Raw genomic sequence first — 72089 nt, 5'->3', positions numbered from 1 at the left:
ACTGAAATGGGAATCCCAAAGCAAGATTACTTCTTGAAAGCATTGGGGAGGGGATTTTCTTTCTTTCCTTGACTTGCTTTTCTTTCTGTTATCTCTCTTCCATTTAGCATCAATATTTAATGCAAAAAAGAAATAACAGGCAAGCATTCTATTGTTTCCAACCTCTACTGCAAAAGAAGTAAGATTTCAGAAATTCATTGGGGCACGCTCAGTATTTATCAAAAATCAGAAAACCTAAACTGAAGTTGCCTGGAAATGTTTGCCAGTAATGACCAGCTGACTTCATTAAATACCTTAAACATCAGCAAGGCTGTTACAACAAAAATGACATTTTTATCCAGTAAGGTCTCTGATTTAAAAGTATAACATGTCCCTGGCAAGCTAAAAAAAGGAATGCAGCAAGGATTAGAGGAGAAGAAGAATCTTCATATTGCTGTTCCCATCCTTTTGTTAAAGATACAATCCAAACAAGAACTTGAATTGTACAATTTCTATAAGTGACACTCAGAATAACCAGTGAAACTATCACAATTTAGGTCAGTTCTCTAATGAAGCAGACCTAGTACAATTTACATTTATTACACAGAAAATGTGAAGTAATGAACACTGCACTTAGTATGGCAAATATAAAATTGCACGATTTTTTTAAAAAAAAGATATTTAAATCATGAAAGGCCAGAAAAATGACATCATGACACAGATTCTTTTGCCACCAGTTCACAACAAACATTTACATGAACTAGATGGTCTCTTTCAAAGATTTGGTCTCTCAGAAATTTGGATATTGATTTACAGGGATGTAGCATGAAGACATGAAGAAAATGTAGTTAGAAATGTTTTCATTCTTCCATATTTCTACATTTAGACTCTTCTGGAAACCTACTAATTTATTGATGGTGCTATGGTGCAATGACATCATGTACGTATTTATTTACAATAAAATCCCCTTATTTCAAACAAGAGGTTTTTAAAGATTTTGTAAGTTCACTATTTGTGTCCACTTATGCTATTTGGTTTCATGGACATATCCAGGCAATTGGGGGCATGTGGCAAAGTGAATGGCAGAAAACAATGCAATGGAGAGGAGGGTCCATGTTTGTCTTGTCATAACTATTAAAAAACTGGATCATATGTGATCCATTTCATTTTATTTTATTACAAAATAAATCTGTAAACTGATCAAATGGGCGGAAAAAAAAGAACAGATTTTGAATTAATTTGGAAGTAAGAAAGTTCACCCAAGTTATTATAGCTCATTTTGTGTCTATCAACTATCACATCTATAATTCTCATCAGCTGATGCTCTTCGTGTGACTTTTTTTCAGCTTCTTTATCATTTCTCTCAGTAAAAACTGCTCTGCTAGTTAGGGTTAGGATGTATCTGATCCTTTATAAGAAGCCATGAATTGATACAAATATTGAAGTGCACCAAGTAGATTGTGTCTTTTACATTCTGTCTTTAATCCAGTAAATTTCTACAAGTATAAATGGCTTGGCTTTATCCATAATTGTTGATGGATTATTGTTGCAATGATATCTTTCAACTAAAATAAAACAACTGCTGAAAAATGTTTTCTGGTGTATTTTGGTTACAAATATAAATAAATAAATCTTACTTGTAAGACTTTTCTCATTACAGGTTTCTTGAGTGATATTTATTCCTATTACTCATTCATAGAGAGAGACACAAGGAAGTCCTTAGTGTCACTGCAGACATGATGAATCAGCCACTGAAGCAATGTCTTAACAAGTATAGTAATTTTACCATAGAGTGCTTTATGTTTACAAGTATGTAAACTCGTTTAACTTATCTTGCAATTTTTCCCATTAGAAAAACTATCCTTTTATACATAATAAATTGAGGGTGCTTGTATCTGACATTAGTACAGGAGGAGATTAAGCCTGTCATAAAACCAACATTGCCCCACCAGGATTTCAGCTTTACGTGAAAGCAAAATTACACTTAAGTGTGCAAAAGAAAACTACTAACTTATAAAATAGTCTTGTAATTTTAACTCATTCTGAGACAGAGTATTTTAAAAAAGATGAGACATACATGCAACAACAAAAAGACTGGATCCTGTAACAAAAAGAAAACAAGAAATATTCTAAATTCAGTACTGAGGCATTTGCATTCTGCCCTACGGATTTCTATAAATTGCCAGCAGGTGACAAATGAGAGTTAAACAGAAGAGTATATATTGCTTGAGATGACTTGTATACATTCAAAATATTCTAGAAAGGAATTCCAAACAGAGGAGAGAAAAAATCTCAAGTGCCTTTAGTCTAGAAAAAATGGGAAACATGAAGACTTGGGTTCTAAATATGCTGTGATGGAACTGGAGAGGAATAGAAGACACAATGTGGAATGAAAAAGATTGGAAATAGAAGCAACTGAGATTCATGTACACTCTTCTTGTAAAGCTGTCTTCTGAAAGCTGTCTTTTAGAAAGACAAGCTCAAAAATTCGGTGAAGGAGAAGAACAGCCCCTTATACTAGACTGCCAATGCAGATCCCCACAGAATGGACCAAAACTAATTTGTTTCTGTTCAGTGATAAAGCTAATAAGGTGGCCTCATTTTGGCAGTTTAAGGTTTGGAAAAAAACCTGTTGGGTGATTTTGAGCTGCATTTTGCAAAACTGGGTAGCCCTCATAGCACATTGATCTTACAGCTTTATCATTTATCATTGAACAGAAACAAATTAGTTTTGGTCCATTCTACTGGTAGTAATTGACAGACCAACAAATGGGCTGTATTCTGCATCTCTCCACATTCGCACAGCATGTTATTATCCTACACCAATCACCATTTGAGCACATTGATCTTACATTTAGGCACTTCCACCCTCAATGTCCTCCAAGTATCATAGGGGAGATCAGATCCCTTAGCCAAGTTCTCTTCTGGGATTATTCATTGTTCTGTAAATTCTTTATCTTCTAATTCGATTTTGCTCTTCTGTGCTGTTAAGAATATTTGTTCTTGCCATAAAATTCTTCCTAGACTTCAGTCGATGAGTTTGGTACACATATCCATTCAGAAGTAGATGTGGGTTTAAGGTATCCTATCACTATGTGTACTGCTTCATTGACAGCAATGTCATCTTGTTTCACATGCATGGATACACTCCATACTGAAGTAACATGCTCTGCTGCAGAAATACTCAGTGCTAGAGCTGATGTTCGCAATGTGGATGGCTAGGCACCCTCTCTCCCCACCCCAATGTATAATTTGTCAATTTTCTGATAATGTCATTCCTTACACTGACTTTAGCCTTAGTATTCAGGCAGTGTCTTATCAAGTGTCATGCCAAGATACTTCAGTATAGGTAGGGCAATACTTTGAGAAGTTAGCATATTAAATAGATAAATAAACAAATAAACAAACAAACAAAAATGGCTTCCTAGAGGCCCATCATTTTCAGTGTTCTCTTTTAATGGCTGATATAGCATAGTCTATCAGTAAAACAGGTTAACCAGACAAAACAAAGCAAATGTTTCACAATAGTTTCATTAAGAACTACATTTTTTTACCTCCAAATCTTTGCTCACTTCAGAATTCTACTGTTTCTGGATTCCAAGTTCTTACTTCCAGAGACTCTTGCCTCCTAAGACACTATTTTTTTTTTTAATGCAGAGACTGGTGCCCAAACTCGGCAGCTTTAAGATGTGTGGACTACAATTCCAAGAATTCCCTAGCTCAGGTGCTGGCCAGGGAATTCTGGGAACTGCAGTCTACACATCTTAAAATTGCCAAGTTTGAGAAACACTGAGTAAAAGACCTATTCAAAAAGAAAGCCTGTCTTTAGTTCAGATCAACCCTATTAAATGCATTGTTGCAATACCTATTAAAGCCATTCAATGGCATTCTCAGTGGCAACTGGTCAGCTTGCTTATTTATTTTAATTATGACTTGAATATCATTATCAGTTTCTGTTTCTGACCTCAGCTTCTGTTTCTGACAGCAATGGAAACATACTTATAGATTGACCTGGAGAGAAATTATTAATTATCAGTGACCTCATATTTTCATGAAGTCATTCCTTCTGCCACAATCTAGTGCCACTGCCAGATATAAGAAGGATTATCTTGATATTCAACATCTTTATAATTAAAAAAAGATCACTAATTGGCAATTAAGGCCCAAATCTCCCAAGCTGTAAAATCTCAATAGTAAGCTTTTTTATATATAAATACTGCTTTCAGATCCTGCACTTTCTCTTTCACCCCATAGGAATGTTACAGTTATATTATAATTTAAAGAATGTCTTTACAAAACTTCAAGCTTAGCACTTTTTGCCATTTTTAAATTAACAGAAGAGAGATATGTTTTTAAAGCACATTTTTAATTAAAATCATTGACAAGACATTCCACTGGCCTTTTCTTCTCAGTTATTTGGCAACTCAGAAACATTTGTCAAAACAAATTAACACTTTGGATGGGAGAAATGTATGTTTTATGAAAGCTGTAAATGTGTCAGCATTGGACATTTGTGAAATTTAAATCATTCTTTCCTTTCTTATTTTATTATTTTTATCCAGCAGCTCACCATTACAGTCAGTAGTTCCATCTTCATTTTTAAAAGCTAAATTCAAAAGCTTCCTTGACATGAGTGACTAATTATGGCAGTGATATAAATATGTTTATATCACATAAAATATGATTTACCTCTGCCCTGCCAGCCTTTCTAGAATATGGTTAGGAGATAACACAAAAAGGCCAAATCCTGGTAACACTGAAACTACAACAGTAAGAGGAATGATTTTTTCAGAGATTTTGATGCAGGCCTTATGCTATTTATAGACATTTAGTTTTTCCCAGGGTCAACACCAAGCTCTGCTTGAAGACTACAAAACATTTTGCATTGATTTGTAATATGCACTAGTGCATTCATTACTTTCTAAGTTCTTTTTCCCCCTTGAGTTTATTTTTCCTCTTTTCTTTAATGTGTAGAAGATGATATGAATATATTATATCAAAATATTATATATCCCAAAATGTTGATAAATGTTTTTTCCCCAGATATTAGAGTATTACTTGGAAAAAAAATAATGATTAACCTTTAAAATCAAATTGGTATTTCTTTTTTTCTCCAAATGTAAAATTAATACACATTTTTTAATCATTAGTGTAATTTTCAGGATGATACTTTTGTTCTTTTGGCTGTTGAACTGTTACGGCTGCTAGTAACCCTTCAAATTGTTTGCTTCATTCAAGCATTCTTTTCTGAATAATTCATTAGGCATTATTATCCAAGCGTGGAACACCTCATTTAGCACTGGTGATCTTTTCCTTATGTGTAGCTGACAGGCAATCAAAGTTTTTATCAGTGCAGAAAATTTGCAATTCAGAAATGTAGTCGCTGCAATTAGTAGCTATCAGGTAGCACAGGAAGGACAGCTTTTTTTATTTAAAAAAAAGATATAGTTGCATGAGCTCAACTGATGTTCTGCACAAAAGTAATGGGTAAAACTAACCAGCTGTTTCTAAATTTATCAAATGGAACAGTCCTTTTTCTTTCCTCCCCAGTACAGCTATAATTAACTTTGTACTATATAGAACCGAAGTTTTGTACTTTCCTATATATTTCACTATATAGGAAAGAAGTTACTGGGGATATTTGTCTTTCATTACCTTTTGTCTTAATTTTGGGATTCTGGGAGGTTTGTTTGTATTATGGGCCAGATAGTACAATATGTGATTTATTTTTGGCACATTACAAGTATAGATAAGAACTGGATTCAGGCTCTGCTTGCTGACCTGGTGAGCTACCTTGGACTGTGATTGTAGCTCAAGGCTTTTCTTCATGCACAGAAGTAAATAAATGAGTGCAATGTAATTTCACTAGAAATAGCAAAAATATTTTCTTGATTGACCATGTTTAATTTAAAGATGCCTGCTTTTGCCTGATCAAGAAAGTACTGAGCAGTTTTTTGCTGAGCTTCAGCCTTCAAGTCAAATCACTGACATCAGGAGACCTAAACTGATCTACATTCCTCAAGGCAAGCCTGGTACCACCATCAGTTGGGGAAGACATGGTATACACAATTATATAGATTAGCCTTTTAGCTCTCCTCTCCCAAGTTATAAAAGGTAGAATACATTCAAATTACCCGGTAGGATTTCCAACATGTAAATATTGCTGTAACACAACAAAATTGATTTATACAGATGTATACCAGAACAATTATCTGATACTCCAGTATGTACTCAGCTATCAGTATAATCTCTACTGAATGGAAAAAGCTGATCAGTTATTAAAGACACACTTATTTATTGTAGCATTTCAGGTACTTACATTGAACAGCTGGAAAGTGGCTAGATGAGACAAGGAAGAAGCAGTGTTAGCAAGCTAGCAACTTCAGGAGAAGCAGCACATCTTAAGGGACCATCAGGAAATGTACAACCTCTTGTTTAATCCACCACTATTCAAATTTGGGGAAACAAATATCAGTCCTCCTTCACAGTAAGCTTATGTTTATGTGTGGGTGTGCCCATGCACCACTGAGTCAGTCTCAACTCCTAGCAATGGCCTAAGCCCAGCATCTTAACATGTTATTTTGGATTGTGTGCATAATGTTTAACTCCTTAAAACAGCTGCATCTTTTCCTGGGGTCACACAGCAGCTTTCCAGATTTGCAACATGATTCTACAAAAAGACACAGCTGAGCTGCAAACAAGTGCTATGTTGTGACTCTTCATGCTCCAAAACCACTTTTAAAATCCAAAGCCTTGCACAATGGTAGTTACTGTATTGTTGTATATGAGAGTTAGAGTTTCAGAAAAGTAACCCCTGTATTCAGTCTCAAACTCTATGGTTTTTCTTTCACTACCTTCAAGTTTCACCATTTTTCAGATTTCAAGCTGCCACTGTGAATTAGTTGTTCTGCAAACAGCAGAGTCACTACTAGTCTTGAGGAGTCTTCACAACTGACAATTTACATACATACATACATACATACATATATACATACATATTCACATACACATAATACTGGCAAATATCAGTTTGATTAACTGTGATAGTGAACATTGAAAATGAGCTTGCATATGCCAGAAATGTGAGTTCTCCTTTAATAATTTGGAAGAGCACTGCCATTAAAAACAGAGAATTTTCAAAGTTGTATTTGATGCTGGAACTCCTTCCTCCCTCCTTCTCCATTTCTTGTCTACTGAGGGCACAAAATGAGACATGAGCACATGCTCAGAGAGATTAAAAAACAGGCCAAGTTTTCTATAGCATAAATTATTTTCTTCTAAGTATTAGATCTGAGATAGGCAATTGAGCGCACAGGCTATTGGCAGTATAGGTTTGATGTCCAGATACGAAAGGAATTCACAACAGAAATTTTCTGTTGCAAACCTCATTCCAGTAAAATTTCATTTTGTATATTATTGATTGTAGACATGATTCATTTACAGTTACAAGGCTAAAATAATTAAGAGATATAGTTTATCAAATATATATTTGATATTACTTTATCTCAAGTGCCTATATAAGACTGAAGAAAGGGATGCTAGGAAAATAAGTTGATCCTTCCATTCCCAGGTGTACTCTCTCTACATACAATATTACACTGAAGCACAAAACACTGCTAAAGACAGACCTAAAAAAACAGTGGAATTACTGCCCTTTATAGACTTGTGCAAATTTGAATATATGTGATTGGATAGAGGAGGCAAACATTTCACTGGATATAACATATCATGTGCCCAGTGAAGCCAGTGAAGATATTAGAGTATAACTATGAGGTAGTGGGGCAAGACTTCAAAGACAGTGTTTTGAAAAAAAACAAAGAGGTGGTCATTCCATGAACATACAGTAATTTATTTCTTGGGAATTACTTACTTCTTCTGCTCATCCAACCCCAAAAGAAGGAAAAAGCAAATGTAATCTTAGGCTGCATTAACTGAAGTATGGGCAGGGAAAATCCAGGGAAGACTCTGTTTTTGTTCTGCATTAGTTAAACCACACCACATCCAGATCCAGGCACTATATATTTTAGGACATTAACAAAATGTCCAAAGGAGAGCAGTCAAGATAACAAGAGTTATGGGAAACAAAAGTTGGAGGGACCACTGTAGATGTGTTTAGCTCGAAGAAAAGAAAACCCTAGGCAATTTGGTAAATATTGTCAAGAATCTGAAGAACCATTATTTAGAGCAGTTTCTCAATCTTGGCAAGTTTAAGATATGTGGACTTCTACTCCCAGAATTCCTCATCCAGCATGGAAGCTGAAGTCCACATATCTTAACAGTTTTCAACTGGACATCAGATAACACTTTTTCAATGATAGAACAGACTCTATTGGGAGGAGGTGAATTTTGTTTTAAACAGAGGATGGATGACCATTTCTCCAGAATGTTGGATATTTGTGCTGGGCAGAGAGTTGGGCTATATCAGTGGTGGCGAACCTATGGCACGGGTGCCAGAGGCGGCACTCAGAGCCCTCTCTGTGGGCACGCGCACCGTCACGTCAGTCCTAGGACTTCAGCTGGGTTTTATAAAACCTTTTCACTTTAGGCCTTTGCCACCGTGTACAAAAAAAAGGTTCAATCAATCAGTCAATTTCAGCTTCTCACAGGAAAAAAAAGATCTTGCAAAGTTGGAATTGATTGATTGAACTTTTTAGTCCCACCCAGTCTGCTGTTACCACTGCAGCCACGCCCACCCAATGGGCCATGCCCACCCAATGGGCCACACCCATCCAGCACCCGACAATGCATAAGTGGGTTTTGGGTTGCAGTTTGGGCACTCAGTCTCTAAAAGGTTCGCCACCACTGGACTATATGATCTCCAAGATCTCTCCCAAATATTACATTCTCAGATTTCATGATTTTATGACTACGTATGAAAAAATACTGTATTTTTATAATCAGTAAATTAAAAAAGGCAAGCAAATATGTATTGTCTTCTGTAAGTTAATAGGATAACAATTTTAATGGGTGATATAGTCTATCTTTTCTCTGGAAGGTTTTAGGAACACTATGTCCCTAGTAAGTTATATTCTAAACTGCGCAGGTCACCAAACCTATTGATATTTATTATCTGGCAATATACCATGCAAATATACTAGGAAGTCAGTGCAAACTGATTTTTTTAGGCTTTTTATTTTGTTTTTTCCTGCATTGATAGAATTACTATTTCTAATAGCAGAGAAAGGTTAAATAAGAAAGGGAAGAGGTATTTTTAGAAATATTTTTCTGTCTGTCCTTCAAAATGTAGGCCAGTCTCTTCAAAATGTAGGCCAGTCTCTTCAATATGACAGTTATACACCTATAATCAGACCCCTAAAGAAGTGACCTAATTTTTAAAGGCAACGTCCTATTGTTGTACATTTTAAAGTAATGGCAGGAGCAGGGATGGAACAGCTCTGGAAATCAAGCTTCATGCAAATATGTATAATTTGAGAGTCTTTCAGTGTTTCAGAATAATGTAAATGCTTTTAATACTGAGTATACTTCAGTATATTGCAAAATTAGTCTAACTATAAGATCAACAGGAGACAGTGAAGAGGGGGAGGGGAACCAGTAATCCTTCCTCTATCTAAAATAGATTCAGCTGCATGAAATAAGTCTCAGTATATCTCAGACAAATATCTGAAGGGCACTATAGTGCATTCTTGCAATTATGAAATTGGACAATGGGCCGTGCTAGGCTTCCATGCCCCATAGCAGAACTCCTAGTTGCACATGGAAGGATCTTGTAACAAACGCAAAGAAAGCACAATGCAAAGTGTAACTGTCTTTGCAATGCCTACTTACAAACTGTGGTTATTTCTTGGGATAAATCTCAAAGCTCACCTTGTAAGAAAGAAGGGGGCTTTGGACTTCATATGAACAAAAGCATAACTAACTTTAAAGTCAGCTTGTCTTGTCTTAGGTTTCTGCACAAACAGGAAAAAGATGCTGATGCTTTAAGACTTACACTGACTACATGCTGCTTTAATCATTCAGTCCATTAGACCTATAAGGATTTCCTATTCAAAGTAGGCTAGGGAGGAGAAAATACAATTCCCAAAAGACAAGGATGAAATGGAGACTCCCTTCCTTTAAAAAAAAAAAACACACACACCTAGGAGAGGAGGGGTGCAATGGTTTAGTGGCTTAATGACACTGGAGATGGTTTTTGCTCTGGCAGTTCAAGTCCTAGCACTGCGTGGCAGGGTGAGCTCCTGCCACTTGCCTCCCCTTATGCCCATCTAGCAGTTCAAAAACATTTATATGTGAGTAGATAAATAGGTACCACTTTGATAGGGAGACAAGTCAGAGCTTTGTGTGGACGGTTAGAATCCTGCTGGTGCTGGACCTTCCTAGTTGTGACGCCTATTTGGAAGGCAGCTTCAGTGGAGGGAAAGGGCCTCAGATGAAGCCTGCAGGAAAACTGCTCATCTTTCTTTCTGGTACAGAGCTAGCTCCCCACCCACCCATGGTGCACCTTGGGAGGCACGCAGGTATGGACCAAACAGGGCTAGCAATCTTAGGCAGCCAAATTGCTACTCTGTATTAGCACTGAAGTCTCCTGGTTAATGTAACATTGCCATACCCTAAATAAATAAACTTAAGAGGGGAAAACCCACCCTCCTCTGCATTAGAGTTTTCCAGGTTTCTCTCTACCCTTTACTTGGATGGACAGATCAGCAAACTTTCTTTTAGTGTTTGGATGCCATAAAATGACATTTCCCCATATTCACTACATTAATCAGTTAGATACCTTCTATCGACAAGCATTAATAATATCAATATTGTAATGTATATTGAAACATTCAAAGAAATACTGAATATCTTCTTTCATTAAGCCACAATTTTAATTCTTTTTTTTAAAATGTTCTTTATTTTATATGGAGGTTGTCCTCTGCAACCTCCACATAAAATGAATAATAAATATAAAATAAATAATAACTATAAAGGGGGGTGTGATGACTCAGTGGTTCAAGATGCTGAGATTGTCAGCTGAAAAGCTATCAGCTCAGTTTCCAGATCCGAGTGACGTGCGGTGAGATGAGCTCCCATTCCTTGCCCCAGCTCCTGCCCTTCTAGTAATTTGAAAGCATGCAAATGCGAGTAGATAAATAGGTACCACTTTTGGTGGGAAGGTAACTGCATTCTATGTGCCTTGGCATATAGTCATGCTGGCCACATGACCTTCAGACAACGCTGGCTCTCTTGGCTAAGAAAAGGAGATGAGCACCCCCTCCTAAAGTCAGAGAGCAGGATTTGACACTGCACAGGGGAAACCTTTGCCTTTATGTTTACCTATCCCTCTCACCATCTTCTTTCACTCTCTTAAAATTTCAAAGCTTAACTGATACTTTTAGGTTTCTATAAGCAGGCCCATGTCATCTATGTTATTATAAATTAGGAACCCAAAATGGGTTTCTGGCAACTAGTGACACTTGAGTAATAGCTTGACATCTGCACCAAAATTATATATATATGCCTGGAAATATTGCAAAATAATATATAAAATGTGTGTGTGTGTGATACATGATACAAGGTACTGCTTTCTTTATGAAGGGTGTTTAGCAAACCTGCCATTGTATTCCATAGCTGAAATTAGCAAGGTTGCATTTAATATTTTAGAATTCATAAGAGTCTATGCTTCCTCTCAACTTCTAAAAAAACAGCAGAATGAAAAAAGCATAATGTATTCCCTCATCCACATACTTTCTGTCAACAGTAATGAAGATAAAATATGGCATTTAAATTATCTGGTAAAATAAGGGTGCAGTTTATCAAAACAGCTCTTTCATATTTTTGTCAGATTGAGCAAGCTTCATTCTGCCTGATGTCAACATTATATTTGCAGCAATTTTAGACCTTAGGATCCACTAATAAGAATAGATCAAGAATACATTCTGTGGCCCGCTATATATTTTGTCTTTTATTTAAATTAATACAGACAAGATTAGCACAGCCTTAAAAATAAATGCTTTAGTGATGAACATATAATTCAAATTGCAAATGTTCACCCACTTGCACCTGAACTCCATGGGGCTTACATTTAAATAGACATCAATCCCCAACCATTATAGATTGATGGGCACTTTTGGAACTGGGAAAACATGTTCTGAGCACTGTTATACAATGGCTACTAGAAGGCTTTGCCCATTCACAAAAAAGCTGACATGGAGAACATAAACATATAAAGAGCATTAATTCATCACAGTGTTATTTACGTAAAACTCCCTCTACCCCCAGGATGTTCTTTGGGCTTATTTTTTCCCTCTTTCAAAGAGAGTGGACATATTTCTAAATATCCTCTAAGACTATAGACCCATGGTGGCGAACCTATGGCACACGTGCCACAGGTGGCACGCAGGGCCCTCTCTGTGGGCACATGTGCTGTCGCCCCAGTCCTAGGCCTTCAGCTGGGTTTTATAAAATGTTTTCGCTTTAAGCCTCCACTGCCGTGTGCAAAAAAAAAAAGGTTCAATCAATCAATCAATTTCAACTTCTCACGGGGAAAAAAAAGATCTCACAAAGTTGGAATTGATTGAAGTTTTTAGTCCCACTCAGTCTACAGTTACCACTGGAGCCACACCCACCCAATGGGCCACGCCCACTCAATTGGACACACCCACCCAATAAGCTATGCCCACCCGGCACCCGACAGTACATAAGTGGGTTTTGGGTTGCGCTTTGGGCACTCGATCTCTAAAAGGTTTGCCATCACTGCTGTAGACCTAGAAAGAACCAATAAAAGTGGAAACTACTGTATAATAATGTACGCAAAAATGACCCAGTAGACTAGGGAAAAGAGATACTGCCAAGGGAACAGTGAAATAAGAAAAAGCATAGCCTACAGCTTGATAGTGGACAGGACAAAAGGCTCAGAAGAAACTATCTCTAGTTTAAAAGGAGATGGGTGAAAGAAATGAACTTTCCCACTTGCAAGGTTTTGTCACTGCAGATTTATAATAAAATAGAATTAACTCATCTGGTTGTTTTTCCCATCTAGTCTCCTCCTCGGGGTTGACACTATAATAGCCTTGGAAAACCCTATTTTTCATACATTAATCTCTGGCATAGCCATTGTCAACCATCAAATTTATACAATTCTGTTAGAGAATTTTAATTTCTCTATTGGTGAAAAAATAAATCAGAAGCTCTCACAGTTGACTGCATTTAGCTGATTCAAAATAACTTCTTTATATTCATATCAAAATATTTACAATACCATACATTCTTATTTACAGCAACATAGCTCAATTGAAGACTTCTTACAGAGAGATACAGAGACAAACCTGAGACTGGAAATCCAGCTCCTAACTCAATACCCTTTTGCACAGACTCAGTAGCACTTTCTTCACATTGGCTGACTGAGTTACCACATGACTCTTCCTGCTCATGAATATTCCAACACATCCCCAAAATGGTTCATTTTTACTGACCTTTGCAGGCCAAATGAATGAGGATGAAGAAATCAAGGTCAGTCAGTGGAAGATAAAAAAACCTGTTTGCTTTAACCTATTCTTTACTATTCTCTTGTTACATGGTCAGTGGCATTATCTGGTTTGAGTAAATTCTGGAGAGTATTTCACTGGTGAGGGTGAAGGTTTGTTATCCAAGCTTGTGGATTGGTTTCTAAACATTTTGTTACAAGGCTAGGTGACATCTTCAGTGAAATTTAGAGAATGTCAGTGTTGGTATTCTTCTCCTTATAAGGGCTTCTTGTGGTCAGTAGATCTTGCAATGGGAGGGTCATGTCAGGTGAGGGTCATGTGATGGATCTAACAATGGGTATTTCACTGGGTTGTCAGGGGTATGCTTTGATGATGATGATGATTAAGATGAAGATGATGATAACTATGATGAATCAATAATTTAAACACTTTGCCCACTTCAAAGTCACCATATGTCCATGGTCCCTGATTTATTATTATCTCTTCTTATCCGCTACTCCAGACTGTGAGACCTTGGATTACACCTTAAAGTCAATACCATCACAGTACATATCTTGGACTTCTGTGATGTTAATACTGAGTAGCCATCCCTATCACTGCAGATTAGAAACAATAGGTAGAACTAAGAATAAGAAATAATATCAATACCTTAGAAAGCCTCAACCATGAATGGATGAAGCATTTTTTGGGGTGTCAAAATTCAAGAAGGCTTTCCATATTGTAACATAGCTGATTCATTTGTCCTGTGAAATGAGTTCCCAAATCTTGACAAGAATTAGGCAACTGATGCTTGTCAGTCACTTGACCTGGTCACTTGAGTAATTTCCAATATTTTCAAATAAAGTTCAGGATTCACCAAGACAACATAATATATATTCCACTGTTATTCTGCATTATTTTCTTTGTCCATATTTACTGATCTCTTCTAATTTCTTTCCCATAACTTTTCTCTAGATTCTATGTTCATTCATGAACTGGCACCAGTAAATAATCCAAAACCATAAAGGAGTTGAGATCTAATTACAGGACAAATATCCAAAGAACTTTTATGCATCTCAGGATTGAATCTCCAGGAAGATTTGAAATTGATAAAGAATATATTGAGTTTTGGCATTGACTCCTTATTTTAATGCCATTAGCTTTGTATTTTTGAAATCTTGAATTTTGAACAGAATGCAGCATAAACCTTTGTGTAGGGCAACCATTTTGTGGGAGTTGGCTATGAAGATGTGGATATTGTAAAAACAGTATGAACATTAAGTATTCATTTATCATTAAGGATTTTTAGCAAGAAGTTTTCTAAGGTGTCTTCATAAACTATTCCATCCAGTTTTAAAGAAGCAATTCTATCCAGTTTTTAAAGAAGCAAAACCAGCTCAATAATATCTTTCAATGTCAGTACATAATTTTCAAACTGATTATCATTCGGTATCATTTTATTAAAAGTGAAGATGTACTTTAGTAATATATGAAGCAGAAAAGTAGGTACTACATTTTTCTATGTCACAAATTACCTCCAAATGGTTTTCTGTATCATTAGCTTCAACACAGAGCTGCTGAAAATAAATGATAAACTATTACCAAGACTATATTTTCAAGAAAAAGTTGAAAGCTGCACTGTCACATGTGATTGCTGTATGTTTTTACTGACTAGTCTAAAAATCATTGAAATCAATCCTGATCATCCATTTAAAGGAAGTTTGAAAGAAGAAAGAAAAGTATATTAAAATAGTTATGTTTGAAATATGTCTGTTTTCAAAACTTGAATTAGAAATTCATTCTAGTTCTAAGCTGAATGGAGGCACTGATGTTGATTCTGGCTAGTGGTTAGCAACACAGGATAGTGGACTTTTGATAATTGCCTTGAACTACTATTCTCTTTTATACTGCAAAACTTTAACATAACTGCATTACACAAATTGTACTGTTATTCAAAATCACAGCTGATCTTTTACAACAATTACAGTACAGTACAATCATCCTATTAATTTTATGTTTTCCTCAAGGTTCATTCCTTTTTGTATTAGTGATTCCTCTTTCATTTCAATGTTGCTAACCTAAAGCAATTTCAATTAGATGGGGAGGTTCTCAGAATAAGAAATGACCTATGTTTCACTTACTCCGTGTATAGTAGTTGTGTGCCCAAACGAGACTCCCTTGATAATCCTCCAAGGTTGCTTTATTGAAATTTCACAGTAAAATGTCCATCATGGTAAGATAATCAGCAAATATCTGGTAAAATATTAGATAACTTACTCAGCAAATCAGAATAACAGCAAATAGCCTAAATTTGCAAGGAAGGAATCAGGAAAGCTAAGGCCCAGAATGAGCTAAGACATTACACTAAGAAAGAAGAACTGTTTAATTCCTTCTTTGCATCTGTTTTTACCCAAAAGGAAGAAATAGCCCAACCCATCAAAAGCATCACCGAGGGAAATAGAACAGATACACAAGTTAAAATAGGCAAGGAAATAGTAAGAGAATACCCATCCACCTTGGACAAGTACAAATCACTTGGACCAGATGGTTTGCATCCCAGGGTTCTGAAGGAGCTGGCAGACATAAGCTCAGAGCTTTTGAATGTAATCTTTCTAAGTTGTAACACAGGGGAATTACCAGAGGACTGGAAAAGAGCTGATGTGGTACCAAACTACACAAAGGGGGGGGGGGACTGGATCCATGAAATTATAGGCCAGTCAGATTGACTTCAATATTTGGGGGAATCCTGGAAAAGATAATCCAGCAAAGAATTTGTAAGCACCTAGATTATGCCAGACAAACTGTATATCCTTCTTTGATAAAGTGACTAAATTAGAGGATTAGCAGAATGCTGTGAATATAGTATACTTCATCTTCAATAAGGCATTTGGCAAAGTAGACCACAACCTACCTCTTGATAAGATAGAAAAATGTGGGATAGACAGTAATACCACCAGATGGATTCACAATTGGCTGACCAACCACACCCAGTATGTATTTTTACTGGAATTACAGTTACATAAAAGAAAGTATGCAGTGGGATACCTCAAGACCCTGTACTCTTCAACATCTTCATAAATGATCTAGATAAGAAGATAGAAGGGAAACTTTGCAGATGACACCAAGCTCGAGAGAGATCCATTTAAGTATGAAACAGCAATATGCTGCAGCTGCCAAAAAAGCTAATGCAGCTCTGGCCTGCATCAACAAAGGGATAAAATCAAGATCACAAGAAGTGATAATACTGCTTTATACTGTACTAGTCAAGCCACATTTGGGATACTGCATCCAGTTTTTGTCACCACAATACAAAAAAAAAAAGCTGAAATCCTAGAAAGTGTGTAGAGAAGAGCAACAAAGATGATAAAGGGTCTGGATACTAAATCATACGATGGACATTTCAGGGAGCTAGGTATATCTAGTCTTTCAAAGACAAGGATTAAGGGAAAACAAGCATCACTGTCTCCGAGTACTTGAGGGGCTGTCACAGAGAAGGGGGGGTTGACTTATTCTCCAAAGCACCAGATGGCAAGACAAGAAGTAATATGGTTATGAAAAATAGTACACCATATTCAGAAACTGAAATGAATTTTGGACGACTGTTAGCCCCCTCCTAATGTGGTCTCTCAGAATGGATAATAATATAAACATTCATCCATTAGGGAAAAAAGCCCTACCCTTTACTGCCCCCATTAAATACATTGGCAGTCTTATTAAAATACAAGTCAGATTTGTGTTTAATGATCTTGAAAGGAAAGTAATTGCTTGAGTATTACCATTCAAATGTTCTTACAGGGACATATGATATTTACTGTCTAAGCTCCACTTTTGAATGGTGCAGATTTCCCCCTTCTCTTCAAGATCAGAAAAAGACCTAAGAGAGAACACCTGGAAGCTTATCTAGTAACTTCATATTAGAGGCAAGTGTTGCTGAGCACTTTACATGAAATAAAAATTAACACTATTTTAAAAATCATCTAGAGTGAAAAAATGAGAATAATTAGAATAGAATAGAGCTGAAAGGGACCTTGGAGGTCTTCTAGTCCAGCCCCCCACTTAATCAGGAGAACCTATACTATCTCAAACAAGTGACTGTCTAGCCTCTTCTTAAAAATCTCCAGTGATGGAGCACCTGCAAGTTCTGGAGGCAAGCTGTTCCACTGGTTAATTGTCCTCACTATCAGGAAGGAGAAACTTCCTGCTTCTCTCTTTGTTCAGTTTCCAACCATTGTTTCTTGTCCTGCCCTCTGGTGCTTTGGAGAATAACGTGACCTCCCTCTTCTTTGTAGCAGCCCCTCAAATACTGGAATACTGCCATCAGTCGCTCCTGTTTCTTCATTTTGTTAAAATAGCCAAACCCAAGTCCTGCAGCCATTCTTCATATGTTTTAGTCTCCAGGCCTTTGATCATCTTAGTTGCTCTTCTCTGAATTTTTTCCAAGCTCTCAACAAGCTTTTTGGCTGCTGCTGCTGCACACTGCTGGTTCATGGTCAAGTGATCGTCCACTAGGACTCCAAGGTCCCTCTCACAGTTACTGTTTTATGCCAGGTCTGTACTTGTACCTTTGATTTTTCCTGCCTAAATGTAAAACTTTGCTCTTCTCCACATTGAAACTCACTTTGTTGGACAGGGCCCATTGTTCAAGTTTGTCAAGATTTTTTTGGATCCTGAGTTTGTCTTCTGGAGTGTTGGCTACTCCTGACAGTTTGGTGTCATCTGCAGATTTGATGAGTTCCCCTTCAATTCCCTCATCTAAGTCATTTATGAAGATATTGAAGAGTACTGGGCCTAGGACAGAATCTTGTGTTACCCCACTGCTTATTTCTCTCCATGTGGATGTAGTGCCATTGAGGACTACTCATTGAGTACGGTTTGCCAGCCAGTCACAGATCCATCTGGTGACGATGTTGTCTATCCCAACTTTGTCTAGCTTACCAAGGAATAGATTGTGGTCTACCTTATCAAATGCTTTATTGAAGTATAAGTATACTATGTCCACAGTATTTCGGTGGTCTACTAGTTTAGTCACTTTATCAAAAAATGAAATAAGATTGGTTTGGCATGATCTGTTTTTAACAAGCCCATGCTGTCTACTAGTTATAACTTTGTTTGCTTCTAGTTGTTTGCAAATCTGTTTTTTTATTATCTTTTCCAGGCTCTTTCCAGGTATTTATGTTAAACTGATTGGTCTGTAGTTTCTTGGGTCCATTTTTTTCTTTCTTGAAGATGGGCACCACATCAGCCCTTTTCCTATCCTCAGGTATTTCCCTGGTGCTCCAGGATTTTTGAAAGATATGGTGCAATGGTTCTGAGATAACATCTGCCAGTTCTTTCAGAACTCTGGGATGTAATCTATTGGGTCCTGGTGATTTATATTCATCAAGGTTTAAATTAAATATTACAGGTAATTAAAGTTAGACATATAGAACTGTAGCTCAGTTGTAGAATGCATATATTATGTTACATTACAGCAGAAGTTCCCAAATTTAGTCCATGATATCCCTAGTTAAAGGGATTAAGAAAAAAATGGTCCTTAGACAGGGTTAAACAGAGTGAGGCAACTGGCTCAGAAAGTAAATGAAAGGGAGCAAAGTTTGATACTACTTTAGGTAGGTTTTTGCCTTCAAGTGTTCTTCCATCATATTTTAAACTAATGTTTGGCTGCCAACTAATCAGCTTTTGGCATGGATGGCACATGAGGTAGGCAAACTATATGTCCTTCACCTTAGATAGCATTCTGTTGTGTGCCGCCCTTGATATTTGGCTAGATAGACTTAATTGCCTACAATAAGAACCATTCAAACATCCTGACCATATATCTAGATGCAACTCATCTCATGGCATACACAAGTTTCTCAGTCATTGAACCAGACAATCAAAAACGCACACCATAAGTTGAGAACAATTTGCTTGAACAGCTATGGCACAGAGACATGAACAAATCCAATCAAGAATGGATTGATCATCTTAAATGCCATGAAACATTTAGCCCAGCTTAATTTTAAGAGCTGACATTTGCAAGTTAAGCAAAAATGGCAAAAGACTAGAGTAAGTAAATTATTATTTGGGCCCTGGTAGAATGTTTACTAAAGAAGGGGAAATTAGTTAAAATATTAAAACAGGTAAATGCTAGTAGAAAAGTAGTGCATAATATGTGGTCTATTGTGAGGACTATCAAAAAAGCCCCAAAAATGTTCTATACAATAGAATCCTTCTGTTCACTTTGCTATATGGAATTCATCCTTGATGGATCAGGGATAAATTAAATGCAGGGGAATTGGATAATTATCAGCATCAGTAGGCATAGAAGACCATGAAATCAACTCCGTAGGAAGACTAAAATTGCTTTTGTTGAGATTGGCTATAACAACAGAATTTTGCAAATCTGATTGTGCTGTATCAACTTCTTCTTATAGTTCACTGAACTAGGGAGGTGTCTGTTTGTGCTGCTTCCAAATGTTATCTTGACATTCTGGACTTAAAAAAGGTTTCAGCCCCTTTTGCCCAGACAACAGCTTCTGTATATCTCTGTCAAAGTCATCCTTCTTACTCTCTACAGTAATTAAGTATGTGTGGAGCACTTAATCTAGGGTCAAAAATGAATGGGAATTGAATACTAAAGCAAATGGCCAGTACCCAAGAAACACTGAACTTATTTGATCCTGTAGAGATAAGCAATGAAAATCAAATTCACAAAACAAGTAGAGGGATGAGTGGAGAAGAAGAAGTCTGAAATTATTGAGATCAAATGGAATTGATGAGATCCTCTAAAACAGAAAATGTATAAAATTTAAGGACCATAATGGTTTGTTTGTTTGTTTGTTTGTTTGATTGATTGATTGATTGATTGATTATGTGCCATCATATTGATCATACAGATAGACCTTTTCCAGGATAACTAAGTGGTTTACAAGTCAACAAGTGCACATAATAACAACACAAAATACAATTAACAAGGGTAACAAAACAAACTGATTACAATAATCTCATATTTTCCTACACAAAGGGTTCCATTGCTCACTCAGGACAACACTGCAAATTTCCTTTCTCTTCCCTTCATTACTGCATTTTAAAATCTTTACCTAAGAATATTTTATACTCTGTTTCGATGAATTGAACTATCAGTAACTACAAAATTACAATCGAACTATAGAAGAATGTAAGGGCAAAGGAACGAACAGTTATTCTAGTATTGGAGCTATAATGATATCATTAAGAAGATGTGCAGGAAGGGTCCATGAAGCATCTGGGTGTGCAAACTCTTAGGAAAGAAACAACAACAACAAAAACACACAAGGACAAGTAAGGAAAGAAAGACATGTACTGGTACATCAGTCCACATAAAAGCCAACCAGTGAGGCTTCTTGCAGAGATAGGAAGAGTGAGAAGTAGAGAAATAACCAGTCAGGTCTTGCAGTGGCTATAGTTTGGACTAAGTCCAGCTCCATTGCAAACTCACTGCAATTTAGACTGGAATTTCTGAATCTGGCTTAAGAAACAGCTAGGAGACCAGCAGCAGAACTGCTAAAGAGGAACAATGAAGATGGTAACCTTGAAATCTCAGGAAGCCTCTGTATATAATTCTTATTCCAGAATCTATTTAAGATAATTGGTTAGAGATCATGCCAGGTTTTTTTCTGCTTTCTTTTTAAGCCCTCTTTTGCCTTTAAACGCAGCACAACATTCGGATATTTAGCAATGCCAACTTTTTCTTGAAATGGAGATCAGGGATAAGAAACTTCACTTTTTTTAAATTCCTTCATATTAGTCACTACCAGTATGACACAGGAGACAGACAACTAGACAGCAATCATATGCTTGATCTCAGTCATTTTTTGAATTATAAATTAAATTGGATATTTAGCAGATTTGTGCAATTCAAGTCAAGAAACTCCCTATTGTATTAAACTAGTGGATGTGTGGGAGATTAGATCAACTCTGGCTTTATTGTCACTGCTCCACTTGGCTGTTATTCCAGCTTGATGACCAACTGGTGGTGCTAATGTTTCACTGAAGGGGAAGTGGGCACTTATTACCACTCACAAAGTGTGTACATGCTTTACCCAGATTTTGGCAAATTACGAAGTAATTTCCTTTGAGCCTTGCAATTATATTATTCTACTTTAAAAGTATTATCTACTTTAAAAGTCTTATGCCTTTTTATTTCAAATTTTGGTATGGCAACCTATCTAGAAACAAACTGCATGTCACACACCCTTGTGCAAAAGGTAATCTCAACTTGGTTTTTGTAAGAGAAAATTTGCCACAAATGGAACCTGGAACACAGTAGGGGAATTCAAGAACCTTTCATGATGAACCTGTTTGATTGCAGAATATGTACCTGTTGGATTGCAGGAAGACAATGGTACAACAGCATTAGAGAAATTAATTACCAAGTAATGAATGTACATTTTTGAAAGGAAACCTCTACCTTCATTTCTGTGGGGGAGATTTAAACTATCAATATCCCTAAGGGTGTGTAATGCAGAGTGAATAATCATTAGCTTTCTTGTTTTTCAGTCCAAACTGTCCAGTTCAATTTATTTTAAAATATTGGCTTAAGCTACTAGCATAATCAGTTCTTAGATATATGTATATGTATGTAGGTCTTTGGTTATTCGGGTTTTCTCCCACGTAAAATTGGAAGTGTCTTGGCGACGTTTCAACGAAGTCTCATTCGTCATCTTTAGGCTGATGCTTTCGGCTTCGTGCTTCTAGGAGCAATATGTGATTGTAGCTGTTTCCTCCTTTTAACTGCCAGTGGGGGTATGAACTGATTGGATGAGAGCTTGGCTGTGTTCTGATTGGATGGAGGTGTATTCTGATTGGTTAGGAGCTTGGCTGTGCTCTGATTGGCTGGGGGGTTGGCTGTGCTCTGATTGGCTGGGGGAGTGTTCTGTTTGGGTGGGGGCTTTGTTGTGCTCAGGTTAGTCTGAGTTGCAGGGCGGTTTTTGTGAGTGTGGGTCTGGTGTCATTTTTTGTGTTAGGGAGTCGTTTGTCAATAAGGGCGGGTTTCCAAATGGCTGGTAGGCAGGAGGTATCATCTCGTTTGTTCATGCTGTGTGGGCGTTTTTCTATCTCGATGGCTTCTCTGATTATTCTGTTATTAAAATGTTCAGTTTTGGCGATAGTTCTGGTCTTTTTAAAGTCAATTTCATGTCCTGTGATTTTAAGGTGTTGGACCAGGGAAAAAGTTGGTTCCTCTTTTTTGACTGAGTTCTTATGTTTTTCAATGCGTGCACTTATTCTTCCATTTTAAACCCCCCTGCAACTCAGACTAACCTGAGCACAACAAAGCCCCCACCCAAACAGAACACTCCCCCAGCCAATCAGAGCACAGCCAACCCCCCAGCCAATCAGAGCACAGCCAAGCTCCTAACCAATCAGAACACACCTCCATCCAATCAGAACACAGCCAAGCTCCCACCCAATCAGTTCATACCCCGACTGGCAGTTAAAAGGAAGAAACAGCTAAGACCACACATTGCTCCTCGAAGCACGAAGCTGAAAACACCAGCCTGAAGATGACGAGTGGGACTTCGTCGAAACATCGCCAAGACGTTTTTTACGCAGGAGAAAACCCGAATAACCAAAGTTAGTTTTATATGTATATGTATGTATGAATGCCTGCTTTTAAGTTTTCGAAGGTCACATAGACTCACTCTGTGGAAGGTTTGCGGGTTTTTTTTTAAGAAAAAGACTAGTGTTAATTCTACAAACATATGATATGTGTACAACCAAGCATCTTACTTATCTATATATGTAATATCATAATTAGCAAGAAATCAAATCATAACAATAATGCAAAGACAAGAATTGTTTTTGGAGAAGATCCTGATGCTTGGAACAGTTGAAGGTAACCAAAACAGACACTAAAACAAGCTATCTAGTTATTATTTCTTATGACACAAGCAAGGACTGACAAAATCCTGGTAAAAGGTTGTTCACACAATCACAACCAATCAAAAGTAACTGAACAACTGAATAACAACACAATCAAACTACTAAATGTTTCATAAACATATATTACAATATTCATGCATGTTCACAAACTATTTAAATAAATGTGATAAAACAAATACATAAGAGTTCCGTTAGAGAAACTACATAAGTACATTTTAAGTAGTATCAGCACCCGGGCTAAAGACTCTAGAGAGAGAGAGTGGAAAATAGCTAATTAGGATTTTACTTAGCATTTTCTATCTTGTCTCTTGAAGCCTTTCCAGAACTCCAGTCAGGCTGCCACCTGGTTGGCTTTTCCACCATCTGGGAAGTTTTATTCAAATTCAGCTTTTGGTTATTGTTGTGGTTCAAATTTAATAAGATCAACCTGAAATTTAAAATATGAGAACATGCATAGGTACTTTGCATTGCTATTCTTCATTTCTGAGAGGCACAGTCATGTTAAACTGAAGTTCTGATTTTTATTGTTCTCCTGCAGAATTTTGCCTTCCTTATACCTCTCCCTGCCCATACTCCTTCATCGGTAGCCTGACTATTCTTTGGGACTTGAAGACTTCAGAAAGCTTGCCTTTCTGGCTGCTAACCTTGGCAGACAAGTTTCCACAGCTGATCTTTCATGAATCTAGCTTGCTTGCTACCCTTTTGCAGAATCTACATTGTGTCATTTGAAGTGGCCTGTTTATACTAATTCAACTGATCAAGAGATCCATATGTTTTTCTCAAAATCTAGGGCTTCTGTAGTACCAGGTGCAGCACAGAGACTACAATTGGAGAAGATTCGGTAGATCAGCTTCGACTTGGTTTTTTCCCCTTTTCATCTCTGATTCTCAGGCACATACCTAGCATTCTGTAAATACAATGCAACCATCATTTGCTCAGTAATTACTTTCATCTAAATGTAATAATGAAGAGGCAGTCTGGTGTACAGGGGTGGATAAGGCCCCAGGTTAGAAACAGGAATCATAGATTCTAGTCCTGCTTTAGGCACAAAGCTCTAGGAAGGAGGCAATGGCAAACCACTTCTTTGCTAGTAAAATTGCAGAGACTAGTCTCCAGGAGTTACAAGCTAGCTTGAAGGCAAATTATAATCATAATTGGAATTTTATGCATGTACAGTACTAGATTCTCACCCTTACACCCATTGTGCAGACCCAGACAAAAACACAAACCAGTGCTCAGTTGTGCTTGTATTCTCTTTTGTTTTCATATCATTATTGTATCAGCATCTGGAAACCCTGAGGATCCATCACATATCTGAGGAGGACACTTAAATGGATTTTCAACTTTACTGAGGTTTAAGTTGCTCATAAACTGCAGATTAACCAGAAGTTGACGTGATTACAACAAAGAGATATATCAGTGTTCTCTATACTCAGATTGAGTTTTATCTGTTCCAGAATAACAGTCACATTGATCATGGATCTGCCTACTGGCATCAGGGCCACTAATACTTGTGACAAGTCCCTGGTCACCACAAAAGTCATGAAATAAACAACTAATTCATACTCCTCACTCAGGACATGAACATTGATTTTTCCCAAGAAAACAAACATTGCAGATTCCAATACCAGCACTGAGAAAAAGCCCAGAAGTACTTGGAGAACTGCTGCCTGATAGCTCTATGGCAGTGGCTCCCAACCTTTTCTATATTCTGTACCCCTAGAACACTTCTGATATATTCTCACACCCCTTACAAAAGTTCAAAATAACGGCAATGAATTATGCATATACACTATAATTTTGAAAATCCAAGTTTTCGCACCCCCTGGAATATCGTCTTTCACCCCTAGCTGTGAACCCCTGCTTGATGGTTAGGACACCACCAGCAACCTACCTTGTCTCTAGAGCTCATTTCCACCCATTTTTACAACCTGTTACGTCCAAGGTGGTACTACCAATGACTATAATGGTCTTCCAAATTAATCACATTAAATCTTCCTTCTTGACCTAGGTGTCATCTTTGACAAGACCCAGAGCCCAAGAGGCAGATTTTTTTTTTTTTTTTTGACAAGGCTACCTTCCCATGTAACCAGGTCTCTGTAATTCATACCATGTCTGAGTAATCACAAGCCATTTTCTTGTGAAGGGATGTTATCTCATTCCACACAGATCTCAGCAGCAACCTGAGTTTAAGGCACACGACATTCTGCCAGCACAGATCAAGTTTGGGGTCACAGGTTAGAAGGGGCTTATAAAAGTGTCCTTCTCTTACTCAATGCCATACCTACCTTTGCCAATCCCAGCCACTTTGATGCTTGCCCAATTTTTATATATCCTGCTTATTCTTAATAACGAACAGTAACTTTTATTGTAATTTACTTGCAAGCACTGCTGGTAAAATCTTTGTGTCAACATTAATCAGTGAAATTGGACAATAATTAACACATTGGGTGTGATCTTTACCTAATAGTAGTGCAATTGCAGTATAAGCTTGATTAAATGCCTGATGCTATTCCCTTACCAAGTATCTTATCAAACAATTGACAAAGATTTGGTACCAAATCTTTGGTATATTATAAATGTTTTATGCCCCTCTACAGGTAGTTTATGGGACATGATGGCTTAGGGGTTAAAGATGCTGAGCTTGCCAGTTAGAAAGCTGACAGTCTGGGTTCAAGACCTGAATGTCATGTGATGGGGTGAGCTCTAACTCCTGCCCACCCAGCATTCAAAAGCATGCAAATGTGAATAAATAACTAGGCACCACTTCATTGGGAAGGCAACAGCATTCTGTGCACCTCAATGTAAACTCATGCTGGTCACAAAACCATTGAAGCATCTTCAGACAATGCCAGCTCCCTCATCTAAGAAACAGAGATGAGCACTGTCCCTAGAGTCAGACACAATTGGACAGGGAAAACCTTTGCCTTTACCTTTGCAGACTGTCTTTGACTTAAAATCAGTCATTTAAAGACCATTCAGAGTTACAACCAGTGCTTTTTTTTATCATAGAATGCACAGAATGGCGTTCCAGCACCTTTTTTTGAACGGAAGAACTGGTTCCTTCTAAGCTGCCAGCATAAATACAGGTAATCCCCGAGTTATGAGTGTTCACTTAATGCTCTCATGCTTCCGCCTTCCTTCCTGGTGCGTGGGATTCACCTAGAAAAGTTCTGTCCCCTCTCCGCCATGGTTCCTGCTGCCACTCCGATCTGAGGTCAGGGGACACGTCCACAGCCCCCTGCAGCCCGATCCGGGCTCCGGAGGCCTGGAAAAGACCTCCGGAGCCAGATCCATGGCCACAGAGCAATTTTGCAGGGGCCCCAGTGGCCTGATCTGGGCTCCAGAGGCTTGGAAAAAGCCTCCAGAGCCCAAATTGGGCTGCTGCGGGCCGCAAAATCACTCTGCAGCCATGGATTCGGGCTCCAGAGGTCTTTTCCAGGCCTCCGGAGCCCAGATCAGAATGCAGGGGGACCGCAAAATCGCTCCGCAGCCATGGATCTGAGGTCTTTTCCAGGCCTCCGGAGCCCGGATCAGGCCGCGGGGGGCTATGGATGTGTCCCCTGGCCTCAGATCAGAGTGGCAGAGAGGAGACAGACCTTTTCCAGGTGAGTCCCATGCGGCAGGAAGGGAGGGAGAAGCATGAAGTATCTTAGTGAGTGGGGAGGCCTTGGCATCCTGTTCCATCAATAGGCCCTCCATGGCCTTTCCATCCTGAGATACCTCATGTTTACTTAACAAGCCGCGTGCATTTTAATGAGGAAGAGAGTGATCTCACTAAAGGAACAAGATTCACTCTATGACTTTTCAAGTTACGAGTGGAATGGGCAGGCTCCATTACACTCATAACTCGAGGACTACCTGTAAACCTCTGGCTCGGTGAAAGAAAGCAGCCCAGGAAAATTGGGGGCATCGAAGGTCGACCCGGAAATACTTCCGCAGCTCTGAAAGCAGACCATCTTTTCTGGCTTGGTTCATGGGGCTCCCCCCACCGCTGCTACCTGTCCTCACCCCAGTGTTGGCCACCAGGGACCAGGACTGACTCCTGGAGCAAATCTCGTCGAGGGACCAGGTGCGCTCCAAAAGCAGCAGCACCACCACCGCCTTGGTCACTCTGGCTCCAGAGGAAGCCTCTGTGTCATCAGACGCAGAGGAGGACGAGGTGGCAGAAGACATCCCAGCTCCAAACAAGCAGCCTCTCAAAAGCCGCGGCAATGGCGTCCATCAGCTGATGCTGCTCAAGTGATCTGCACCTCAGAAGCTCCCTAAAGCAGTTTCTTCTCCCCTCCCCACTCTATAAAGGTCTTTCAACTGGAGTTGGAGCTGTGCATGACTTCCAGGACCTTTTTTTTTTTTTTTTTACAAAAAAAGCACTGGTTCCAACCATCATAAAATGTGGTGCTACACCTCCCTTGTGATCAGATGGTTGCATTTTGGCATTTGGCAATCAGCTCACACTTATGACAGCATCCCATGTCACAGGGCCGCAATTTGCGACAGGTTTTCAAATTTCTAGCTTCTTTTTGCCTGACTTCCAGCAAAAACCACCTAGAATGGATTTGGATTTATAATCATTTGATTTGCTTAACAATGACCACAAAAAGGTTGTAAAATCAGGTGTGGTCACCATGGGTGTCTCAACATACAACTATTATGACCAAAATTGCCGTCCCAATTATTGTAAGTCAAAGACTACTTGTATAGGCAATCCATCCAATCCTTGTGTTTTACCATCTGTCATATTTTTAGAATTTTCTGTTTAATCTCCACCTCAGATAGTGAGACAAATAAAAGTTATTTTTGTTACCACAATGTAAGTGTGTTAGGTGTATAATATTTAGAAAGGGCTTTACATCCTCATCTGATATGTTCTTTGGTTTGCTATGCAGTTCTGAATAGAATTTTTTTAAATTGACCATTTATATCCTTTGAAATTTTATATATTTCATTTCTTTTTCCTCTGATTGTAATCATTTCCTTTTCTTTCCTATGCTTTAAACAATTAGGTAAAATCTTACCAGGTTTTTCACCATTTTCCCATCATAAATATGTTAACATAAATTTTGTCTTCTGTGATATTATAGTATTTAATTCATATTTCTTCTTATATTTATCTATACAAAGTAGCAGATGGGCATCTAACCATTTGTGCCCATAAACTGAAATTTCAAGTTAATTTTATTTTTAATCTTATTTTTGTATGATGCATAAGTAACAATTCTGTCTTGGATGTAAGATTTTATACTTCCCATTCAAAAATTCAGGCACTTGATTCTTCTGAATTCAAATCAAAGAATTACAAAGTGTCTACCTGCATTTGTTCTACAAATTCTGTATCATTCATAATCATTCAAATACCATTTTTTCAATACCTTAATCAGTATCTGGAACACACAATTCAAAATAATTATATTATGGCTTAATACATAACTTAATACATAACCAATGTATCAATATTTGATTCTTTAAAAATTATACTAATATTTAGATTTTAGTTAGAAACTTAGTATTTAATTTTAGTGAGAAACATCAAATGCCAAGGATCTATCAAATTCAGTTCTTCCATGTAACTCTTAATTTCTCACAAATGACTTTTTTTTCATACCAGTGTGTTTCAATCTAGGTCAGAATCCAATATTTTATTAAAATCTCCTTCTGTTTCCAATTTATCATAACACTCCTAAGTGTTGAAAACAAAGATAAAACATAATAGGAGAATCTAAATTAGATCCATCAACATTAACCATACCTATTACAAATCCTATTATTTTAGCACATAAAATTAAATAACATCCATTTACATAACTAATAATTGTATATCAGTTGGGAATCCTTTTTGAACCAAAACAGTCACACTTTTAGCTTTTGTCAAAGTATCTGTGAGTAAAGCTGTCCCACCCAGTCCTTCATTAATAGTCATTTATTCTATTTCATTAAATGAGTCTCCTATACATAAGCAATATTTGCCCTTAACTATTTCAAATGTGCAAACAAAATTTTGTTTTGTTTTTTAAGTTCTCTTAGCCCTTTTACATTAACATTAACTAACTTCATCATTAATTTTATTTGGCCCTCTTTATCACTGTTTTCCAAAAGCCATTCAATTTGTAACCTGTACTGTTTAACAAAGACAATATTGAAATACTTAAGACTATTGTATTTTCTAATCTTGCTTACAGATGTAGAACTTCATAGAAACTCAAATTAATATGGAAAGTCTGTTCAGAGAGGACTTTATGAAAAAATCCTTCATAAATGTAACTAGGTTTGATTGATGAGAGGGGTGTTGAATACCAATTGTACATAGATTTTTCATCCACAAGTCTAATTCTACTAATTCATTTATCCAAAATACTATGACCAGCTTCAATTATGGTCCTATGGGCTTATAACTGATCTTCGTATCTAGCCTTTTTTTGTATTTGTTTTACCCTTAAGCTTAGCCAGAACTTGTTGGATGGGTTCCAAGTCTTGTACTTGAGCCAGGATCTCTTTTAACAAGTTAGTAGAAGAATCCTGCTCTGCCATCTTTCCTGGCTCAGCCGAAAGTGACACAAGTGGAATTAAGCTAGCTGTTGACCATTTGAGTCTAGCTGCCATGCCAATAGCTTGTTAAAGCAAGATAATACATACTAAAAAAATCAAATATTTATCCACAGAGTCCAACAATACCCTTTAGTCACAAGTGAAGCGACGGACATATATACAGCACCATCCTAAACCAGAAAAAAAATCTACATGCTACACACTGCAGCATTAGTTTAAATATAATCTTTGACTGTTGTGAACTGCAACAAACAGATGTTCTGCATGGCTTCAATTTGTCTGCAATAAAGCAATGTCCGTGAGTGTTCTGTTGAAGATTCAGTTCCTGAAATAGAATAGAATAACAGGAGAGCAGGGGTATCCATGGAGGTGGGAATTTCCATGACATCAAACTGGTGGGTATGATTGATGATCAAAGCTCCACCCTTTTTCAATGTATATTGTACACATTACATATAAAGAAAAAGGGGGCAGGGTTGCTTGGTTACCTCCAACATTTTGACATCATAGACTCTTCACCCCACAGAATCCCTTCTGAAAAGACAAGATGTTCAGATGTGCTTGCAGAAGGCCTGATAACTATGATATGGAACTAGTTTGCTATTGCCTTCTCAGCATTCAGTTTAGCTACAGTCCTGTATTTCCAAAATGGATAGCTAAAAAGTGAAGGTAGTAAATCGTTTTGGCTTCTTGACCTCAAGAATAGGTAAATTTATGTAATGGAAAAGTAACGAGGAGATTAATCTTAAGGCAGAAGGGGAAAAAGATTTTTGTGAGAAGATCAGAGTAAAGCAATGATGTTTCAAATAGTAATAGTGAATGAGAAGACTAGATATTTAGAAAGAACAAAGCAATTAAGATAAACATATTTGGATTAGGTATTTGGAGACCTTTATTAAAAAAAATATAAGGATTGTAAGAAAAACAATCGATTGCTTCTGGATTTAATAAAATCTGACCAAGCCAATGATCAACAAATATAGTTTGGGTACGTGATATAAGCAACTCTATGCTTAGCTATGGTTGAGGTAAAAAAAAGAATGAGAGGACAATAGGTAATGGAGCTGTGGTGGTGCACTGGTTAGAATGCAGTATTGCAGGCTGACTCTGCCCACAGCCAGAAGTTCAATCCTGACTGGCTCAAGGATAACTAAGCCTCAGGTTGGTAAAATGAGGACCCAGATGATTGAGGGCAATATGCTGACTCTGTAAACTGTTTAGAGAGTGTTGTAAAGCACTATGAAGTGGTATATAAGTGCTATTATTATTTATATGTACATGGGCAGGATCAGGAGTTGCCAGATGAGATTGAGATGCAGATGTTTGTCTAAAGAGTCACTAGGTGTTCAATAGCATTTAGCTAACTATTGAGCTAAGGTTGGGATATGGATATGCAAAAGCTCCCAATAGCAACAATTCTGCCAAGCACCAGATAAATCAGAAAATCAAATGAGTATAAAGATTTATTACAAGCTTAAGTTTTCTACAAGAATTTGAACTACTAATGTTCAAAGCCAACTGGTAATAGATAAGAGTCAAAGGAATTCAAGATGGGCTGTATTTAGATATTTTGGTGGGAAGGGACTCATGAGCAATGACATGTTTCACCCTCTCCCTCAGACTCAGCCTGGTCATCACCTACAAACTCCGTGCTATATAAATTCACAGATTTGGGGGCTTTCAGTAAATATCTAAGCTGCAACTCAGTGTAACATCTGGAATAATTCCTAGGGTATGTATTAGTGGCTGCTTCTTTGTTGCTATTACAACCTGAATCCCAAGAAGAAGAAAAAGATGAAACAAAGGACTGCAAAGGCTAGAGTTCACTCTTCATGGGCAGAATGCAGTGCTTCATTTTGGCAATGCTTTCAACCTAATCCTAACCCAAAATCCAACTTGGATTTTATTTCTCAGATCCCAAAATACCTTGGGCCACCTCCACCAATATAATTAACATTAAGCGGCCCAGCCCAAGTACAAGTACCTTCAAGGCTACTGCTTCATCCCTATTCTATTCTATCTTATGTGATAGTAATTGCTCCCTGGACTATTCCAGGAAGGTGGCATAAAAGCATTTCTGCTCCTCCCTTCAGCTTTGTCAAGTGCAAATCAGATACAATTTAGGACCAAGCACTGAATTCAAAACATTCAACAGCTCTAATTTCTAAGCTTTTATGCCTGGAAAATGAGATAAAGTCACTGGAAAGGCCACATGCTGTTAACTTGGCATTTTATAGGGAGTGGGAAGTTTTAAAATTGTCACTTCTACTCCTTCATCCCTCTCACCCTGTCACCCCTCACTCCCACACAGCTGCCTTTCCTCATTCCCCATAACCACGGGGAGCCTTTATTATCTGTGTCCCCCATTAACTTTCCACTCTCTCCTGTTTAACATAATGGGCATAGGAATTGTTTGTTTTATATCTCCATGATGAGGTTCCAGCTGTGTTCCTTTGAGTGCTGTCGTGCAGCTGTGAGATCATCAAAATGGACCTAAGTGGTCAAGAGCAGTATTGTTCTGGACAAGTAGTATTATTCTTTTTCTGCAACTTAGCCACTGTTGGCTTAAGGTAGCCAGCCAATCAATACTTTGTAGAAGAATAGCATATATTGTACATTCAGGTCAGCTAGGAAATCTAGGGTGACACTCCAACACAAAACCCACTTATGTGAGCCTAAAACCATTGGGGTTCAGTTTTATGAAACTGGGTCCTGGATTGCTTCTTGAACACTCTCACTGAAACTTCTATTCCAAGTCTTCTTTTGCTATATTTTCTTCCTTGAAGATACTTGAAAATAATCCTTCATTAAACTATGCATGGAAAACAGTACATCCACAAGAATTTTTAATCCCCAAATATCTTTTTCTACTTATATTACTCTGCATGAATAAATGTTGAGTGAAACTTAAAGAAAAATAAAGCTTTAGAAATGACCAACTATATAATGTTGTTGAGTCATCTGGTACAATCCTTCATTTTTATCCCACTGGGTTTAGTATGTGCATGTGCAAGTTTGTGTATGTTACAAAACAGGGCACAATGTTTATCATTATTCAGGGATTCTACAATTTATGCACTTGTTGTTTGTGTGCTTTCTGTTTTCTGTTTTATTTTAAGCAAAATTTTTAACTAGTAATCCAGGAAGGAAAGAGATACAGGATTGGCAAAATAATTTGCCTCTTCTATATTTGTACCAAGAATCTAGTCTAATTGAAAACATCATGTATTTATGACCAACACATTTTCTAAACTGTACCAAAACTGGAGAAAAAAAAACTGTGTACACAAATAGTTCCTACAATATAATGGAAGTGTTACATAGGCATCAAACCTTTCAAATTATTTTTTTAAATGCCGTCCTCCCTTTTTAGTTATCATTTGCCTCCAATCTCAAGAAATTACTTCACAATTGTTCACCATATGTATCATTTTCTTCTTCTTCCAAGTAATAGCCGATAGAGGTTTCTAATTTTATTTTACATATCTGGGTTTTTAAATGGAAAATGAAATAGATAAAAGGAACCCCCATTTCATAATACTACAAAACTTCCATTTACCCAGATGCAGGACAGAGCGAGCATACGAATTATGCATAGTTGGGAAATGATTTTGAAGAGGTGCTTCAAAATGGGTGTGAGTGCAACCCTTTTCTGAAATTCAGTAAAGCAGCCCAACTGTTTTATAAGATTTTCCCTGAGTTTGAAACAAGTTATTACTAGTTAAAGCAGTGTTTCTCAACCTTGACAATTTTAAGGCATGTGGACTTCAACTCCCAGAATTCCACAGCAAGCAATGCTGGCTGTGGAATTCTGGGAGTTGAAGTCCACATGCCTTAAAATTGTCAAGGTTGAGAAACACTGAGTTAAAGAATTATATTACCTTCAAATGAAGGGATTCCTCAAAATAATATTCACCCTGAGATTCTTGAAGAATCCTAAACACAAAAGGGCTACTTTAAGAAATATCTGAAAGGTACTGTACTATGCTTCTCAGATTCATTTCATACAAATCCTAGATAGTAGATGACTCAGTTAATCATTGTTACTTTATCTTTCTAAGCATCTCTTTTCCTCTTGCAGATCTATTTTATTCATGATCTCAGTTAAAGGGTTCAGAGGATCATTACTGAATTGTACACGAGGCAAAACTAGGTGAAGTGAGTAAGACTTTACAAGACAGTGAAGACTTAATAAAATCTAGACTGGTTGTAATAGTTGACCAAAACAAAACGGATGAAGTTTAACAGGAATTAATATAACTACAAAGAAGCAAAAAATATAGACAGTAATTTTGTTGGAAATGTTTTGGAAATGGGTGCATAATGAATGGAAATTATAGCGGTGAAGAGTAGAACTGAAACAAATTCTATGAATTCCGAAGAGAGAATTATGAAAATAACATCATAAATGCAGTGAGAAGGTTGAAAAATATAAGACCAGATCTTTCTTTTTCAACAGATGATTGAAAATGTATCACTATAAGAAAGGAAGTTTCCTGGACAGTCTTTGATTTTAAAAAAAAGCATATGATAAAGTAAATAGTTTTGAATTATGGAATGTTCTGTATGAATATAGGATTGAAGATTGGTTGTTAAACATAAGAGCAGTATATAAGGGATGAAAAGCATAAATGAGAATCAGGAACCTATAAAATTCTATATGTTTAGAATGCTAAAATTCAACCAGAGGCTACACTTGGATGTTTCTCTTGGAACAGAAAGGTAATTTATGTTCCTCTGGGCACTGATGAAAATAAATATTTGGTTTTCCTAATATAGGTGACTGTAGTCTTACAATTCTTCTGAATTAATGAGGGAAGAATTGCATAGTTGTTTTCTCTGCCGGAGTGTGCGGAATGCAAGAGGGACACTGTATGCAATTCACGATTTTGCCCACTGAATGCTAAGCTACCTGAAGGGTTCCTTTCTCTCATTTACCCTTTCAGTTTGTGTACATTGGAGCCCTGGGCAGCAGAGGTCAAATGCCCAGCCCAGCCCTTGAGCTCCCATGGCACCTAGCCCAGCCCCACTTCCCCAAGAGGGTGCCCAGCTGTGGTTACCTCCTCCTTAAGTCTGCTGTTGCTGTGCTCACTCTCCTTAGCCAGGTTGCTCATGGTGGATGCAGGAGGGCAAAGTGAGTGGATTAGAGGGAGGCCCACTCCCTCTCCATGCAAGGAGACCCTGCTTTGTAATAAAAGCATCCTTAGCAATAGGAATGGGAGACCCCCAGGATGGCCAGGGGAGGGGGCAAGGGGATGGCAAAAGGGCAGCAGAGCAGGACTAAGGCAGGATTTCCCTCAGACCATCCCTCCCTCTCATTCCAATCTCCTTCCTTCCTTCCTTCCTTCCTTCCGGTTTCCCTCCCTGCATCCTTCCCTGCCTCTCTCTTTCTCATTCCCATCTCCTTCCTTCCTTCCTTCCTTCCTTCCTTCCTTCCTTCCTTCCTTCCTTTCCTTCCTTCCTTCCTTCCTTCCTTCCTTCCTTCCTTCCTTCCTTCCTTCCTTCCGGTTTCCCTCCCTGCATCCTTCCCTGCCTCCCTCTTTCTCATTCCCATCTCTTTCCTTCCTTCCTTCCTTCCTTCCTTCCTTCCTTCCTTCCTTCCTTCCTTCCTTCCTTCCTTCCTTCCTTCCTTAAGAACAGAGTGGCGGGAAAATATTTGAGATGAGGGAGGGAGAAAAACAGGCAAGAAATGCAGCTGGGATAGTGTCACCCTTCGTGAGGAATGAAGAAATGCACCATTGCCTGGAAGTGGTCAGCAAATGGCCCTCGCCTACTTCACATATCCGGTTTGGTGGGCTCCAGGAGAGGGGATGCCACGAGCAGCATGAGAGTCAATGTTATCTGTGCAACACAGCCCAGCCCCCAGCCTGCCCTGCTCTCTTTGAGCACTTTTAAGTGTTCAAGTTAAATTGATTGAAGCATACTTCAGTCAAGAGTGAAAGGTCAGAGAGTATTCTCAAAAGTGCTTTTTTCCAAAAGGCAACTGGACTTTTTTTTGCGGGGGGGGGGTTCTTTTGAAAACATTTTGCTTCTCATCGAAGAAGCTTCTTCAGTTCTAACTGACTGGTGGATACCCGTCTCAGTGATTGGCCAGTCAAATGGCTGAAATCAAAGTGCCCTCTTTGCTAGTTGACTCCATCAGATGCTTTAATCACAACTTTATGGAGTTTGAGAGATTTGGTGAAAAAATCTAATCTTGTGAGAAATTCTAATCTTTTGCTCCCCTTATTGTTTAATATCTCCTGTGCTTACAGTTTTTAAAGAAGGTTTATGACTATCTTATATCCATGTACGCAATGACAGTCAAACTCAGTTCAGAAATTTTTCTTTTTTTTTTCTTTTTATCATTTGGTCACACTTCCCCCTATAGTGATATATACTACATTTCCATTTGTATAATAGCCTCATCCTAACATTTCTATCTCTGTATCTAAAGTAGCATAATATGCCATTTAAAATAAAAACAAAACAAAAATCTGCATTTCCTTTCTTTTCCTTTCCTTTCCTTTCCTTTTCCCATTTCTGGTAGTATGCATAGAGTAAAACCAATATTATCATGCTCTCAAAGTGAAATATTTTCAAGAGGACAAAATTATAGAAATGACGTTATTGTGGTATTCTTCTCAATAGGACATTTTGGTAATCAATAATTGCATCTCCTCTGACATTGCCATCTGAGAGATGGGGTCATAAATGCAAACGGCAGCTCATTTTCTGGCCTTGAGAAACAACTTTAGGGTGTCGACTGGTAATGCTATGCAGCTTTGAATCATTGCGAGTAGCAACTTCTTTGTCTCTTAAAAATTTACTAGCTGTGATCTTTTCTCTGCTTATTTTATTAGCCTTCTTTTATGTATCTGTGGATGGAAGGAGTGGGGCCCTCTGGCTGGTGCAGTTCAGAGTCAATGTCCCCTGTGACATTCATAGAAGAAACTAAAGTCCAGGCTCTCAGCATCTTCTGGAATCCTGTACAACACTGTAAGTGATCTTTTTTTTCCCCTCCAGACATTTGAGGCCTTCCCTCCTTGCTTCCTTTTCTCTCCCCACCCCCCCCAGTATGCAAAAAGGTTGACAGTAGGGTAACAAATTCTGCTGTGGGAATAGAGAGCTTGACATTGGGGATAGTTTATAGCTGCTCAAATAAATCGGTGTTCCTTGCTTATTCTCCAAAGAAATCAGAACAGTTTTCACCAGCTTGATGGGATCTGACAGCTTTAACTTGGACGTTCTTGTGAAGCCAAGCCCTGTTGCATGGACAAATTGGACGAGTTAAGAAACAAAACATTTAAATGTTACCATTTTGGCTTCTCCTCAAGTGGTGCTGAGCACAGATGCTTGAAGGGGCCCTCATGTCCCAATAAGAATAAGGGTATTGTGTGAATAACCTTACAAAAGGCAGAATAGTCCTGTTCCGCTGCCAGGCACAGGATCATCCTATCTTTATGCGTTGATTTATTAGGCCAGGGATGAATGAAAACGTAATTAATATTACCAGAGCATTAGAGTCTATTTAATTTAAATGCCACTGAATATTTCACTTTCAGTTGGGAGTGACAATGTGTTCGGGGCTGTTGGTGAAAGCCTCAGCCATCTGTTACCCTGACTAAGACAGCAGAGACACTGGGAGACAGAGAGCTTCCTGCTTTGTGGCTTTTCCAAGGGTCCAGCATCATCATTTACTCAAGAATAGCCAAGGAGCATTCCTATGCATGATGGGCCCTCAGTGTTTAGGAAGAGAAAAATAAGTTCAGGAACAATGCTTGGAAATCAAGTGCCATGAAAACAGAACAAGGAGGTATCAAGAAGCAAGCCAAGTTGCAGCTGAACTATTTTTTATTGTTTGTTGTTGTTATATACACAACAATGTGAAATGACAGCTGCAGTTCTTTAACTGCTGTTGGCCTTCATATGCATCGAGTTCTTCTCAAGAATCTAGGATGTGTGCTAATGTATCAGTGTACTATATGTGCAAATCCAATAACATGGCCTTTGTAACTGACAGATAGAAATGTTGCCAAAGCTCATATTTTCTAAGTTCCATTCAAGAGTTTTGGGTATAACACCCAGCATGAGACCACCACCATGACCAGTTTATACCATAAACTTTCAATTGAGATTTTCACATCTTGATACTTCATGATCTTCATGATCTCCAGTTCTTTGTCTTCTATTCTACTATCACCTGTACTACACTTTCTTCTTTTCAACCACCATTAAAAGCACTGTCTGGTGTGAATCAAGACTTTATCAATTTGTATTTGGAAATCTCACAATATTTTAACCAGCTGATTTTTTTTTTTTTACTACTTTTTCAACCCTATGTTCCAACTTATTTTTCAGTATTGGCACAGGATAGTATTTACAGATGTTACAATGAGTCATTTTGGTGATTGTTGTGTCACTGTTTATAATTAGTTTATGTCAAACTGCTGGCCCATGGGCCAGACATGTCACGAGGAAACTGCGCCCACCCCATTGCCGGCAATGGGGGGAAACCTCTGATACATCATGTGACGTCACATGACATTGCGAGTTTGACATGTCTGCTTTATGTGATCTTCTTGCATGAGCTGAATATATGATCTATTGTTTCTTCTGCCCCTTTGCACAATCTGCACTTTGAATCATTTGATGATTTTTTAAAAATTCTGGCCTTAATTGTATTAGTTCAAATAGCTTGTTCTTGAGCAGCCAAAATTATTATTGTTATTTAGGTTTGTTCCAAAGCAATCAATATTGATGATGATGAGACATTGTAATTGACAGATAGAAATGTTGTCGAAGCTCATATTTTCTAAGTTCCATCCAAGAGTTTTGGGTATAACACCCAGTATGTCAATAACCACTGAGACCACCACCATGACCAGTTTGTACCATAATCTTTCAATTTAGATTTTCAGATCTTGATACTTCATGATCTCATGATCTTCTCCAGTTCTTTGTCTTCTATTCTACTATCACCTGTACTATACTTTCTTCTTTTCAACCAAAAAAATTTGGATATATAGCCTCGGAACTGTGCAGCAGGATATTCCACACCAAAAACAAACATTTGTGAAGGAATGTGGAAGTTGGAGTTCTTAATTCCAAATTCTTAATTCCAAAACTTTCTTGTGTAGAATCACCAGAAAGAAAAATGCTTCTACTCTAAATGGGAACAAACGTAGGAGTCCCTGCTCAGGCTTGTTAAATTCCCACTTGCAACTTGGTCAGGATGCTCACTAGAGTAGTTCTGCCTTATACTGGAATTATAAGCAAAAGGAGGGTAAATGAGAGAGACTAGTGCAAGGGGGAAGGGAGGAGACTCCAGCATTTGTGGGAGGATAATTAGCACAGTGGGTTTTCTTATAATTGGGATCATTTGTTCTCCCAGTTTTTCTCCCACAAACTGATTTCATGCCAGAGAGAAGCTGTGTGACTCACACCTTGCCATGCCAATTAGCTGATAAACATCAAATGTAAACAAAGATGGTTTAATTAAGACTAGTCACCAAACCTCTCCATGCAGCTTGTCAAAAACAGCACTAACATCTTTGCATCCATCTTTGGTCTACTACTGGTAAGGACCTGAAATGAGTGGTTTCTGCATCTGATCAATCGCTTTATTTTCCCAGAGTAGTAAAATTCAAGTAATAGAGAAAAATGGAAGAATACAATGCAGGCAGATTAAGTGATAATGTTCCCTAATTTGAAATAAATGTAAAAAACAGCTTCATGATGTAATTCAGTGTTTCTCAACCTTGACAATTTTAAGGCATGTGGACTTAAAATTGAAGTCCACATGCCTTAAAATGGTCAAGGTTGAGAAACACTGGTGTAATTTGACTTTGCAGCTTAGTAAACTTGGAAATAGGTATCAGATACACTTCCAGCGGCAGAAATATTTCTAGCATTATATTTATGATGAGATAGAGGCTGAGAACATCTTCGTGATGATTTGGAAGACTTCAAAAGCAGGCTGTAATCTTGAAAGATATTAACCTAGGCTTGAGTTTTTTGAATAAGATAATTGCAGTCTGTAAGAGCTTCCATGGGTCCTGCCACAGGTATGTTTCAGCATACCTCAAAAGATGGCAAATTTAAACTATGATAGGAGTGGATGCCTAGATTCAAATGTTATTGTCTCTTGTGTAAGTTCTTCTTTTTCTCATGATTCTAATCAGCTCTCATGGAAAATCTTTTCCATTTGTTCTTCTAAGGTAGAGATCCCCAACCTTTTGGGCATCAGGAACCGGTTACGTGGAGAGAGGTTCCCCCCCCCCCTCAGACTGGAGGGGGTGTGGTTTTGTGTGCTGCTTGCATCCTGTGGATGGGGTTTTCCTTGTTTGTGGGGAGAGGTTGCTGGCATGCCACAGCCTGGTACTGGTCCATGGACTGGGGGTTGGGGACCCCTGTTCTAAGGAGTAGACTCTTAATAAGTAAGGCTTTCTATATATAATCTCTGGTATATAATAATGCCAGTTGGAAGAATCTCTGGTTTATAATAATGCCAGAGAGACTAAGAAGACTTTATGAATAACTGTCTGCAAGAGAGTGTGAATCTGTTGGTTATTCCAAAGAGATGATAGAGAAAGATATGCTTGTTTTGGGGGGCATGGGGGGGGGTTCTTCCATCACTCCTGACCTGCCTGCAGTGTCTCATTCTAGGACAAGATAGTAGGCTATTATCATAACATGTCATTTCCTGGAATTTCTGGAACTGATAAATGAGGAAGGAAGGAAGGAAGGAAGGAAGGAAGGAAGGAAGGAAGGAAGGAAGGAAGGAAGGAAGGAAGGAAGGAAGGAAGGAAGGAAGGAAGGGAGGAAGGGGGGAGGGAGGGAGGGAGGGAGGGAGGGAGGGAGGGAGGGAGGAAGGAAGGAAGGAAGGAAGGAAGGAAGGAAAGAAGGAAAGAAGGAAGGAAGGAAGGAAGGAAATATGTATAGTATGGAACTTGTTTTTAGGAAGAAGAATCAGTTCCTATTCATTCAATATATAAAAGGGTAATAAGCTAAATTATTAATCATTCACATATTTTAACTTTGCAAGCCATCCAGAGTCACCTTGTAGCAAACTGGGCAGCAAATACATTTAATAAATAAATAAAATAAATATTTTCCTTTATGTTAATCAAAGGCAGGGGTTCCTCATACTTCTAACATTCTTTTCCACGTTTTCTTGGACCAGACAGGCCTACCCAAACATGGAAGCTAGCAAAAAAGGAAGCTCAGATTGAAAAAAAATATACTAAGAAGAAGAGAGGTTTTCTTATTAATCTGTATCCACTAGTTCACAGTGTTTTGCGGAATTGATCTTTGTATCATATACATATCTTTTTTCCACTTCTAATTATGATGATCCAAAGCATCAAGTCATTCAGAATACAATTTCCTTTGTTACTTGAATCCACAAAACTATTACTGAGATGATGCCATATTTGTATGAAGTTTAAAAGATCATGTAAGTTTATTTTGTTTTCTTTCAAAGCCTGGTTAAAGAAGAATAAATATTTATTGCCTATATTGGATAGCACCCAAAAGAATTTGTTTTAATTGGCAGGAGTTTAGATGATAGCTTAATCACAAGTGCTAGAACCTGTACAAATATCATCTGACTCTTTCTATAAGTAAATGTAAGATTTTCCAGGAACTGTTTATGCTAAGCTTAATCAAACAATATCATTCTTATAGTTAGCTAATGTATGTGGCTCAGGCTCCATTTGTAGCTCTAGTTTTTCAGTGAGTTTATTTCCTAGTTGCAATGAATTTTCATGCCTTGTTGGTGAAAATTTATATTTGATAACTGTAATCTGATTTTTGAAGGCAAGGCAAACCTTGTAGTGTGTTTGCGTATGTGTATACATAGTCATATAAATTGCTTCCCTCAGCAATTTCATATCAGTATTACATAATATGGGAGAGAGAACTGAGTCATGGTACATCACAAGTGGGAGGCCATAGGCCAGACCTGTCTTCCCCATTATCACTGACTAAACCCTATTGCTAAGGAATAGAATAGAATAGAATAGAATAGAATAGAATAGAATAGAATAGAATAGAATAGAATAGAATAGAATAGAATAGAATAGAATAGAATAGAATAGAGCTGGAAGGGACCATGGAGGTCTTCTAGTCCAGCAGGAGAAACTATACCATCTGAGTGACTGTCCAGTCTCTTCTGGAGTACCCACAATTTCTGAAGGCAAGCTGTTCCACTGGTTAATTCCACTATTAAGAAGTTTCTCCTTAATTCCAGATTGCTTCTGTCTTTGGTCAGTTTCCAACCATTGTTTCTTGTCCTGCCCTCTGGTGCTTTGGAGAATAATTTGTAGAACAGTGCCTCCATTCCCCAAAGCTGCAGATGCTCAAGAATAATGTTCTGGTTGATGGTATCAAATGATACTTGAAACGTTCAAAATGACTAGAGGGAAGCACTAGCCCCATCCAAATAATGACAAAGCACATCCACAAGAGCAATCAATGCTCCCACTAACCCATGCCCAGATATGAATTCTGGCCAAAAAGAATCCCATCAATCCACTTCCTCCAGGGTACTCTGCAACTGCCTTCTTGCTGCTCCCTCAACCACCACCCCAATGGACAAACTTGGCAACTGGGCAGTAATTGTCCAATAGGACTGGGCCCAATGAAGCCCCTCAAGGAGGTGACAGTCATAGCCTTCTTGAAGGCTTTAAGTAAGGCACCACCCAAGCCTCCCCAACTGACCCCATCCATAAGACTCAAGACTATGTCACAAGGAGCAACTTTATCAGCAAAATGTTGTGCAAGCAATTTACAAAAGCGAAGCAGGAAAACTACTTGCTCACTCCTAATCCCAAAACAGAAGCCATGATTCTAAATAAAGGCTCTGTCCAATATCCCACTAATACCATAAAGGTAAAGAAGTAAGGGGACTTCACTTTCTTACCACTTGGGCTTATATTCATGCTCAGTCAGATTCACTTTTTGCTTTTGTCCATCTATTTTACTGCTTCATCTCTTGGAGCTCTTCAGTAAACCAGGGAGTCAACCAAGATGAGGTGAGAGATCATTTAGAAACAATCACATAAAGACCCAGGATCACATAAAATTTCCAGCAGTTTTATCAGGCATTCATGGAACTTGCTATAGGTTCATTAGGAAATCCTCCAACTTTTTGCCGGAATCAATCTGAATCCATGACTCACCTAGGGAAGATCACCCTAATACTTGGGAGGAGATGGGACCTTTTCAAAAAATGACTTAGGCTAGAATAGTGAGCAGAAACAAATAAAATGAGCATTAACAGGAAGAAAGGTGAAGTTGTGTATTTAGGTAAGAAAAATAAAAGAAATATATATATATATATATATATATATATATATATATATATATATGTAGGTCTTTGGTTGTTCGGGTTTTCTCCCACGTAAAATTGGAAGTTTCTCCCACTAAGACCTACATACAAATACCCGCGAAAACCTCAGAAAACATATATATATATATATAGGATGGGTAAAATCTGGCTCAAGAGCAACACATTCCTAAAGGACTTGGGTATACTAGTGGATCATAATCTCAGAACGTCCCAATAGTGTAGTGCAGCTGAAAACAAGGAGAACATCTTCAGGACCATCAAGAGTTCAGATTGTGGGAAGTAATTATTCAACTCTACTCTGCTTGGTCAGGCCTCACAACCCAGGTTTAAAAAGACATTGATAAACTAGAACAAGTCCAGACACTGGCTATCAAGATAATGAAAGTCCTATGAGGAACACTTAAAAAAATCTAAGTATGTTTAATTTAGAGAAGAGAAGATTGAGAGAGGACATGATAGTGGTCCTCAAATATCTGAAGGGCTGTCACATTGTAGACTTGTTTTCACTCAGTCTACATGGTAAAACCAGAAATAATGGGGTAACATTTCAAGAATGTAGAGCTACAGATTAGAATTTAAGAGTAACTTGTAAGAGCTGTCAATCAGTGGAGCAAATTACTGTATATAGTGGTTTTTTCCCCTTCCCTGTAAGTTTTCAAATGGAGGCTATCAAGGATGGTCACCTCTAGGCAAGATGGGCAGCATACAAATCTAACTAACACACAAATAAATGGTGCCAGGAATCCTGCAGTGTGCAGAGACTTGGCCTCTTAGATCCGTTCCAACTCAGTGATCCCATTCTTTGTTTGTTCCACTGACAGTCAATCTTGTCTGCACCAGGAAATAATATGACCACAGCATAACTTGCCCTCCATATTACAGCTTGGAGACAAATATAGATCCAAAGTTTGACCTGTCCATATTAGTTAGGTCTGAAATTACCTGGAACAAGTCCATGATCTTCATGAAGGTCCTGAAATTTTTAGGGCACTGAGATTAAAGCCACCCAATGCCAGGATTCCAACATCAGCCCAGATAAGGATCCCTTTGGCAAAGAGTTCAGCCTGAACTTGAATAATCTTTACAGTTTGTCTCTGTAGTTCAAGTTAGCCAACAAGCACTCATACACTGGAATCTGAGACAAAATGTTTTATGGATGAATAATACCTCAACAGAATCTCTGTTGAGATTTTGAAACTCAGAAGGGCAGTTTCTGAGATGATATTTCTTTTCTTACCCAACCAGATTTTGATAATACTTATTAGGTGTATCTCCTCTATTATTAATCATGGATGAACAAGTTTTGTTCATCTATCTCAGTGGTTCTCAACCTTTTTAATGCCGCGACCCCCACCCGGTCGTAAGTCAAGGACTACTCAACCGGTCATAAGTCGAGGACTACTCAACTGGTGCAGCACCATTTGCAGAATGGGACTTTTGGCGGGTTCAGCAGGGCAGAGACAGCCTGGACAATTCCTACTGGCTTTTGAAAGCCAATAGAATTAGACTCTATTCAAGAGAGTCTATTCTATTGGCTTTCAAAAGCCAATAGAATAAAAGGGAGCAGCATTGCTAAGGAAAAGGGGGGAAAATGGCAGACTGTGTTGTTTGGTGTGACCCCCGTGAAATGGTTGTTTGACCCCAAATGGGGTCCCGACCCACAGGTTGAGAACCACTGATCTATCTAGTATTTAGCATTAACAGCTAAAGGAGGTCAGGGTCATCAGCAATCTGGCCACAGGATCTAGATTTGGAATCACAGAGAGAAGTAGGAAATAGCATAAAAACTGTTGGTTTATCCTTCTCAAAAAGAAGGAGGAGAAAGAGGAGGAAGAGGGGGGAGGAGGAGGAGGAGAGGGGAGGGGGAGGACGAAGAGAAGGAGAAATTGAATTTCTAATCCAACAGATTCAAATATCCTTCCCTCCTTTTGTTCAATAAATAACAGATTTTATTCCTAATGTACATTCAAAACAATTGGACATTATTTTAGCATCTGACTTTCATTTATAAATGTTTTCAGGTAGCTGTTCTAATGACAATGTCACTTATAACACCTTTATTTATTTGCTTTGAGGGCAGCAATGGATATCCTTAGCTTTATGCCGATAGTTTATCTTAATCTCTGTTTGTGTGGCAATTATGCATTTTGAAATCTGAGATGAGTTTTTTGTCACTAACTAGATAACAATCTGAGCCGGTCGATTTGAATCTTGTGGTACATACTTTTTTAAAAAAATCAACATGAAAATAGTTGTAAATCTTGAAATTGTAGATCAAACTATGTCCAGGGTGTGCAACCACTCCAAGGGTTGGTGCATTAGTGTGGAAGGAAGTATACAATTTCATGAAGCTGTCTAGTCCACCAGTTAGTAGCTCTTACCAGCAGGAAGCTTTTCCTAATATCCAAATGGAATCTTCCCTGTGGTTTCAACCTAGTGATTCTGATTCTATCTGCCAGGGGACAACAGAAACCATGTTCACCACCTCTGCTGCATGTTAACCTTTTAGATATTTCCACATTCAGTAAGTCTTCTGTCCTGCAAGCTAACCATACACTTTTCCTTTACTTGGTCCTTACAGGACTTGCTTCCTAGTCTCTTGTCATGCCCCCAAACCAAGAATGTCATGTGGCGATTCTTCCAAGAGAGTTGTCTCTTATTCCTCTGGAATGTAACTTTTCCTTCCGGGGAATCCAACCTATTACATTCCATCACATCTCCTCACCATCTTTCACCATCTTGGTAGTCGTCTTCTGAACTCACTTTAATTTGTTAATGTCCTTTTTCATCTTTAGTGCTCAGAACTGAATATAGTACTCTAGGCAGGGCATGATCAAGGTGTAGGTGTGGCAACTACTATTTGCCATCTGACTCTACATTCACACAAATAATATCAAAATAGCATCAATTATATGTTGACTCATGTTCAATTTATTACCTACTAAAACACCCAGATCATGTGTACTACTGCCAAGTTAAGCCTTCCCTATAACACAGTGTTTCTTTCATATTTTCTCCTGAGATGCAGAACTTTACATTTTTCCCTATTAAATTTCATTGTGTTTGTTTTGGCTTCTTGTTCAAGCCTGTCTAGGTTTTTTTTTTAAATTTTCTCCTTTCTTCTAAAAGTTTAGTCACCCTTTGCAACTTTGTCTCATCTGCAAAGTTGATAAGCAACCATTTCAACAAAATCTCTCATCCAAGGCAATGATCAAAATGTAAAACAGCATAAAGCCCAGGGAAGCATGTCTGTGCACTCTACTGAGTGTTACTCTCCAAGTTGAGCTAGCGCCATTTATTTGTGCTCCCTTGTGTGAACTTTGAGCAATTTGTGAATCCATATAACCATTTATCATCTAGCCTTTATTTTACCATTTTATTAATGAGAACATTGTGAGAGATTTTGTCAAAATGTATGCTGGAGTCAAGGTTCACTATGTCTATGGCATTCACTCAGTCGATTAAACTAGCAAGGTGACCCTCAAAAAAAAAGAAGAAAATGTTAGTCTGGCCTAACTAATATGTGACATACCCATGCTGCTCTTGTTAATTCTTGCATTCCTACCCAAGGCCCCCAAATATGATAATTAATAAACTGCTCTAGGTTCTTATCCAGGATACACATCAAGTTGATAGGTCTGTAATTTCCCAGGACCTCCTCCTTCCCCTTTTTAAAAAATAAGGACAGCATTTGTTCTCTTTCAGCTTTCTGGGGCCTTGCCAGACAGGCCTTCAAGAGCAGCTCTGTGATCATCTGTGCAAGTTCCTTCAGTGCACTGGGAGGTGATTTATCTGATCAGGGAGACTTGAATTAATCTACATAAACTAAGTAGGTGGTGTTTTTTTTAAAAAAAAATATTCTCTGGTCTATCCTGTGCTGTAGCTCCCTCCTTTTATTAGTGGCATAACAATGACTGACTAAAGTTTCATTTCCCTCCTGAGGAATCCTTCTGAGTTTCATTTCTAAGTAGTATCTTATTCATGTTAAAATTATGTCCTAGATCAGCATTAATCCTGATGGGAATGACCAGAAAGAAAATTCTAAAAATATAACATGTGTAGGATTTCTCTAGATTTCTTATTTTAATGATGCTGTACTTAGTAAGTTTACTCACAGGAAGTTTCATTGGGTTATATCAGATCTATATTCAAGTAAATAAATACAGGACTGAAACCTGTCATAAACTGGAGCCCTTTTACAATCTTTTTCAGTGTGGCACTAGAGATCTGTCAGAGAGTGAGCAGGGCTTTTTTGCTAGGATGAGCTGTTGACATAGAATAAAAAGAAGAATGGCAGGAAGCAGCGAAGAGTTTCAAAAATTGCATCCAGGGATCTTGTGTCCTGCATTTATTGGTAAACAGTTCAATGGAAGATGACAAATAAATGATGATGATGACGATGAGAACGATGAGGATGGATGGATAGATAGATAGATAGATAGATAGATAGATAGATAGATAGATAGATAGATAGATAGATAGATGAGAGAGAAAGAGAGACAGACAGAGAAAGAGGGGGGGATGGAGAGAGAGGGGGAGAGAGAGACCATAGTAATGGGTCATATTTGCAGTGAGTGAGAGGAGGATTATATCAATGGATAGAATGCCCCATTAAACTTCCAAGCTGTTGTACTATAGATATTTTGGAACTACAGCTCATGTCCCTATGATGGTGAAGAATTTTGGGCATCATAGTATCAATAAATTTGGCTGAAAACAGTTTGGGAAAGATTTGATTAATGACTCACTATAGGTGGGTGAACATTTGTCTTTCCTAACCTGACCTGACTTTTGTCATTATTAATGCTTTTTAATCCCATTTGCAGTAGGCTCTGATATGTTTTCAAATCTGATGCTTCTTCAAAAAGCTGTCCTAGCATATCACATGTTTTTAAAACTACTTTCAGGATGTTGGATTTCTAATGTCTAATTAGTGACCTAGCAATAAACTATTGAAATAGTAGGAATGTTAACGGTTGACTCCAGTTGAGGAGGATCAAAACCTCAATAATTTTATTGTCACTAATGATGAGCCATTTTTCACAAATGAGTGGGCCCCATCCTGAACTCTGGCCTCCCCAGTATAAACAGTCCCTCTTTATTGTTGGATTGTGCCCCAAGTAAGATATTTTGTGCATGGTTAACTTAGCCAGAGCTTTAAATGCTTGCCAAGTGGTTTTAATAACAGGATGTTGTTTAAAACGATTGGGAAGGATTGTGGTTAGTCACAGAGATAATTGCCAAGGAGGGAGAAGTGAATCTTCAGTCTAAAACCCACTTGGCTACATCACTGGGCCAAGAGGGAAGATCCAGAAAATCCCCTTCTTGAAGCATAAATGCATAATGATAGTTTTGAATTTGACGAAGCTGGCAGCTTGTTAGATTCTTAGATCAAAACATCTCATAAAGGCACAACAGAGACAGGCTTTGCATTTCTATAAAAGGCCATTTCTTTTCATTTACATATGGAGCTGAAGTTTACAGAAAACAAAAAAGCATATCTATATATGGTAGATAGACAGACCAATGTTGCAGTTTCGTGTCGGGTGCATTGTAAGGGGATATTTCTTCTCTCCAGTGAGAAAAAGGCTATTTTGGAGGGGTGGGTTACAAGAAAGAATTTTTATGATAATAAAGAGCTAAATATGCTCATATTGCTACTCACCAATTTAATTCTCAGCCTGCAAACTGCACTGTGCCCTTCAGCATGGTACTAGATCAAAGTAATCTAATCAGCTTTCATAACAGCCAACCTTAATCCTAACCTTTATCTAGAGATAGGCTACAAACAGGAAAATCTTCTAAAGTGCATATTTTTAATTAGTTGCAACCCAATTAAGAACAGACATGTGCATTTCATGGCCAGAATTTCAAGGACCAGGTGTAAGTCTCCTTTTTCAGCACTCTCATAACTTTGAACATTTGCTGAACAACTGGTTGGTAAATAAATACTATCTTTGTGTTACTATTGTGTTCAGTACCATCACTGTACAGATTCTTTATTGATAACTTTCAGACTATAAAAAGACATCATATCCACAAGGCAAGTGATTTATTTATTTATTCATTTATTTAATTCATATGCTGCCCATCTCCCTGATAGGATAACTATACTTTTTCACTCATAATTAAATGTGAACAATTAATTATACGGATACATTTGCAGCCCATTTTGTTACACCCTGAATATCACTGCCAGGGAGTATAATATTTAAAATGTCAGTGTCTGTTTAACTATGCTTGTAAAGTTTATTGCTGAAAATTCTGTCATTTTTCTATCCACTGTTCTATCCAAGTGCTTGATCTTCCTAGAAACAGAGTAAACAAAGAAGGTGGAGTTTAAACAAAGATGGCTGAGTACATTTTGATACCTGGAGCAAAAGAAATCCACTTGGAATTTCTGAAATGAAGAAAACATAAAATAATAAAGTAAACATTAATAAACTTTGTTTCAATAATACTCCAGTGTTATAGCCCTCACTTGCAGATTTTCAAGAACATTTGCCTAGATTGGTGTTCTGGTTCAGAAGCATCACCTTGAAGTAGTTCTTGCTTATCCTGCTGATTCATCCTGCATTCATACATGCACTTCTGCCAGACACATTTCTTGGCAGCAGCCATGCAAGCATACAGGTGGCCTGGGCACAGGTATTTACCAAAGTACAGGAGATGATGCTTTTAATTATTATATTCCCCACAGGGAACATTGACACAAATAAGGGTTTGTTGGTCATTTGTATGTGAGGCTTTCACCTTGAATGAGAACATGGTAGCTGAACAGGGAGAAATGTTTAAAATATAGTGTTAACCCCATTTCACAGATACTAGAACTGAAGTACATTTCATAGCGCATTGTGTCTCTCTCTCTCTCTCTCTCTCTCTCTCTCTCTCTCTCTCTCTCTCTCTCTCTCTCTCTCTCTCTCTCTCTCTCTCTCTCTCTTACCCTTAGACTTCATGGTCCCTCAGGGTTCTGTTCACAGCCCACTTCCCTTTATCTCTGGCATGCTCACACTTGGTGGTGCTATTCAGAGATCTGAATTTGATTATCAGATTTATATGGTGACACCCAGACTTGCTTGTCTATTCCTGCAAATTCTAGTGAAATGTCATGCCTAATTACCTTCTACCTGGGGTTCAAGACCGGGCAGTAGATCATCCATATAATGAAAAGACAAGCATGGAAAAAAAAGAGAGCAATAGATCTAAGAAGCAGCTCAGGTCTTCCTGCTAAATGTGGATTGGAAAAAATTATCTTCTGACCCAAAGTCTTTGTAGTGTTCATCTTTTGACTATGATTACCCTTTCACTTATCATGATCTAGATACTGAACAAGTGTTTTGCCCTAATCCAAATTTAACTGTAGTGTCTAACTGATAGCTGGAAATCTTTTCAGCTGTTGCAAAATTCAACTCTTAATGTCATAACAAGAATTAAACTGTCTCATCACATTACACCCATCTCATCTGGCTTTTCACTGGTTATTAGGGTGAAATGCATTGACTGAAATTCATGTGAATTGTTTACAAATCAATGCTTAATCTTCCTTCAGGTGCTATATCTGTAAATTGTTTTTGCTTTGCACAATATCTGGATTGAAAAACAAGCCACAATTTTGCCCTCTCATCTCATCTCTATTGGCATTTGCTCTGGGAAAAATATTGATAGCAAGCATAAGGAGCTTCAGAAATAAAGGCATTAAGAATGCTTTTCCCCCTTAATGACTCAAAATTAATTGTCCTAATTCCACAAAAAAGATATAAGTGCACTCATTGTCCACTGAGATGAATGGATATGTCCCCCATACCCCATCAGTAGGCATATGATCTCATGGAACTGGCCTGAAGAGAAATGGCATGTACTTTTCTCTTGAGGTCTGATACTTATTGTGTTTAACTAGTTGCCAGTAAACTGCAACTGCAATACTGGTTGGTAGGCAGTATTTTCAGGATCAGCCAGACACCTTGGGCTATGTCCAAAAGCTGACTGGAATGGCATTTCAACCTTCATTCCATATGGACCAGAGGCAATGGGAAAGCATACTTCATGGAGATTCTATGGAGATTCACAGTCATCCAGGCCATGATTATCCCAAAGATGCTTTTTCAAAAGGCAACTGGACTTTCTTTGTTTTTCCTTGGAGACATTTTGCTTCTCATCCAAGAAGCTTCTTCAGTTCTCATCTCATCTTTTGCACCCCAAAAACAATCAGAGCAGCATGATCACTACAACTGGTAATAGCAGAAAGACACTTGGATTCAGTCCCTTCCTTCGTAGAGCTTGCAAATCCTTAGTGCTAGATATCTGGGCCTCTTTAAGATCACCAGTGTTACTAAACCCAGATTCTAAAGAGTAAACTATGGACAGATATATATTTGCCATGAAGCTTGCTCTAGAGCAATGTTGCTAGCTGGGAAATTCTGGGAGTTGAACTGCAAAGTAAGAAAAGAACTGACCTTTGAAAAATATAATTTCCTTGCAACATAGCCTCTTTTTCATTTCTCTTTACTTTGCACAAAATTAGTGGTCGTTTCTGTTGAGAACTGGGGGGAAAGTAAAGTGCCCCACCATTATCAAAAACCATTTAATTAGAAAGAAAATCACAACTGATAGCAGAAATGTGCCTTTTGTTTCATAACTCACACATATGCTTTTTCAGTCCATTTATGGCTGTCTGTTTCCCACACTTCTCTCTTTTAGCTGGTGCATTCAAGCATTGATGGATTCCAACTCAGAGAGGGATATATTTTAATATCTGCTGCAACTGGTTTTTCCTTTGATCTGAGTAAGAGACAGATAAAAGAGAGAGAAAATCATTTAGGAAATATGATTAGAAAATACCATATGTTAAACTTTTACTTTTTAAAAAGGAAAGCTTAAGAATCCCACTACATTCTGTTGAGGAAGATTGCCTTATATAGTTATATCAACTACTACCATTCTTAATTATGTGGATTGAAGGGAAAAGTGAATCATAAACTTTACTGCTGAGGTAAGGCTTATTCCTATATCAGGATATAAGCACATAAGCAATAACAGCTATTGCAATTATTTTTTTGATATTCATTACTAAAAACAGTCTGTGGTTGTTGTTGTTGTTTTTCCTTTTTTGCAGGTTAAATCTTCAGTAAGTTTGAGAACTAATTTTCAAACCTTAGTGTGAGTTCTTTACTAGAAAGAGAGAGAAAGAGAGACCTGGAGAGAAGAAAGAAGAGACTGCTTCTCTACTGAGACCAAAAATGTGATCCATGATCTCTTCTGCACAAAGTATTTTATAACCTGACAACAGTGGAACAGATAATCCTTAACGTACAACCACGGTTGGGACCAGAACTTCCATTGCTAAGCAAGTCAGTTGTTAAATGAGTTGTCATGTCTGACTTCACAAACTTTCTTGCCACAATTGTTAAGCAAATCACTATTATTGTTAAGTGAAACATGGAGTCATTAAATGAATACAGCTTCCCCCGTTGACTTTGCTTGGCAGAAGCTCACTGGCAAGGTCATAAATGGCAATCACATGACTTCAGAACACTGCAACCATCAACCATCATAAATATACACTCACCTGTGGGTCACATGACCATGGGGATGCATTGACGGTCATTAATGCAGGTGCCAGTTGCAAGTCATTTTTTTCACTGCCATTGTAATTTCAGATGGTCACTAAACAAAAAATTGAAAGTTGAGGACTACCTGTAGGGAGGGCAAAGAATTTGTTCTGATCGGTAAGGCCCAAGGTGGCTATCAAGCATTACCAGAAAGGAAAGTCCAGGATGGAGAATATAGGATGGGAACATCCAGCCAGGCAATAGAGGAGGACAGAGTAAGCCCAGATGCCAAAGAACAAGTTAATCCATTTCAAAGTGCAATGACACTCCACAGGTAGACCCCATCAATCTTCTTAGAGCAATTCTGCAACAGTTATTCTAGAACAGTGATGGCGAACCTTTTAGAGACTGAGTGCCCAAAAACCGCCTTGTCTCTACCCCGCCCCCGCCTTTCCTGCCCGCAGGGCCACCCACTGCCTCAACGGCTCACCACAGCAGATCACCAAGGCGGCCCAGCAGCTTCATGGTGGCCACGCCCTCTGTCCATGCCCCGCAGCATCATCTGCATGCAATGGGGCACAAGAGCGGAGTCTTGTCCCCACTGCCCAGCTGCCATGTCCTTGATTGCGCTGCTCTTCTTTGGGGGGGGGGATGCTGATGAGGGGGCCACGGGGGTGGCAGGGATGGTGGGGATGGGGCAACGGTGTGCGTGCCCACAGAGAGGGTTGTGAGTGCCTCCTCTGGCACGCGTGCCATAGGTTTGCCACCACTGTTCTAGAACATCAAAAAACATAAACAGTATGTAACATAATCAAGCTTGCACTTTGGTGCAAGTGTAAATATAATCACCAGGAGGAAAAATGATCAGGTATATTTTTCTAAGCCTAAGATCTATCTGCTCTGTACTCAAAATATCAGCAGCAAATAAGAATACCCACCACACCAAACCCACAGCAATGTCACAGAACAATAGTCTATGTTTTAAACTGCCTCTTTCCCAGCACAACAACTTTTCTCCTGAAAGCTCAGTGGGCTTTTTTTTGTTTTGTTTTTGCAGAAAAAAAGGCATCAAGATAGTTTCCAAGATGCTACACTATTTCCTTCTACTAGAAGACAGGGATCTTTCATCTTCTGGGAAATGCAAAGAAGAACCATTTTAAAAGATAGTTTTAATTGCTTACTGGCTAATACCGTGAGCCTGTTTTTTTAGCACTTGTGTAAAATGTCACAGCCTTTTGAAATTCCCATGAGTTGGTGAGATGTTTGTCTCAGCATATTTAAGAGCAACTTAATTTCATTTTTTTTTAAAATTCCTCCATGATTTTTCAGATACGGTAGTAAAGTTATTGCATCGACGATTCCTTTGCAAGTTCTGCAAACAGTAAAGATTGCATGACTCAGAGAAATGAGTTTGGATGAATGCTTGAGAGTACCCTCAAGGTGGGGCAATTTACCATTTATGAAAGGTATTTGGATTGAAATACCACTCAGACTTCAATCTATAATGATTTGATGGATATCACAAAGCAAATCAAGGGTAAGAGTTTTCCCCACCCGCCCTCCCACCCCGAGTTCTATTTTATATTTTGAAGCTGCATGTAGAAGAGTTATCTTTCCAGGTCACTAGCTATTTTGGTTTTCATTCACTTCGAAATCCGAATTCTTATAAACAAAGTCTTTGTCTTTACATGAAGTTTTACAAATAATGCATAGTTCAGTCCACAAACTGGTTAAGCAAGTAGTTGAATTTAAGCCTTTAAACTTTTTGAAGTGTTAAATGTTTTGCTTCAGTACAAACACAAATGCATCAATTTCAAAGAATTCCGGCATCAGATTATAGCTTGGCCAATATAACAGTATTGACAACAAGCTTTACACTATCTGAACAATGTCTTGGTTACACAACTAGAATACATGGTAAGTTCCTAGAGGGAAAAGAATCTTTGTCACTCACTACAGATACTTCTTCGGACCAGAACTTCCACTGCTAAGTGAGATGGTGGATAAGTACACTGGATCCAATTTTACAACCTTTTTTCTGTGACTCCTAAGCAATTTACATAGTTCTGAAGTGAACCCAGTTTCCTCCATTGACTTTGCTTGTCTGAAGTTGGCTGGGAAGGTGACAGATAGCGATCAATACATGCCAGTTGCCTAGTGTCTGAATTATGATCGCATGACCATGGAGATGCTGTGATGGTTGTAAGTGCAAGGATTAGTCGTAAGACACTTTTTTCGGCCCAGTCATAACCTCAAAACATTGGCTAAATGGATAATTATCCTAAGTTGAGAACTATCTGTAGTGAGAAAGGCACGGATGTCAGCCACTGAAGGAACCAAGATCAAATGTGCTGCTTGGCTTAGAGTAGATGTGCAGCATAATGTCCTGCGGCAGTCACATGGACTATCTCACACTCATTTGTGGGAGACTTGTTTGTTTGAAAATTAATGAAGTAACCAAAAGAGACTTAAGTAACACAGGGAAGCAGAAGTTTGGCTCACCTGAAACCTAACATTATGGTTCACTTGAACCAGCAAATGTGGGTGTGGGGGGATGTAAAGTCTGAGAATCTGAAATTATTCTGTTATGACTTTTCATTTTTCACATTCCATCTTCTTTGTTTGAATTAAGTTAAGAAAAGGGAACAGAGGAAGGCAGAATATACACAAGGTTTCTCTGTACATAATTTAGCAAAGCAGATGGAGGGCATTCATAACTTTGTGTGATTGGATACAAAGATGTATGCCTGTTGTATATTTGTATATTTCCTCAATGAGATCTTAGAAATGATTTTATTTTAACCAGTCTCATTTTCTTGTAAATCTCCAGTGAACATTTATCCTTCCATATTTTTTTTCAGAATGGTTTGAGGGCCTACATTGTACTAATATATTTAATATTTAATAGACCTGAACCAAATTGCTGAAGTTAAGCTCCATCTGAAAACCATCCATAAATTATTCTGAACTAGGATACTAAAAATAAATGTAATAAATTGAATGGAGTGGAAATAGTAGGTATCACTTTAAGATTTCCACCAACTGTGTGTGTATCTAGTGAGAATCCATTTGTTTCCACCCACAATTTCCACTCATCTCTGACCCATGGCTGTAAATGAAAGACACAACCAAATTCAAGATCACATCTCTTCTACCTTTCTGGTAGGCAGTCTGATACTTGGACTGTTACTTGGACATGATAAAGTAGACCACATCCTACTACTTGATAAGATAGAAGATAGAAAAATGTGGGTTAGACAGCATCACCACCAGATGGATTCATAACTGGCTGACCAACTGCACTCAACATGTAGTCCTCAATGGAATTGCATCTACATGGAGAGAAGTGAGTAGTGGGATGCCCCAGGGCTCTATCCTGGGCCCAATGATCTTCAACATCTTCATCAATGATTTGGATGAGGGATAGATGGGGAACTCATCAAAGTTGCAGATGACACCAAGCTGGCAGGAATAGCCAACACTCTTAAGGCTTAAGATATAGAAGGATCTTGACAGACTTGAATATTGAGTGCTATCTAACAAAATGAAATTCAGTGGTGAAAAAAGTAAGGTTCTACATTTAGGCAAGAAAAATCAAATGCACAGATACCATATATGTGGTACCTCACTCAATAGTAGTAACTGTGAGAGGGATCTCAGAGTTTTAGTGGACAATCGCTTAAATATGAGCCAACAATGTGCTGCAGCTGCCAAAAACAAAAAGGCATCCTTCCCATTCCTGATAGGAAATGTCAAGTGTGCACATGACATCTTCTAACCCACTTAATGGTAGTTCCTAGTCTATTTTTTACTTCCTGCCCATGCTGCCATTATGAGATAGGTTGTCCTTTGGATCTCGACCTCAGCAGGATAATGGAGGTTGCCTTCATCCCTTCCAACAGCATAACCATTCTTAACTCCTTAAAGCACGGATGGAGAATAAGCAACAACTAGCTCTTTGTTATAGAAGGCATAAGGAATGGACTTAAAGGACAGGAAGAAGAGCTGCTACCAAGGCAACAATCAGATAAAAAGGTTTGAGCCCATTTGAGGAACTACATTGAATAAACACCTCAGTCAGGTTTCTCCCTAGTTCACACTAAAAGAAGAGTTGCAAGATTTTATTACTACAGCTGTTACAATAACTATGTTATCCTATAATATATAATAATTATACCATAACTATGTTTATCCTAACTATGTAGCATTGGTTTCTTAGTCTGGTCTACCTTACAGAGCTGACAGTGATGCACTCTCTAGTCAAATCAACAGGTCCTTTGTTTTGATTTTCTAGTACTCAAAAAAGAAAACAGGTGATTAATCAGACTTTTCTATCTGTTCCCCTTCAGGACAAAACTGGTTAAGCCTTATTTATAACCATGAACCTTGCCTCAAGATCTGTATTTTCTTAGTACAAATAGTAAACGTGTTGGATTATAATGAGGGAGATCATTTTAGGCCTCCTCAATCACTGAATTTTAAAGGGTGATTTTGGGCCAGTTACTCTCTTTTAGCTGAGGCCACCTAAGGGTTACTTGGAGGGGGAAATAGGAGAAAGAAAATAATCCAAGTTGTGTCCATATCACCACCATACCAAATTTCTACATAGAACAACTGGTTGTTTTATCATTGTCTCTCTCATTTAAAGACAAATCTTCAGCAATGGGAATCCTTGTTTCCCAGAGAAGCTGAGCAGGGCCAAATGACCATGTATTCCCTTTGATTGTTTTATCATTAATCTGCACCAAAGTATAACTTTACTATTTTGTTTTTAGTGTATATGATTGATTAAGCAAAAGAAGATAAAACACTGTGTGGGTGAACAGACAGATAGACCGACAGATATTCTAGCAACTGAAGATTAAGAAATAAAGCTCATCTTGTTTATGGTAGGATTTAAAACAGAAGAATTTGATTCTGCATAGAACAGGGGTCTTCAAACTTGGCCCTTTTATGACTTGTGGACTTCAACTCCCAGAATTCCTTAGCCACGCATAAAAGGGCCAAGTTTGAAGACCCCTGGCATAGAACAACCAATATGTACATGATAAACAAATAAGGAATGAACTTGCTACTGTAAATTGTCCAAATCTATACATAACACATTGAGAAGAACAAGTTCTTTCACTTTGTTTTCATCTTCATCAATTAATTTGAAACATAATTTGAAACATAATATTGATGGTTTCACATCAGCAGCTAGTATTTATATCTCAAACTTAACATCTGTCCAATAATAATACTATAACTTCTTATAAAGGAAGGAGAGGATCTGCAAGATGGAGATTCCTGTTCACAGCAACTAAGCTTTAAAAGACAAATTAGATTAGTTTTAGCTTGCTTTTATCCCATCCTTATTATTTTATAAATAACTCAAGGCAGTGAACATACTTAATACTCCTACTTAATATTCCTTTTTCTTCCTATTTTCCCCACAACAGCCCTTTGCAGTGAGTTGAGCTGAAAATGACTAATAGGAAGTCTGAGATATTCAATGAAGGTGAGCAATAGGAATGCTGGCTTAATTTCGTTCTAAACTTATTTACTATTATTATGGTTAGTTGCACAGTCAGCCATATGGTTAGGCTGTATTTGGTATTTATCCACCTATTGAGTCTTTCCCAAGTACCTGAGATAGGCAGATGTTGTTTCATTGTATAAGAGGTATCACCACAGAACATAAGCTGTTCCAGGTACAGCTGCCTTTTGCAATTGACTGGTAGTGATTTTGTTAATGCCGGTGGTTCTCTAGATGTTTTGAGATTGCACCCAAGGTGCCTATTACTATTTTGCTTATTTTGCTTTCTTTTTCCACTATCATTCTACTTCTTTTTGCAAGTTTTTGTATTTTGTGATATATTTCAGTTTTTATCTCTTCCTTTTTGCTCTCTCCAGGTTCTGTCATATCTACTATCCAGACTTTTTTTTTTATCTTTCTTATGGACAAATGTTAAGTTTTGGATATTATGTGGTAAATATTTCTGTTTGAATTCTAAACTCCCAGAATACTTTAAGCTTCTTTATTTTCTATTACTGTCTCTGTTTTATAGTTCTTACTTGCAAACAAATGGTATTTCTTGTGGATCTACCAATGCACCATTGTTACTACTTTCCCATGCTGCAGTTTGTAATCAGTCTGTGCAATCTTTTTGCAGCAGCTAATATGATGATCCACTGTTTCTTCAGCTTCTTTGCAGAGGTATGTCTTTTGCTGCCTTCTCAAGTCTGGATTTGTACATATTTGTTCTTAAGGCTTGGTCTTGTGCAGCCAGAATTAGTCCTGCTGTCACTCTCCTAAATTTTCATGCTATTAGCCATTGCCAGGTCTTGTAATCTGCTTTGCCTGCTTCTTTTTTATGTGTTGGCTATATAATACTTTGCCTTGTCATGTCTCTTTTCTATTTTTCATGTGGTCTTTCTTATAAGCCAATTTGGTCTCTCCAATACTCAGTAAGCTTTCATGGTATAGTAGTTCAATGCATCTTCTTCACTGTCCTTCAGATATTCTTCTAATTCTTTTTTATTTTATTTTTTTGCTTCTTCAACTGTTTGGTGTACTTGCAATATTCCATGCCCACCTATTTTCCTTGGTAAGTAAAGTCTGTCAACATTGCTACATAGATGAAGGGCATGATTCATTGTCATTATTTTTCTGGCCTTCCAACCAAAGGCATTTAGTTCTTCTTCAATCCAGACAACTATTCCAGCTATGTGCCTAATGAAAGAAATAAGTGTTAACTGCCCTGATGGTATTTCCTCCACCAAGTTTGGACTTTAAGGTTTTGAATTCACTTCTAATTTTATTCTTGACTTCAGTGTGCTTGATATTGTCACCTTAAAGCAGGGGTGTTATGCATCATGTATGGGCCACGCCCACCCTGGCTCTGCAAAGGCAAAAAACATCGTGATACCTCACGATATGTCACGTGACACGATCAAGTTTGACACCTGTGCCTTAAAGGATGCCCAGGTATTTGTAGCAATCATCATCCCAGAGTCTTCGTGTTATTTCTATAGGGCATCTTGATTCCTTCAGTTTTCACTATTTTCCCCTGTGAGGATGGCACATTTGTTCAGTCCAAACTCAATTGCAATATCTTGGCTGTGTAAAGGGACAGTGCTGAGCAGCAATTCTATTTCAGATGCAGTTTTTCCATATAACTTCAGATCATCCATGTAAAAGGAGGTGGGATAGCCTGCCAGATGTTTGTGATGTTTGATAGCCACAGCCTGACTTGTTAAGCATTGTTGACAGAAGACTCAGTGCAATGACAAACAGTAGCAGTTATAGTGAGTCTATATGTCTGAATATGGGCAGAGGAAATTCCACTTGTAACTGATCATACCTTGGACTATGGAGCAACGTTTCCAGATCTGAAACATTATTTTCCCACCTAGCAGAGTTGGGGGGGGGGGTTTTCTATAAAAATTAAGCAATACAATTCATCCCTACTTTTTCCTTTTCTCAGATAATATCCATTAGTATTATTGAAATGGTTGACATGAAGATAACGGCTGCACTTCTATATCTATGTATTTATCAATAAATTCTGTTGCTCCATACTTCTAAGTAACTTTAGATGTAAGAGAAGGCTAAAACGATTGTGAATATACAGAATTATGTTATCCAACTGGCACATTTTTTTAATAGAATCAATAGCCTGCTATAATTATTCCAGTCAATTGACTATTGTGGCATCTATTATGTGAAAATTTTTACAAAGTGAATTCAGCTAAAATGCTTTCACCTGAGGAGCAGAGGTAATGTGGAATCAAAACATTTTTCACTCAGTTCGTAGTGAGATAAAAGTTTTCCAAGATGCAAAGGAGAACGGAATTTATACCGATGTATTCTGATCCAAATGAAGGTTCGATTGGGTTCGGTTTGATTTAAATCTGAATGGAACAATAGAATGGGAGTAAACCCAATTGCTACTTTTATGCTCACTTGATACCCTTTGAGATTATCACATTTCGGTCTTTATTTCCTACTTCTTCATCTAAATAAGTGACAATATGTTCTATCTAAGCCAGGGGTTCTCGACCTTGGCAACTTTAAGACTTGTGGACTTCAACTCCCAGAATTCCTCAGCCAGCAAAGCTGGCTGAGGAATTCTGGGAGTTGAAGTCCACAAGTCTTAAAGTTGCCAAGGTCGAGAACCCCTGATCTAAGCCGAGGCAAGATGTAATGAAGATCCTAAATCCCGTTGAAGGAACAGCAAATATCCAGAGATGTCTGTTCCTAGCCAGGATCTCTTCCACCTCTGAAAACCTAGAGCACCAAGGCTCCCTTTAAAGTGCAAGAGCCCAATGGGCACGAAGGACCAAAACCAAAACCTGCTTCTGGATACATCCATGCCGGTTTTCTCTCACACCAGGCCAGCCAATACCTTCGCCTCCATTTGAACATCCTCAAACCCTCCGCGCTCCCCTTGACTGGAGCTCTCTGATCACTTCGGCGCGGGGGGGGGAGAGGGGGGGGAATTTGGGAGTCAGGAGGCGTGGCGTGTTTGGAGTCGAAGGCCCGTCCCGCCTCTGTCCGGGCGCCCCTGCACCTGTGCTGGGCATGTGCAAACAAGGTCAGGCCGCCGTCGCAGCAGCAGCAGCCGCGTTGCCCGAAGCGAGCAGCGGCAAACAGCCGCTTAGCGAAAGGTAAACGCCTCTCAGCTTGATCTGGAGACGCAGCGCCTCGCCTGGGCTTAATCAAGTCGGACAGCTATGCCCCCGCCGCCCAGGCCAAGCGCTGGCGCTCCGGGGTGAGGCGGAGAGCCAAGGGCCGGGATGATCCGTCCGAACAGAAACCTCGAACCCCGGCCCGGGTGCAGAGTTTGCATTGGGGGGAGGGGGAGGGGGGAGGGGAGGGGTTCCTCCCTCCCTTCCCCCTCCCCTCCGAGATTAAGCACAATGCGCGCTTTGCAAGGAGTCTGATCTCTTGCCCAAACCTGCTCTGGAAATCTACGAGCCAGGCAATGTGTGTAGAGCTGCAGAAGGAAGCGGAGGAGACACTTTGAAGTGAAGGGAGGCTGGGGGGGGGGGAAGAGAGAGAAAACAGATCGAGAAATCCCGGGGTGGGGTTCAGGGGGCCCTGCCCATTGAAGCAGAAGTAGACCGCATAAGGCTCGTCCTGTATCCATACTTTTCACGAGTCCCGGGTTTTCTCCGGTCGGGAGGAAGCCGGGCAGGTGAGCAGAGCGAACCCAATGAAACCCAAGACTTAAATCCTCCACGTGGACCTGTCCAGCTCTTGGAAGCCAAAAGGGTCTTCTCTGCCAATTGCTCGGCTGCGTCTAGTGATTTGCCTTCCCCTCCGCCTCCCTTTATTTTAGCACAATTAAACGTCGTGGAATAAATGTTAACGAAAACGTTGTCTTCCTAAGGGTTGACCCTATTACAGGTGTTACACGCTATCGGTTAAGAAACCTTAACGGGGATCCTTAACAGACACTCGAGCTGGGCTTCGAATTAATGTATAAAAGAGGATCTTTTTGGAGTTCAGACCCGGAAACTCCAGCCGGCGAAACCGATTTATCCGAATTATACACACTCCTAGGTTACTCCTTTTAAGATCAAAGCAGGGCTTGACAATGCAAAACCATTTCCCGTTGGATTTCAGTAAAACCACGTCACGAGTTGAACATTTTTCTCCTTTTCCGAATAGATTAGTGGAGGGGAGAAAAGATGGAGGGGGGGGGAGGGAAGAGACAAACTCTGTGATGGTTCCCCCCCCCCCATCTAAGACAGAAAGCTTAATTCCGCAATAAAAATTAAGCCGTAAGAAAAATTGCGGGGCGGGGGAATCAGCGGCGGACGGGCGGAAGAGACTTAATATGGTAGAGTAGTGTTGGTTCATTCATCAGTGTGTTGCTCCTGTCGCCTTGGTCATTTTCTCCCCAAGATCTCGAGATACACACACACACACACACACACACACACACACACACACACACACACACACACATTTGTGGGTATGTGTGTGTTAGAAGAAGCCCACAACCCTAAGTCACGTGGCCGCCGTCGTGCTTCCTCCGGTCCTTCTCCGTCTTTTGAGTTTTGCTGTCAAGCTAATATATTGTGACGGCTCTTCTCTCTTATGACAAAGCCTCGCAGCTGCCTCTGAATCAATAGATGTCAAAGAAATATGAAAACAATCATGACAGAGAACTTAAATCCTGGCGAGAGTCTGCATAATAAAAATAATGTTTAAAATGTGCTTCTGTTCTCAGGGCACCGGATTACTTCCCTCCCCCTCCAAGTTTAGTCCATGTTATATTCCTGTACTTTCCTCCTCGCCCCCTCCCCGCCGCCCCAGCCCCAATATGGACACAAACACACAGTCCCAGCAGATACATCTACATCTGTTGATTTGTAATGTAATTTGTAATTACTGCCCTTCATGTGGTCCAATGCCTTGAACCATCTTTAATTAAAAGCATAATTAAGGGAAGATCTAAAGACAATTACCAGATGGTCCGCTCTCTCTCTCTCTTTTTTTTTTTTTTTTTTTCCTTTTAGGTTGTTCAAAGACGTATAGTGGTCCATCTTTAATTTGGACACTGTTGCCCCAGACCTAGTTTGCAAATGTGACAGGGAAAAAGAATATGTACATGCTTATGCTCCTATGGAGGGGGGGGGGGCGGAGGAGGGGATATCATGAGGCTGGTGAAAGAAGCGGCCAGGTCTGCTCGCTAGTCTAATCTTCCTAACACTTAGATTTTCTCCATAACTAGTTTAAATGATCTCTCTAATGGTAGAAGAAAGTAAACAGCCAGAGAACGACCACGATTTTTTCATTTCTTAAACTTCCCCTCTTTTTCTAAGTAATGTGGGTGCAGAGTTCATGACCTCTTGAACTTTGTGCTCAAGTAAACGTCCGCCCAAAACAGCACACAGTCAAAACAAAGCAGGTGGGACCCCGGAAAGCAAGATGTCTTTCTTTCTTTCTTTCTTTCTTTCTTTCTTTCTTTCTTTCTTTCTTTCTTTCTTTCTTTCTCTCTCTCTCTCTCTCTCTCTCTCTCTCTCTCTCTCTCTCTCTCCTTCCTTCTTTCTCATCTGATTTGTATATACACTTTCTTTATGTTTTCTTTCTTTTTCTCTCTTTGTCTCTTTGTCCCTTCCTTCCTTCTCATCTGATTCGTTCGTACTGCGTACACTTTCTTATGCCTTCAAACTATATATCTCCGTTTCCGGAACTGTCATCCTGTGCACAGGTGATAAATACAGAATTAAAAGGCTGTGTCCTGCAGCTAGTAAAAAGTATGAATTTCTTGGTTCTATCCACATTTATTACACAAACGATTCGGGGGGGGGGAACCTATGAAGAACAAATACGGAATGGTTGTTTTGCTCGCCCTCCAGGCATTTATCATCGCTGTTAAGGTTCTGGCAGCTGCTTTGGACTGTAGAAGGGTCTTGAATATCAGAAATAATAACTCTTCTCCCCGGTTTTTCAAGTAAGTTATTCGACGGGCTAATCGCCGACACTGTTTTTTGTTTTTTTTTTTCCCCTTTCCCTTTTGAAAAATAGGACGCCTTTCTCCGAAGGAGGTTCTTCTTTAAGCGAGCTCAAAGCGAAGCTGTTTTTGAAACGACTTCTCTCCGCGTAGGAGAGCTTCGCTTTAGAGAGAGGCAAGCAAGAAGACGCCGGGAGGAGGTTAAACATTTGTGCGCCCCCATCCCCACATCTCAGAAACTGCTCCTTTACTCGTTGTGCATTTCCACCCACGTTTCGAAGTTTCAGAGGATGCCATTTACTGGGAGAGAAAAACCCGAGAAAACAAGCCTCTTCTCTTCTCCCACCCCGCCGCCCCGCATGAATAATGCAATGACTTACACAACTGGATATTAGCGAAAACATTTCTAGGGGAAAGCTAGGCATAAAAAGAGGAGCCAGAACAATGCCCCGATATAAATTAAATGTGGGCTCTGTTGCTGAAATTTTATTATTTGAACGTCGGCATTCAAAGCAACGCGGAAAGGAATTGTAATAATTTTGATTATCTCCAAGAGAGTTTCTGCAAGGACGCAAATTGTCAAAGACATTTACTGGGGGGGGGGGTGGCAGTATATTCTTGCTGCTCCTTAAGTCCATTTTCCAGACGGTTTGTCCTTCTTGCTGCATGATTTAGTTTGGGGGGCTTTTTTCATACATGGATTCGTTTACATTTATTTCAACAAAAGCGTTCAGCCAGACTTTTTTTAAAAAAAAAAAAAAAAAAACAACAACACAGAGATTGGGGGAAAAAAAAGAAGTGTCAAACACACCAACGGCCATCGGGTTGACACCTTGGGGAACAACACTCCGGGGGGGGGGCCCAATAGTTGTGTTTTTGCGGGACTTCCCTAATAAAATTGAAAGAAGGATTCGTTTCTTTACTTTTCTAAATTTCTAATTGTCAACTGTGATTTTCTTCAGAAGCATCCAGCCAAAGTTTAGCAGTAGTCACCCCCCTTAGTTTAAGTACCGGCTAGGAGATACTGAAAGGACTCAGGGTGCTTAAATTGGGCTGGATTAACACAAACAAAATAAGCTCCGTTGCCTTCCAAAGCGTTTCAGAAATGGATATACCAAGGTTTCTGTTTATTGGTTTTTTCTTTTTTTATTTCATTAGGGAAAAAAGAACCAATGAAGAAAAGTGAAAGAACTTTTTTTTTTAAGGAGATTTATCCTCTAAAATTGCTTCCCATCCTTCCCACCCACCCCTGCTTTGCACATTTTGAAACTTCCTGCACCTGGATTCTCAACCCAAGAAGAATCTTTTCTGAGGACAGTGCTGCCACAGCGGTCCAGCACTCAGCATCTCTGCTCAGTGGCATTTGGCTATTTGCGCCGTTCCCGTTCACGTTGAGGGGGCTCGTGCCTTCTGTCTGAAGAGCCTATAAAACTTCCGAATCAGCCCTTTCTCCCTCACAGTTAGCATTCTTTGCTTTTCTATGACAGATGTAGTGATTTAAGATTAAAGATTGTGAACCGTGAGGTATCTCGGCAGATTCTTTTCCTGCGCTGAGCTTCTCTTTCGATCAGAAAGCCAGCTCCTGACATGCTTAAATGCATCCTCCTACATAAAACTCTTGCTTCCATTTCCAAAAGGCTCAAATTTACCATCTAAATATATTATGTTTGTGAAATGTCTCCCTTTGTTGGAGCTTTTAACACCTTCTTATAACGAATCATTTATTCTTTTCTCTTTAATTTTGATAGACAGTTAGCCATCAGATATACACCAGTTGACTGTAGCCGAGCATTAAACTCCCCTTTATTTAACGCTAATTTAGCATAGCTGCTTTGTTTAACTTTGCCTTATAAGAACCAGGTTTTGTAGCAAAACAAAAACAAAACCAAAAAAACCCACCAAATAGGTATAATTTTATGGGGGGTTCCATTTCTTTTGGCCTTCTCCACAGCAAGCTCTTTCCTCTTTGTAAATCGTTCTGCTGGGCAAGCACACCATTTCCTAGTGCCTGGCACCTGCAGTCTAGGGGAAAAAAATTAGCATTGATATAGATTTAGTTGCAATGTAATCTCTTAAATCTGTCCAAGATTCGGGGAGATAATTACACTTTCACTGAATTGCCAGGGGTCAACGTCTCTGTGGACCTGAGGAGTTGATTTACTAACAATAGTGTTACATAAAAAATGGTGTTTGAGATTATAATGCTAATAGAGGCAGTCACTGGGGAAAGCAGGCAAGCTAAACTAATTCGATGGAACTTCTGTTTTGTCCCTTTCCCCCTCATATTTCCCTCCTGTTCCTTATTCTTTATCCTAATTCAAATCACTTTCAACATTTAAATTTTAGAAATGAGATATACAGCTATTTTTTTATTTTCCCTATAAACTGAAGTTTGAGTAAATTAGGAAACAAAGCAATTATTTTGAAAATTAAAAGGAGAGGAGAATATAGTGTACACCATTCTGAGATGTGATTCATATCTTGACAGAAATGTGAAGGACCATGGGCTGGAACTGACTTGTTTATGATGATTTTCAAATGCAAATTTGGTTCTTTCCTGCTGAGAATTGAAAATCCACAAACTTTTTGCTAGAATGCAATGTGATTACTTCCAGTACTTGCTCTCAAATAAACTGTGTTGTGATTTACACTTTTAGTCTTGATTATAAGAAGGAAATATCCAGAAAACCAGTGAACCAGTTTTACTTGAGTCAAATCACAGACAGGACTTCTACTTTAAATTATTAATAGTTCTAATAGAGCTGCTAATGCCATATGCTAAGATTTTGATTATTGTTCTTCTGGCTTTCTCTTCTCTCCCCACCACCCCCTCGCTGCATTTTTATCACCAAGAGAACTCAAATGACTCAATCTCTGTGATTGGGCCACCAGATATATAACACTAAAAGCAGACCTTAAACCCAACTCTTCCTAAAAGAGCCCAGATAAAAAGAAGACATCTGTTTGAAATAGCCCCTGTATGTTTTTCAACCCCCTGGTGCCTTCCAGATCTACAAATCTCAAAATTCCCAACAATACACCCAACAATCATGCTGGTGGGGCATTTGGGGTAACCCACATATGTCGGAGGTCACCAGATTAGGAGGACTTAAGGTGTAGCATTGAGCACACAGTGGTGAGTGCTAATGGATGGTCAAATTGTTATACTATATTGGCCCAGTTTAAGGGCATGCCTTCCTCAGCTGTTCCCTGGAAAACAGGCCCATTGGTATCAGTGGGCTTTACTCTAAAACAGAGCTGCAGCTTAAGGTAAGATTTTGCCAGATGCTCACTGGTCTAAGATCTGCTTGCAACATGTCTTCTCCCTCTATGATTCCTGACTATTACTATTATTACTATTATTGCAACACTTGTGAAGAAGTGTGTGTATGCATTGTGCATGTGAAGAATTATTCAACAAAGACTCAAAGCTCACAAGGAAACCAGAATCCAATAATCCAAAGTACAGGAAAATCTGAGAGGTTGGCAAAGTAAGCTTTTGTATGCTTATCCAGAAGTAATTCCAACAGGCAGTGTGTTCAAGCTAGCTGATAGGCTGTGCTGCATCCCCCATGCAATCTTTTGCATTCCTGCTCAGAAGTAGGTCAATGGAATTTACTTTCAAATTTGAATTAACTATAGGCCTGCTTCGGTCCTTGAAAAATGCAAAAGAATTCTGGTGGTTAAGAATTTCCGCTTAGCTGGATTGTGGACTGGCTTACAGGAGCTGTGCCCTTCCAGCATTAAGTAGATCATGGCCCAGGGACCAAAGATAGTGGACCACAGGCTCCTTAAATGCCTCTTCTCCTCTGGGGGAGCAGACTGAGTCAGAGTAAGTCCTTTTGCAGTTGAATGGCTCCAGGATAAGGCCTGTGAGGAATGCGGCCTTTCATTCCCTAGAGCAGCCTGATGTCCCCCTTTTCACCCAAACTAGTTTGCAAGGAAGAAGTTTGAGCATAGTCAAATCAGAGGAGATACCGCCAGCTGATCTCCTGCCTGTTCCAAGCAGAAGGTCAGAAAATGCATTAGGGATGTGTAGGGGAACTTCTCAAGCAAGTGACTAAAACCCTCTGCCACCTTTTCTATATGCACACCTGAGGCTGGTTGCAAAAGGAGGTGACTAGTTAGGCTATCGGAGGGTACGGATGAGAAGCCACTTCTTCCCGGCACATGGGACTCCGCGCAGGACCGAGCCCGAAGCAGCTCCTCTTAGAGAACCCCCTAATACCTCACCCCCGAAGACTCGGAATTAGAGTAAAGGACGGCAGAGAAAAGGACGGCAGGATTCCCTCGGCTTAAGTGAGGCATAGCCGAAGGAGGCTCGGAGGAGAAAATGCTGACAGGCGAAAGGAAAATAACCGAGGCAGGCGCTGCTTTCTCGTCCCTAAAACAAACAAACGGCGGGATCAGCTGCCCCGGAGGCTCTCTGGGAGGCAGTTAGGAGAAAACCCCGCTGACCGCCGCGAGGGGCTTCCAAGTTCGGGAGGGCGTGGCCTGCGGGGCGGTGCCTCGGCCTTTGGAATCATCCAGTTTGGCTGAAAGCGGGGCGCTCGCGGAAGAAATCGGGGCTGGCGGGGGGGGGGGGCGGAGATGGGGCTTTTACTCCCACGTGCGCGGGCTAAGGCAGAGGCATCTCCTTCCGTGCTAGAGGGGAGCTAGCGCTTGCTTCTTGTCCCCGCCCGTCCCTACTTTATTATTATTGTTGTTAATAATAATATCAATAATAATAACCAGTCTTTCTTTGTCAAGGTCAAATGGCGCCTTTAGCTTGAACTCCTCCCAAAGCCTCGTGGCGGTCAGGGCCAGGCTTTGAGGCCTGCGGCGAACTTCGCCTCTTTCCAGCACAGGCAGAGCGCGAGCCTTTCTGGGTGGCTCTTGAACGCCTCCCCGGGAGGCCTCCCTCGAGCTCATCTGCTGCTTATTATTGTCCTCTAAGTGGTGGCGCCGTTGCCATCCGAGCGCCTTCCTGCAGGTCCTCTGCGCCTCTCTGGGCGCCCTTTCAATGCACTCTCGGAGACTCGTTGCCCGGGAAAGCAAGGAGCCACGACGCCATGTTGGCGCCTCCCGGGGTTTCGACAGTTCTAGGCTTCTCTCTCTCTCTCTCTCTCTCTCAGCGCAGGAGAGAGCGAGAGCGCAATCTATATGTTAATTGACAAACTTGAAGATTTAAGAAGGTAGTGACAAGTTATCATTTGTCCTGTCAGCGACTGGCCTCCTTGTTTTTAGTTCTTTTAAACGTGCCCGCTCGGTATCGGGCTGTCAGCTAACAGCTTGCCAGCCCCGCTTTATCTCCCTTTATCTTATGGCACGGAAATGACAAACGCGCTGCTTTATCCATACAATTTATTTCATTATTGTTGCCAGCACGAAGCATTACAATCAATCATAAGGAAGCCCAGTTGTCAGATGTCAATCTTGGTCTGGTTTGCACGTCTCAGTCTATATTTAATCCAATTACAAGGGTCAAGGAGTAAGCGCAAATCCCCTTGTTACAACTCACATCTTATTCAAGATTTAAAGTTTTTTTTTTCTTAAAGTCAACTGGGTCACATGGTCGCTTTGGGAAAGCTCCGATATTTTCGGAGAAAACTCTTGCACCTCCTCCCTTTATTATTATTATTTTTTTAATTTACTTTATTTCTCTCCTGCCTGATTGCAAATGATGCGGCAAGAGGTTCTAATTGTTAGACTCACTGAGGGTCGGGGCATTTTACTCCTACTCTTTTTAAAGGTGTGTGTGGTGTGGGTGTGCGCGCGTGTGTGCAAATGAAGTATCTTGTTATTTTGCTAAAGGAGAGGAGAAGCATTAATAATAGGGAGATCTTTCCGCCCGCTGCCCTTTCAAATGCAATTGTAGATCGAACTCAGTCTTGTCACGTCGAGGAAAAGTGAATTTCTAACATCCAGGACGTGCCTGTCGACTTTCAGCGAATTGCATCCAATCACCCCCAGGGAATTCAGCTAATGTCTCAGTCCGGGGAGGAAAAAAAAAAAAAAAAGGCGGGGGCACAAGTGCTCGGGGACGTGGGGCAGAAAAACAAATCAAGCAACATTTGCCAGCATCGTGTTTATTAAGAAATTGGGGGAGGGGTTTGGGGAGGGGGTGTTGGAAGGAGAGAATGCCAGATAAGCCTGAATCCCTTCGGAGCCAAATTAAGACTCCTGAAGCTTGATTCCCCCTTCGCCCCAAATAAACCTTAAACTAGGGATGTAGCCCTCTGCATTTGCTGATCCTTAAAACTTCATAGAAATTATTCTAATTTTCCTTAAAAAAAGAAGACCTCTCTTTATCCTCTTTTCCATCCTTCCTTCTTTCCATCTTTCCTGAATAGCTTACAAACCAGAAGGTGGGGATACCTGAGTTTCAAATGGCAATGGCGTTCCTACCTGCACACTTTTTTGGACTACATCTGCCTGACCACGAGGATCTCATTGTCTGCTCATATCAAGGTTGCCCTGAATAGTCTTCTTCCTTGCCCCATTTTATTTAATAACCAGCAGCAAATATCCCCAATAACAACCAAAAAAAGGAATCCCATTTTTCATTTCCAAATCACTTGTTTTTATTTACAAAGGGAGCCAGATATGTTTGTCCAGAAATCCCAACTAATTTAGGAGGCCTTACCTTAACAAGGCTTCTTAGGCCCCAAAACTTTAAACTCACAGCCTTTACATTTCATTGGGATGCAGAACACCTATGACCAGGTCTCTCAAGCTTCAGAAAGAAAGAAATTTTTCTCACCATGTGCTCAGGACAGGAATGAGAGCTATGCCAAGATTTGCCAGTATTATAAAATTATACCAGGCAGTAGTAAAACTGGGAAGGGGGGGGGCTGACTAACAACATGCAAGGGGAATAGAACTACGTATGTCTTGCAGTTTTATAAATGGAGGGTTGGACTGAGACTGTTAATACAGCTACCCTGACCAATTACAGCTGGTGAAAGTTTTGTCATCGATTTTAATCCAAATTGGATTATATATTAACCCCATATGATTTATGTCTCGGAAAACAGCAATGTCTTCCTCTTGCTACTGACTATACTTTAAGTCTTGTAACCTCATCCTTAAAAAGTAATCTTCAAGGTAAATACCGCTAGGAAAGGTACTTAGGCAATTAAGTATACAAATTAGATATGGACTTCTAGGTGACAAAATAGAAAGGCGAGGTGACAGTTGGGAGCTATTTATGCTCTGAAATTAGTCTTACGCCTATGGGGGGGGAAACTAGTTTTAAAAAACACATACCTCGGACAACGCCACCAGAGTCCTTTTACTGGAACACCATCACCTTCTACACGCATCCAAGCCTTGTGTCTTCCTCAGATTTTCTCCCTCTTTCTGACTCGCTTGAAGTCATTTTCCCCCTTTAAACTGTTTCGTGCAGCCAGCCTTTCTCGGACCTTATTTTGCCGTCTGTTCGATGCCAGTAAACAAATTGTTCTGATGGGCTTATTATTATTGCTCAAGTTCTGCTTGGATAGAGAATTAAACCTCATTATTACAGCTTGTGTGTGCGCGTGTGTGCGTGCGTGTGCGCGCTGAGAATTGCTCTATCTAAGTGAACACACGGGGGGGGGGAGTGTTGCAGAAAGGAAGAGGAGAACGGGGGGGGGAGAGAACTATCGCAGTGTAAATCAAATATGTAGAGTGCTTATAAATTTGTAACACATTACTGTTGCTCCTTGCTTGCCTACCCATTCAAAGAGGCTTCACAGCTTTCAGGTCTTCTGTCCATCAGAAATCCGGAGCAGCAAAACGCCTCCATTGAAAGCAGCGCTTGCTTTTCTCTCCCCGCCTCCCCCCCCTCCCTTTCCGGGCTCAGTGCCCTCATTAGCGCTTTATCTACCTAGACGGCCTGTTAATTTCCCCGCTAATGTCACCCTGGAAAGGGGAAGCTTTCATGGCGCCAGCTTTGGAGAGC

At 39.2% G+C, this 72089-nt stretch overlaps 2 long non-coding RNA genes across 2 annotated transcripts; one reads left to right on the top strand and one right to left on the bottom strand.

Moving 5' to 3' along the window:
• The first annotated feature begins 38993 nt into the window (after positions 1 to 38993).
• LOC120313739 lies at positions 38994 to 52508 on the top strand. The gene is made up of 3 exons (XR_005558243.1): positions 38994 to 39393; positions 46873 to 46996; positions 52280 to 52508. It is a non-coding gene; the product is annotated as an uncharacterized LOC120313739 (long non-coding RNA).
• Positions 49205 to 71699, bottom strand: LOC120313738. Its single transcript, XR_005558242.1, has 4 exons — positions 71414 to 71699; positions 52733 to 52830; positions 51808 to 51945; positions 49205 to 49567 (listed from the first exon to the last, which is right to left on the bottom strand). It is a non-coding gene; the product is annotated as an uncharacterized LOC120313738 (long non-coding RNA).
• Positions 71700 to 72089: the final 390 nt, after the last annotated feature.

This window comes from Crotalus tigris, unplaced genomic scaffold (genome assembly GCF_016545835.1).
Source record: "Crotalus tigris isolate CLP2741 ecotype Arizona unplaced genomic scaffold, ASM1654583v1 scf7180000018777.2418813, whole genome shotgun sequence".
NCBI classification, from domain to species: domain Eukaryota; kingdom Metazoa; phylum Chordata; class Lepidosauria; order Squamata; family Viperidae; genus Crotalus; species Crotalus tigris.
Note: the sequence above shows the minus strand (reverse complement) of the source record. Positions and strands in the feature narration are given on the sequence as shown.